Here is a 72,089-nt window from a genome sequence, read left to right as displayed (position 1 = left end):
ACAGTGTGAAGCTTTGCAGAGGAGTATTCCTGGATAAAGGTATTTGAGTGAAAAGTCAGTGACATAACTGATTTGCAAATGTAATAGTTGGGTTAATGTCCAAAGCATGAACTAATGCTAGCAAACTTACCATCCTCTTCATTGTTGATAGGTATTATCAGCTGTTTTCAGAGCACATTCAGTTGATCCTAAATGTCATTGAATAAGAATCCAAAAACTCTTATTCAGTAACAGTCTAATTAAAGTCAGAATCATCACATCTGGCTAATGTGCCGCAACTGTCATCCCAAAAGCTCAATATTATATAGAATTTCTATGAAAGTCAAATATAAAGCTGATAATAACTTCAAGTTATAGATATAAAGCTAAGTGATGATGTCTTATGGAATGTTTGTATTTTCCTTGCTGGACATATGCAAATCTAATTCTATTGCAACACAGTACAATTTCCCCAGTTACAGAATAATGTATAAACATATTTGTTTACAATTTTATTATATTAAGACATGTTTAAATTCTAAATTTTACATTTTACAAGGACCACCAGTGTAGCTGTATCTGAGGTCAATTCCAGACTTTTATATTAAAACATCTAGGCCTCTAGGCCCCAACCATTCATCTAGGCCCTGCCCATTCATCTAGGCCCCAACCATTCATCTAGGCCCTGCCCATTCATCTAGGCCCTGCCCATTCATCTAGGCCCCACACATTCATCTAGGCCCCAACCATTCATCTAGGCCCTGCCCATTCATCTAGGCCCCACACATTCATCTAGGCCCCAACCATTCATCTAGGCCCTGCCCATTCATCTAGGCCCCACACATTCATCTAGGCCCCACCCATTCATCTAGGCCCTGCCCATTCATCTAGGCCCCACCCATTCTTCTAGGCCCTGCCCATTCATCTAGGCCCCACCCATTCATCTAGGTCACACCCATTTTTCTAGGCCCTGCCCATTCATTTGCACTATGATGCTTTCTAAAGTTTGTTTGTTTTTGCTATTTTACATAAGTTTTTAACTTAACCTGCAAGAAGCAGTGTCAAAATACTCTGAATCTCAATAATTAATAAAAAATATTTTGACATAATATTATATGATATTATATTATAATATGATATTAATATTATATGACTGTGATGTTCCAGGGAGGAGCTTTATTTACTTAAACAGCAATAATATCTAAGTCAATTGAACAATGTTCATAACATTTAAAAGATGTATAGCACATTTGATATTGAGATAGCTGACCAAGGTTGGAGGATCTTTTTTAGGGATGCTGCAATTTGCAGATGCTTTTTGGCAACCTCTCATCCAATGAAGCAAACGTTTTGCATTCAACTTCTGTGGGTCAGCTGACATTAGACACAGATGACATTAGCCTATCAGCTTTCAGTGGGCTATTTGACAGTTCTTCTGAAAAGTACACCTGAATCTTGGTCTACATGGCTTGCTCAGGCAGGCATTTTTTACAAACCTATAAAACAGTGTTTATCTTAGGGACATGTAATTGGATTCAAATCATGTACCCAGGAGAGACTGCCAACCACTGTTTACATGATAAAATAATACGTTTTTGGCTCTTGCTAATACTTTGCACCATACACTTTTCAAATTCCCATTCATTGATGGTTCTTACGTGCTACAACACATTTGCAATTTTGCAACAAAATGTATGCCTCTATATTTGGATCAGTATCATAGAGACTTATTTTCTTCAGATTCCCAGGGACCTGCTGAATAAATGTACCCTGTGTCAATTTTTGTCGAACATACTGAATTTGGAGATAATTTGCATGATAAGAAAAAGGAACTTTGACACTTTGTCTTAAATTTTTATTCCAGTCCTCATACATTTGGTATCAAAATATTTACAAGAGACTGTATCATGAACATATGCTTAATCATTCTAAATATATTTTGGACTTTGAGGTCATAATTAACTGCTAAAACTCAGATTGTCACCAAATTTGAGTGGGATGCAGAAATGTAGAAGACATGGATGAATGGGAAATGTGAATTTTGAGTTGACATTTGAGTAATGCTGTTGTCCTCTGTTTTTGTGTAATTTCTGAATCATATTACTGCTGAAAATGCTCTTTAACAACACAGAAGAAATACTGTTTTGAAAATAGAACATGTTTGATATGCAAAACCCCAAAACAACACAAGCAGACTTGGGATGCAATTTGTGACGCTATCACATCAGGTACTCAGTTTTAGTGGCATACTACTATGTGCCTCAGACCTGTGGATATATTTGTATGTTATGCTCTTTTAAGATAATTTGTTAAACAGTTACGTGGACTCAAATCAGTTCAGTGGACTCAGATCAGTTCAGTGGACTCAAATATGTTTAGTGGACTCAAAACAGTTTATTGGACTCAAATCACGAAATGACACTAATGATTGGCTATAAAATTGGTTATAAATAAAATTGGAATTATATTGCTCCACCTGCTCAAAATTGCAAATTGTTTCCAATATTTGACTTCAAAATTATAAACAACTGTAATATTACACCAAGACCCTGCAAACAGTGAACAAGTCAAATAACAAGCAACCTGCTGGGCCTGCTGAGAATAGTGCCGCCCATCAAAACGCTCACTCACAGATTGGCGGCCAGGCAAATGAAGCACTGACATCTGTCATGTTGCACAAGCATCCTCCCTCTACAGCAGGTCCTTAATTAAAAGTGGCTTGTATGGCTAATTTTATCTATCTTTTTCTTAATTGCTTGCTTACTCAGATTTAAGTGAAACAGTTGGATGAGATCCACATAATGCAGAATGAAGGAACGATCTGTGCTCCCCCCCCCCCCCCTCTCTCTGTGGTAACAGTGTTTTTCCTCATTTTTCTCATATGCGCAACAGTTTGCAAAAGCCTGTCGAGTTGAACACTCCATCCGAGACGTGCAGTGCAGCTGGAGAGGTCCGGAAATGGCGCAACCGTGGCAACAGAGAGAACGGATGGCGAAGCAAGGAGCGATGCGTGGGAAAGAAACAAACCTCCTGCGAGCACACACCTGCGGGATGGTGTGTGTGTGTGTGTGTTTGTGTGTGTGTGTGTGTGTACACCGAGCAGCGGTAGGCCTGGGAAGCCTGTAGTGAGTGAGGAGGCACTGGAAGTCGGCCATGCTGAACTCAGAGTGTGGCAGGCTGAGTGATGGACGGCCTCACTGACACTCGGCGTTCACCACACCGGAGCTTCAATCACAACCGTAATGACCTGTCATCTTCCTGACAAAGTGACCCGCCCCCAAATTTAGTTCACGAAGGCTGCTGAGAGGGCAGCTGTGGGGAAGAGAACCTGAGGCACACACACACACACACACACACACACACACACACACACACCAGGGGACAATTTAGGGGTACCTAAATCATGAAGCACATACTGACACAGACAAACACACACACACACACACACACCAGGGGACAATTTGGGGGTGCCTAAATCCTGAACCACGTACACACACACACACACACAATACACAATAGATAAATATTATTATTAAATATTAGATGTTATGAAGAACAAAAAAGCTAACTCATAAAATAAAGTCTTAAAACAAAGAAAGCAAAATGATAGAGCCTATGTGACTATGACAGTAAGTGTCTCTTTAGTGATGACTAAATACAAACAAACAAAAGGGTAATTTATAAGCAAAATGCATTATTATTATTGTTGTTATTATTTATTATTTCTCCTGTTATTATTATTCTATGTTTTTCCTCAGGTCTTCGCCCACTGAGGATTGATTCTGTACAGTAGCACTCTATCTCATTACATAGTTTTTCTGGTTATAATAATACAGTTTATCTCAATTACTGAAACTCATTTCATGAAGCTGGAGTCCACTTAATCTTTATTTTCACCTTCTTAAGTTTTCCCCTATGGATGTGTTAATACGTTCTCTTTCAATCATCTTCAATTATCTTCAATCACACTTCTTCAAAACAGGCAACTCAGATCTCATAGAAAAGTCTCAAACTCCATTGGCTAACAGTATAAAACATAATGAAAATATTTTCTGACAGCTGGTGACTCTCATAAATACAATAACCTTCTGCCCCTGTGTGAATCCACATGTGACCAATTACTAAATCAGTAATCAGTTATCATATATCTACAAAGGATATCAAAAGATATTTATAAAGCATAAGCAACAGGGCCAAAGCATTTGTCACTGGAGGTACAGAAGCTTGCAGCCATAAGAACAGAGACTTCCACACGCACACACACGCACACACACACACACACACACACACACACACACACACACACACACACACACACAAAACACTGCAAGACAGCAAAAATGTACTATTGCGAAAGCAAAGCTGTGGTGGGCTTGTTTCTCAGGGGTAAAACTCCCCCGGGAGAAATTGTTTAGCCCACACTGTGTGTGTAGGTCTCTTTGGTACACAACAGAACTATAAAGTATCAAAACATGAAATAGCAACAACAATAAATGAAGATTTAATAATTTCAGATTACAGTAATACATACAGCGTGCTTACTCCAGTGCCAAATTCTTTATTCATGAATTAATTTAAATGATTACACGTTGTGGCTTCTGCCTGTATTTTTCATAACGGTTAGAGCATTTTGTAAACAGTTTTGAAAATGTGTTCTGTGTCACAAAAACAGAAAAACTGCACTAATAATGAAAAGATTAAAATGGATGGACATGGGTCCCCAGAGCATGGCCTCACTGTCTGACCCCTGCCGGACTGCAGCCCTCGGCCGCGCTGATGGATTTAGATTATTTATTGTAGTTTATGGTTGGAAATGACAGCCAGCAAGCAGGCTGCTGGTGTAGTAGATACACGTGCTTTCTGATGTTCTGATGTAAGGCTATTTCTTTCTTTTCTTGTCCGTGAACAAATCCAGCACTGTGTGTGTTAGCTCAGTGTCCATATATATATATATATATGCTGTCTGTATATATTGTCACGTTGTGGGGGGGCCCCCTGCCGGTCGCCCCCGGTTACAGCGGCAGCGGTCCTGTTTTTGGTCACGTGATGTTCATCCCTCAGGTGGGCGGGACCCGTGATCCGTCTCACCTGAGGGTCGTTTGTTCGTCTATATATGTCTTGTCTTTGTACCAGTTGACTGCTGGTTATTATTTCCTTCATTTGGAACAATGCACGGGTTTTTGGTTTGCACACTTTCTATTAAACCATCCTATTTCCCTGAGACTTGGCGTGATCGCTTCCTTTTTGAGTTGCTCACCCTGCCAGTCACGTGTGTGTGTATATATATATATATATATATATATATATATATATATATATATATATATATATATATATATATATAAAATCCCCTATGTGGGTGTTGACATTTTACTGTATTTTCATATTGTGTGATGCGTAAAGTTTGAATGTACAAATTCACAATATCAGCAATGGTTGAACAGATGCTCTACAGAAATGTTATTATTTCACATTATTACACAATCAATTTGCCGGCGAGTGTGGAGCGAGAGGTTCCACGAGCAGTGACTGATATTCAGTCCAGTCGTGAGCGACTTTAAGGCTGATGTGGTTTTTTTTCCAGATAGAGGCGTGTACAATGCAAACGCTGAGTCAACAGGACTGCAGAACTGTTCTTCATGCAGAGAGAGATTGAAAAGGAAAGTAAATAAGCCGCACGACTTATCAAACCTCGGACCGCACAGTCGAACAGTGGGAGATCGATACACACCTGCACACTGCAGTCTCTTCACTGGGCTATCTGACGGCACAAAGCGCACGGAGGCGGTGGTGGGGGTGTATTGGAGGTGTGTGGGGGGGGTTGGGGGTGTTTGGGAACCACTGACTCTAGACTTCGTCTTTAGCATGCAGTTTTGATATTTTTTGGTGTGCTGAGTATTGGGATGTCTCATTAGTTCAATTAGGAGCTGATTGGAGCTGTTTGGAGCTGATTGGAGTTTGGAGCTGATGTGCACTAAAGCATGGGGCAAACGTTTAGCGCAACTGTGGATGCTAACACCCACTTCAGAGGGGCCCTCTGGGATGGCTACCAACACACCACCTTCATCATCTCTACTTAGTGAGCAAGCAGCAAGATTAAATCAAGTGATTAATTCTCAAATATCCCCTTACTCTGTAATCTGTAGTACCTCGAGTAATGCAGTTGTACGTAGAACATACCAGAAAGCCAATATGAGAAAGATAAAGCATTTGATTATGTTGGTAATACTAAAGTAAACATTTTACAGAAGAGTGCAAAGTACAAAGTAGAAAACCTAACATGAGGATGAAGCTGATGTCCTTCATGTTTGTAAGACAGCCATCTAACAAGCTTTGATGTTAGCAACTGATAAGAAACTCTGATCAGATTTTTTTGGGTTTACAAAAGGACAAAGCTGAAGTGATCTGCAGTGCCTTGCACCATTCTGAAAAAAACAGAAGATGAAGTCATTTGTCAAAACCGCTAACAGAATCACAATATAAAACACACAGTCCAATACTTTTACCGAATCCAAAGTGAAGCCGGAAGCAGATGTCTCTGGGTGAGCGCCCTGAAGAGTGTTATTATGGCCCTGACGATTGCTCCCTTAACTCCTGTTGCCAAGGGGAGCTTCATGAGTGACCAGAATAGAGGCATTTTTTGTGAAAGACCTGCGAGGTAAAAGCACACCTGCGTTTTCTCCGCTTGTCTTAAAAGTAAAAATGTTGTAACAAGACAATTAAAGGCTTCGTTTTGAGTGAATGAGTCCTACTCATTATACAGGAGTTCTGTGAATGTGCTATTGTGTAATGTATTTAACTGAATTAGGAGGAAATGACTGGGAAAACATGCAACAGAGAACCAAACATAAAAGATTGCCCAACGTCAGACGTCACCATTAATGATCTTACACGGCTTTCCTTTTCAACTGCTCCCATGCAAAAATATATTCTCTTCAGATTCCCTTTTTTGAGTACACTGATAACATATTTTATTTGGGCAATTTTATTCCAAAGTCCTATGTGGAAATCTTGTTTCAGTATAATTGGTCTGCAATTGGTAATAATGTCAATTTAATTATGTAATAACGTAATTTTGAAAATGAAAAATGAAATGAAATGAAATAAAATGAAATGTAATGTAATTTTGTAATGTAATAATCGTAATGATGCATGATAATGCATGATGCTGCATTACTTGCTGCTTGTAAACATTCAGTATACTCAGTGATCAATAGAAATCATGTAAGTTGGTAAAATAACCTAAAATCATGTGCACCATTTAATTCGATTTTAGATCTATTTTAGTACTATGAGTTCTATTTTTGTTCTATTTTAGTAGACTTTCATGTGGGACACAGCAGTTTATTAAAGGCTTTTCATTGTGCACGACACAAGATAAGAACCACCCTCAGACTTCAATACTCTGTTTTTTTATATATATAAATAAATATATGTTTTTTTTAACTGTTCTGTTCTGTCTGTCACCATTCACACGGGTATAGCCACAATGCTAAGTTGTTAGAAATACATGCTCCAGTTTGTTTTATAAGACCTAAGTGCCATTATAACTTTGAATTCTTTGAGAAGTAATGTTTTGTGGTTAAGCATGGTTCTTTATATGAAAAGGTTCAGACTCACATGAACTGTCTACAAAACGTGCATGCTTGGAGTTTGTAGTTAGAGCTCTTGACATTCAGTCAATCCTGAACGAGGAACCTAACAGCCCAGCCGGCTGAACGCCCAGGGGCTCAAATTAGTCATGATGCTCTGGCCAGCAACTGGAACTGGCAATTCTGCAGTGACCCAGAATTAAGCCTGCAAACAGCACACTGAAAGAGTTCTTAGTTCATTTTTAAGCTTAATAAATAGCAATTGACATAATTACAGTAGACCATATACAAAGAAATGGCAGTGGTTGATGGCAGTGCTGGCTACAGTGGCAGCACAGTGATTAGAGCGCTGGTCTTCTGTTTAAAGCCCTGAGAAGGTCAGAGCTGTAGATCTGTACGATCTACAGAGGCAGGTAGCCTGGAGCCAGAAGAGTCCTGCTCTATTTACATGTACTTGTGCGAGACACTTGATCCTGCTCGCTGGTCCTTGAGCTGTACACTAATAGCTGGAGGGATCTGACCCCTGCATTTGCCTGAGGGCTGTGAGATATGCAAATTTGAGAAAAAAAATCAAACATGTTTTGCAAATGTTTTCTAACATTGCGGCTCACACGCCTCAAAAGTTTTTTGCTCAAATATCTAGAAATTGTATGTTATTTCATACAGATGGATTTTTTTACAGCACAGTACTAGTGGACAGTTTGCAGATTACTGTTAACATGACAGCTACTGTCTATAAAAAGTGTAATACTGGGATGAAAACATGCAGAAGAACAGAAATGCTACTACTATGAACAATAATGCTACTGCTATGAACAGAAATGCAACTGCTATAAACAGAAATGCTACTGCTATGAGAGTTGGAGCAGTCACACTAGGAGTTGTTTCAGGTGCTGTGACTAAGATGTCTTGTACTGGTCATACGGGAGACATATTGGTCAGGGCGTTTGACACATCCCCCAGTTCTTAACGCCTTGCGACTTAAGCGTCTCTGTTGGCCGCTCTGTTTTTTACTCCACACTAGAAGCATTCCTGAAGGAATGACAGCCCGGGAACGCGGGTGACCTTCATAAAGTGCAACCTCCTCGTCCCACACAACACCTTCACAGACACTTCTCAAATCTCACGAAAATACAGACCTGAAGAAGGAATCAGAGCTTGCTAGTTAGCCCACTGTGCCCCAGTCTTGTCAACAATACATGATCGTTTTCATTAGTCAAGGTGGCGCCGAATAAAACAGACCGTGGCACCATGCCTTCTTTTGCGTGGAGCTGAACTGATGGAGATAATGGATCTCTCCAAGTGACAGCAATGTCCTCAGAAGCTCATCGATCGCCACTTCAGCGATTCCTAATTTTCTCTGCTCCTCCGCAGAAGCGCGTGATGTGCCTTGCTTCCTGCCAATTACATTTCTACCCAGCTTTTGGGCAGCTCGTGCTGAACTAATCTAGATTGCTCTGATGTTCCCCACCTGAGATAGGATTCCAGATGAGATGTTTCTCAGGCGCTGCTCTCCTCCAGGGATTCATTTTCTGCCCCTTCAGGTTCAGTATATTACTGTACCTTCTTCACGAATCAGCTGCTTATACAGGACTTGCTGATACTGCCGCCTGGCCTACTGCTCATCAGGATTAGAGATCAGTATCTCTCACTTTAATCAATAAGAAGCTTTAGATAGATTAAACTGTAGCAGTTTCATACAAGTGTTCCAGTACATCCTTCTATTAAACTCACATGGCTCTCAGATACTAATATATATGTCTTTAAGCAAGTAATAATCTTATCAATGACAAAGGTGCCACTTGTTTTTAATGTTTATTAAAATACTTTATTTATAAGATGATGTAAAACCCTTATCTTATTTGATTACTTTTTCTGCTGTTTTCCTTATAAATTACTTATTTTTTGTAACTGTTCCATGTTTGCACCTTTTTAAACTGCAACATGTTTTTTTCCTGTCAGCACTAAAGCTATTTTGCTTGAAAGAATAGACGGATGTGACTCAAAATCTCATCTCTTTAAGACTCTGTGTGCTATTAATCATCCTGGACTGCCTCGTTACTCATAGCGCTCTCTCTGGGCTCATATGTGGCTCACACCTTCAAGAAGCATTGTTTAGCACCATACCATACCTCGGTGCAGGACTATCTCCCTGTGTGTGTGTGTGTGTGTGTGTGTGTGTGTAGCTGTGTCCACCTCTTCTCCATTGCCTCTGCTGACAGCCCCGTGTTTGTTTGAGGCACGTTTGAAGCACATTGACAGTGATAGCTGGGTTTCACGTGGCCACGCGCAGTCTCAGGACTGGGCTACACATGCTGACAGATGCCACCAAGCATAACTGCAGACACTGTTGGATCCCTGCAGCCCGATGCGACAGGGTGAGAAACATCCTACAACCTGGGCTTGAGGCTCCAGCCTGGAGCATGGAACACAGGGCAATACTCTCCAGCAACTTCTTGGCACAGAAGGAGGTGGAGCCCTGGTGGGGTCCCGCCCCCAGAGGTGAAGACGGAGCGTTGTTCTTCTGGTTGGCCATGGGGAGCAGGGCCCGTTCCCTGTAGCCTGTCGGGACAGATCAGGCTCATGGTTGACTTCAGCCTCCCTCAGTCACACGGCTGTGTGCAACCCCTCAGGCTGCATCTGTCTCAAATCTGTCGTGGCTGGGATACTGTAGTCCACTCTGTCCCCTGTGCCACTGCCAGAAAGACAGTGACACCCAGTGACAGATTTGTCTTTGATGTATTAAATGTCATATCTTTGGATCCACTCACTGGGGAGACATCAAAGCAGCTAAAGTTTTGACTGCAGTTGAAAGCTTTGGAGAAACTTGGTGAGAAAAAAAAATAATGGAAAGTTCAGAAAGCATCAGAGGACACGCAGACAGTTTGATTTCTGGCCATCACAGATAATCCGACTTTAATTAATCATTTGACACCGATGGTCATGCCTGTTTTTCACAGGTCAGGCTAGCAGCATGTCAAATAACACTCGGGCACCATGCATTTGGTTAAAACAAAAAAAAAAGGTCAAACACCAAGCTTGTATGAGGTCTAATCAAATAGTCAGGGTGGGTCTGGCAATCAAGCTGAATGTCCCTGTAATGCAGTGTTTGGTTTTCCACTCCGCTCCATCTAAAACCAGGCTGTTTGATGTTTTCTTGCTGACGGATTAGAACATTTCGATTCCTGTGCCTGAAGGGAGAGGTTCCTTTCAGCTCTCCCCATGGTGTTCTCTTAACGCTGTGCTAAGACGCACCTTTGTGGCGCTTCGGCGGTACGAACGTCAAAAGTCAGCATCTCCTGACAACGGCAGCACCCCATCTGAGACTCATCCTGGCCCTTTGAAGCTAATAACTCACAGTAAGAAGCAACCAGCTGACATCAGAGGCGTGTCCAGACATGTCTTCCTAATTTTGTAAATGTCACTCTGCGAGGGGGGGGTGGGGGGGTTGGGGTGGAGTTAGATTGGTTCAGGTGGATCAGTAATGAGTTTCAGCCTGCCCCAGCATGCGCCATTTCTGGTTGTATCGGCACATTTCATGACACATTGATGGTGGCATTTGGAAACAATAATGTGGCACTTTCTGGCTTAGTCTATGGGTTCAAAGCTGATGGGTAAACTGTGGTGATTTTGGAGAACTGAATAATCCATGATTCGGTGAAATGACAATGATTTAAAAAAATTTGCATAATTTAAGAAATTATGAAGGTGAGCAGCATATCCTAATCATCCACAGATCTCTTTGCCGCTGAAAATGTATTAAACACTATAATATACTTTTTTACAGTATATACAATATACTTTTTTTAAGAGTCTTCATGTGAAATCCTTTCAAATCAAGTTAGTTGGTTCAATATTTTAGACAATTAGACAAAAAAATCGAATAAGCATAAAAAACACTGCTGTAAATTGAACCTAAGCTTCTTTCAGCTGGAATTGAAGAAATACTCAGTATTCTCTACATGAATGATGTGGTACAGAAGTAAACAAATTCCAGTCCAGCAAGTACACAGCACCCCACATCCATTATCTGGGAAACCAAGCAAAGTGTCACACGGGGGGAAAGAAAACACTGTTGTTCTCAAACAAAAACTGGCCACCTCAGTCGAGGACGGTCCACCTTGTCCGCTACCATTCCTCCTGCTTATGTGCCAACATCATAGCACATAAAATTGTTATTTGGTAATGTCTTTAAAGATGGTTAGATCTGATAATGCGTCTCCTATATGAGTTTTGCAATTCACGGGGGTATTAGGATTGAAAATGACCTAGAAGCATGAGAAGCCACAGTGTAGTGATGACTACCTCTCATAAACATGGAAGGTTCTCCACTGTCCTCATGCACTGAATGCTGCTTTGTGCTCAGCACAGAAAGCAAGTTTTATCAAAAATAGAAACGCAGTGGGACACACAAAATTACAGCTCTATTTTGGCTCAAGAAGCTTATTATGTGACATTTCTCACTGAAGCAGGAAACAGAAAAAAAAATCTAAACATCTATGCATGATAAAATGTTTTCTGTAAGGATACCCAAACCCAGTGTTTCCCAGGCCAGGCCTAGATTAAAACTACACTAATTTCCAGTGCAAAGAATTTCCAGTGGTCATTCACCATTGGTACTGGAATGTCTGGGAGATCAGATCTATGAATAATGTGCTGCACTTGTGTGTTTTTAATTATATATTTGCAATGAAATATCCAGACAGCATTTTATAATTTTATTTATAACACAATTTCTAAGTTATTTCTGGGAGTTGCAGTTGCAGTAATAATGAATCTTTTATTCAAAAGAGATGTTTCTTTGAACCTCCACATGAAACACCCAAAAAAGTAGGAGCTGGTGTGGGCTTGTGCAACATCTTGTCATCTTCCCACCATTGGCACCTTCTCCAAAGAAGGACGATTGAAGAACAACTGCACTGTCCTTCTGCTGGCAGCGTCAGGAGGAGCGATTAAGAACGGGAAGGAGAGAAGGGCAGATCGTTTAGCCGGGACGCTGATGAGTGTCGTGGGCAGGAGAGATCGCCAGAATCTCCTCCCCGGGCGGATAAACGAAGCAGAAACCTGCTCCACTGAGGGCTTGGCTCTGGCTATGGGCCCAGCCCAGACGTGCAGACTTCATTAATCCTGCGGGCCCCGGGCACCGTTGCGTAGCTACTCTCCGCAATCAGGGCTTCCTCAATTAAGCTCTCTAGGCAAGTTTTGCACAATACAAAAAAAAAAAAAAAACTACAGGGGCCACTGGACACAGCAATTCCCCCTCTACCTCGCTCAGCATGGTGCAGTGGCTATCGATTTTTCGTTCAAGAGTGAGAAAGAGTGAAAGGCCACTCTGGCGTGCATGTAAATGGTGGTGCGTGCAGGGCGGTGTGGGGGGTCTGGGGACGCAACCCCTCCAGTGACGCGTCTCGCTCTGCCCGCCTCTGTGCAGCCACTGTTTAATTCACTTTGTTCCGTGTCCTCGTCTTGAGAAACAATTTACCGCCGACGAGGACTTTGCTCCTAAACAGCGTGGAACACTTTAAAACAGCGAGCACTCAATAACAAGTAAAACGCCATGTGTGAGAAATGGCTAGTTAGGCATTATAAATAACTAATAGGATGTGAATTCATGAATTTTCACTTGTGCAGACAATACTAAGCATCACTATGTCCCACAGTGTTCAATGTCCTGTTGAAACGGCACATCTTATTCATTCTGCTTCACCCAGTCCTGCTCCTGTCCAGTGTGCTCCGAACTCATCGGCAGACGTGAACAAGCCAGATGGGTCAGTGGTAGGCCCAGGAACCTCGTCTACATGCTACGCACCTGCGTTTCTCACTACACCAACGTAACACTGGAAATGCAGCCTTGCTGGTATACCAATGACAATCCAGTCCCGTTAGGATGCAAAAGACCTACTCCAGGCAACCAAAGGTTTAAGTGTATGGGAGAGGTTTAAGTGTATGGGAGAGGTTTAAGTGCATGGGAGAGGTTTAAGTGTATGGGAGAGGTTTAAGTGCATGGGAGAGGTTTAAGTGTATGGTAGAGGTTTAAGTGTATGGGAGAGGTTTAAGTGCATGGGAGAGGTTTAAGTGTATGGGAGAGGTTTAAGTGTATGGGAGAGGTTTAAATGCATGGGAGAGGTTTAAGTGCATGGGAGAGCCCACAATGGGACAACGGAGAAAATAGAAGAAAGTGGTTGTGTATATGGTCACACTAAAGACAGACTCTGAAATCCAGATTCAGATTCTAGTGATTGTGACTAGTGATTCAGTCTGACTTCCTCTGGCTTGTGTCAGCAGCTCTTCAGCCGTATCGTGTCACAGCTCTCCGTAAGAGCCCAGAGACGCCGTGCGGAAATCGCAAACCTTAGAGTGGCTCCATGTTAGCTGCTATTTCAGTCACCTATATTCACTGACAAAGCAAAGGGGATGAATTTTATTATTTTTTTGCCATATTAAAGATTTACCATTAAACCAACTGTGAGGTCACAGTGCAGATGTTGTGCTTTGTGTACACACCCAAAACACCCAAAACACATTTGACATATCACTGAATATTGTGCACAGTGACATTTGTCTGAACAATGGGAATTTAGAGCATAGGTCTGAAGAAGTTGTTTATCCTGGAACAGACGTGGTGATATTTTAATGGCTCCACCATTCCAGTGGAGGCCAGTGACACAGTGCTGTCTCCTCTGCTCAGTATTTTAATCCATAACACAGCAATTCTCAGCACCTCATTGCAGTGTAGCAGCAAAGAAAAAAAAAACAGGTCTTTCAAGATAAATGACCCAACAGAGTGAAACAAACCCGCACTATCCCTTGTCTCTTTGGAGCCACCCGGCTTTAGAAAAAAATGGTAAAAACAAAAACGGCCCAGAATGCCGGGAACTCCATGGAAAGGTAATGTGAAAAAGCAATGATCCTCACCTCAGTCTGGTCGTTAGGTGCTCTAATAAGTCCTGCAGCTTTGTCACATGACCACACAATAAGACCACTGCTGGGATGATAACGGCAAGCAGGCAGACTGCAGTACAGAGGCTAAACTCGTCTGCCCGCCACCAAACCTGTTTACACACAGCACTACCAGCACACACTGGTTCCTGGGGACCACTCTCCAGAATTGCAGTCTGCTCTTTCTGCTCCAGCCTTAGGTGACACTGCATGGGATGGACACAAGAAGCCAATAACCACATTTAATTCAGGGCTGGGTGTGTACAGGACTCGTCTGACCCACCTGGTTCTGCAACCCAGAACTACATCAAAATTCAAATTAATTTAGGCATGTCACCGTTCTTCCAGTTGCTCCAGTGGATCAGGACCTCAGTGCTACCGTCTCGGTAGCAGAGACCTGGACTCACGTGGGAGATTCAAGATTCAAGATTCAATATTCAAGAATTTATTGTCATGTGCACAGCAAAAACGGGTAGTTACACTGTACAATGAAATTCTTACTTTGGTGTTCCTCCATTTACCAGTCAGTTTAGGTTATATACAAAGACAAAAAACAAAAGAAAATACAAAGTGTAGTGACTAGAATTTTAAAAGAAACTATACAGGGGGACAAAATAGTAGGATTAAATAAAAAAGCACAGCTCTGTCCACTGTCTTCCTCGGTTGTCCCTTTAGTGCGGCTCAGCTGTTGCGTCTGACAAGAAACGAGGAAACGCTGAAAAATGGGTTCTTGACATGTCCTACTATCCGATTAGCCCCAGGTCATAGGTCAGCTGCTTAAGACCCTGACCAACACACCCCCTCTCTAAGCCCATAACACACACAAATACACATATAACAGCTGGGCATGGCTTGAGCACCCCACAGTTTGAGGATGTGACAAATAAACGGTCATAAAATAGCTGAAGCTCTTTCTGAGAAACAATCACAGGCTACATCCACAGTGATGGAGCAGTTCAGTTTTACCCCCAGTGATACATCTCTGTCTGTAGTGAAACAAAAGAATCCATTTTACAGCTGTACGTCATGCTCTAGGGAGCACTGTGAATTGTGGGAAATGGGAAGCCTTGAAGGAACTATAGCCTACACTCCCTGTTCTTTTCCTAACCACAAAAACATATATCCCAAATGTCACTCTTTATTTATTGTATATTAAAAATGGCATTGTGAAGAAACGGTAGTGGTCAAGATTAGAATGAATAATAAACTAATGGAACGTCTTGGCAAGAGAAGAGAGACCCTGCTGGGGAGACTCGGTTGTGCATCTGAGTACACCAGTGAAATCTTTTGGTCCTCTGACATTTTCATCACGGTCTTCATGTATAATCTGACAACATACTGTGTCCTCATAAAACAAGGCGAAGTGATTGAAACAGTCTGCCCGAACAGTTAATTAAGCCGAGGCACAGAAACAGAGACCACAATGACCTCCAGATCCGTTTTCACAACAGTTGATATTACTTGTTTGGCTGCATTAGTAGAAAACAGGCACACAAGAGCATAAACAACACTGTAATGAAAGGACATTAGTCATTCAAATATGAAAGTCACAGTTTGCGCATAGCACAGTAGCCCACAGAAAGTAAATCCAAGCATAATTAAAGTTTAATTTGTATGACACTAATGAGAGTGAAAAAACTCCTCTGTGGCATGAACATCAATAAAACATCAAATGTTTCTGTCTTGCAGTCTGTTTGTGAAGTATAGCAAAGGTCTAAAATTATATTGAAAGTTGTTTTGAGACACAGCAGATACTGTATTTTACTTTTATTACTGAATATTGCAAGAAAATCTGTGTTTATTCCTTCTTTATTATTTATAAAGTAAGAAGGAATCAGTAGAATGAATAGATTGATGCTATATAAATGTTCCAGATGCATAAGGTACAGCAGGCAACCCCCAACACACACAGAGAGCCACACACAAAGAGCACCTTCAACAACACCACTGAACAACCCTCACTTAAAGGGAGCTGCGTAGCTTTGTGGGAAATCTCTGACTCTCCACATAAATCGAATGAATTTGACAGCTGTATTCAGACTAAAGAGAACAAAATTGCAGCAAACTACCTTTCCTGTGGTTCAAAAAACATTTGGCAAAACCAACTTCAATTTATATTGATTTTGTTGAAAGGTTTATTGCTCGAGCTGTGTGCATGTCAGTTCATCCAAAAAGCTGCTCACTTCAAGCTAAATCTTTCACACACCTAGACAAGATGTGACTTCCTGAAAGAGACAACCTCCAGCTGGCTGAAAAACCGCTGATCTTCAGAAAAGTTTTTGATGCTCTTCAGATGAAGTGACTACATTTTACTGAGTTAAGGTAAGTGAGATTAATGTGGCAGTCCGTGTTTGTTAAAGTTTGTTAAAGTTTCTGATTAACCCTCTATAGCACACTCACAGAGAACCTCTTTATATGTCAAATCTTAATGAAAACAAATGACCTTATAGAAGAGATTAATGATGGCTGAACGCACGAGAGCAAGAGTGTGATTAATATGTGACTGTCTTGAGTAAACAGCCTCTTGCCCAGACTGACAAAATGCTCCGCCACTGCCGGGTAATTCTCGTAGCGCTGATGACATGAAACGTCTTTCACAATTAAGCAAACAATCAAGATTGGTGAGACAGATTCAATTTTGCACAAGTGTTTAATAATTTGATGATAACAAGCACGTGCATGTTATGTTATGTTTAACCTCAGACAGCAATTCTCCAAAAGCATCCCTCATTCTGAAGAGGTTGGGAGGAGAGGAACTCTGGGAACAAATATGACAGTAGATCAGGGTCCAGACTCCCTGCGACTGCTGGAGGCCGACAGCAGCAGCCAATATGCAGCTAATATTCAGCATGATCGCTTTGTCTCAACAGGGAGAACCGACAGACTCAATTGCATGTTGTATAAATCAGCACCTGGCTCGTCTTCGGTTCGGTGTCTGTAAACACGCCGACCACGGTAGCGGATTTCGCCCCGTGCGCCTCGCTCAGGCCTGCAGGGAGACCAGAACCTGCAGTGTCACGGATTTCACACTCTTGTCCACATTAATCAAGCTTCCTGCTTAAAAACTGTGACCAGCTAAGCCATTTTTGGAGCCCAGTGTCTGGCGCGTGTGCTGTTTTACATCTACCAAATGAGCCATGCATTAAATTAGCCATGTCATTAACGCACTGGATGGGCAAAGAGAAAGGAAAAAATGTCAGTTTGACCCATTTGGCTGATTAGTGTCGGACTCAGCAGGAAAGTTCATTTCATTAAGTTTTTAATAAAAGGACCCTCATGCCTATGCATGTGGGAAAGATTAGCAACATTGAACTGGCTGCAATACCCACTCACCTGTCTATTCTGTCACTCAGTTTTAATGAAGTTAGTCTGCGCGATCAGCAGTGACCCACGCATGCATCCTCTGACACGCTGGCAGGTGGAATCGGTGAGGATGTGCTGATCTGTCTGCTAATGTCTCTAAATGACATGGAAGCATGTTAGGAATATCTGGAAATGATTACCGACTAAGCCACTATCTTAGCTATATTTCACAATTCTGGTAGATTACAGAACTCCACCTAAAATTTAGCTAAAGTTTCCTAGCTGTTAAGAGAGTTTGGAAGAACACTGAGCAGCTCAACAAAGCGCACAGTAGCTGAGGTTATAGCAAAGTTACAAGCTGAAATCACAGAATCATGTAATGAAGTCAATTCAGTCCAATTTCAATAGAAATTTAACCCTATTGCTCAGCTCTCCTTCACAGTAAAGCCACATTCTCAATTAACTTTTGTATTCCTAGAAAATGTAACTGAGGGATAAAAATGGCTTTAGTTGTTTAGGCATTGGCAAGGAAAAGGAATCTCTACACAGGATGACAAAAACATCCAGATCCAATTCAGATACCTAAACAAAACAAATTTTGACTAAACATGACCACCCTGCTTATAACCATGGTGCTTGTCCTACAGACAGCACTTTAGCATGAGTAGGTCTGTAAAAAGGTGAAGCGACTTTCTTCTCAAACTACACAACCACATAAAATACTTCAGGATCACTTAAGTAGTATTTAATAAGTTGGAGACCCTCAGTGAAATGTTAGTATGTTAGCATTTCTGGCAATACTGTTTGCAGAGAGTCATTCAGGACGGCTTTAAGCTCTCACAAGTAACCTTAAAAGATCAGACGGTAAAAGGTCAAACTTTAATCTTGTGTGATGAACAAACGGCTTTAGCGAGTCTTTGTATGAAATGATGCTTTGGAGTATCTAAAACATCTCTGACTGAAGCCTGGTAACCATGGGAACATGAGGAAGTGTGGACACGAGGACGTGGGGTGAAGGTAATTTAGAGATTAATACCTACTGACAGTGACGTTTGAACTAGTCTGACTTCACATCTGCACATTTTGCTGAGCAAATGCTCTATGCAGATTCTGCATAGCTAACCAGCTGATTAAAGTAAATGATTCCAGAAAGCCGCTGTCTGTTTTAGGAGCGCTGTGAATGTCTCTGGCCAGACTGCTGCACATCTGAACTGCTGGAGTTTCGGGTGCGGCTGAAAGTCCCGCAAGTCTCACCCCCGACCTCTGCTGCAGCTGGGAACACTGGGCCGTACCTGCGGGAGGTGGAATAAAGATGGCCACTCCCCTGCTCCGTGTGGCCAGAGTCTGTGCTCGATCTCCATTCAGGATAGATGCTGCATGCCTTCACGTACTGGTCCTGACTCTGCGGAACCCCAGCTCATGCTCAGATTGGTTTGTGCCAGAAATATCCATCTTCCTCTTATGTTTGGTCTGGATGTATTGTTGCTGCCTCAGGGACAGCACTGACTTCCGTGTTTCTCCGTGTGTGTGTGTTTCTTTGTGTGTGTCCTGACTCTTTTATCACCCCTAAAGAGGGACACCTGAATCATATATACAGGCAGGGGCAGAGAAACTGCTAGAAACTCGCCAGGGAGGCAGGAAGGGACTTTATTCAGCTTATTGAGTGTGTTCTCTCATACTGATTCCAGAGGAAAAAGCTGGAAAAGGCGTCACATGCAGGAACGTGGACAGTTCTGTGTCCTCACAGACAGTTCCAGACAATAATCACAATGCTTCGTGTTTCTCTGCCTTCTCACTTCATGCCAATTCTATGCACCCTCAGTTTAATAATAATCTGAGGCAGTTGCCAAACAATAGCTAAGAACAGTAGCCTACCAAATTAAAATAAATGGAATTGTAAAGCATTAATGTATAAATGTAAAATAGAATGTATATGTCTAAATTAAATGATGTAATCAGCCAGTAGTCCTTACTCACCAGGGCAGGGCAGCTGCTGAAACAGGCCTTCTGGGATAGAGGAGTTTGTCATCACATGCATATGGAAGGAGACAGATTGCAGTCATTTGTCTCCACAAGGGCACTGCAAGTGGGATGCCGGTATGAAGCACTGGTTCCATAAGTCTTTAAAAGGCATAGATCAGACAGGAGTGCTGACACTGCCTTCCTTGCCCGGACCAGGGACTGCCAAAGAGAGGCTGGGAAGGCACTTCATCTTCCACAGAAATCACACAGGCCTGTGCTCAACAAACACACGAGCACAGGGTTCATGCTATCTCAACCGTTTTATTTACTATAAGGTGCACACGTTTCATCTCATGCCTACCTTGGCATTCAATGGCATTCAAACATTTTGCATACAGGTGTTGTTTTTTAATACTAAATGTCACATGACTGTCACATGATCATGAAGAACACTGACATAGAACCACAAGTAGAGTTCAACACAACTAACACGGGCTGTACACATTTCCACATTCTCCAGTGAAAAGCTTCAAAAAAGGCAAGAGCTAATTCCCAACTATCGTCAGTTTTCTGCCTGCAGCACTGGCACATTTTAAAAACTGCACCTAAACTTTCACAAGTTGTCAGAAAAATATTTTTTCAGATAGCAGAGCATGTAATTTAATTGACTGATTGGTACGTTACCTTAAGAATAAAGTCAACACTTGCATTCGCTCCGGGCGGGTTTCCTCGCGCTCAGCGTGCAGTAAGAACGTTGTGAAAACCAGTGCCATCACACTTCCAATAACTGGCAAAAGATTAAATGAAATCAAAACTTCTTAAATTAAACCTTCCAATTAAAACTTATATGATGTGTAACTCTAAGAATGTTTACTTTGTATTTTGTCTGTGCTCAACAAGTTGGATGCACTGGATGGACATTATGACGACTAAAAACCACATCAAAACCACTAAAAACTAGAGTATCAGAAGAAATGACCGTCATTTACCTGTACCCAGATTGTTTATAGACTCAAATCATAATATTCAAGGTCTTAAACATATTAGTGTTGAAATTTAGAAACATCAACCATATTTTAAAACTGTTTAGATTCACACACCAGCAGTGAGTTTAACCTTATACCTATATAACCTATATAACCTTAACCGTACCTTTTTCACATAGATCATTAGGAATTCTTTTGAAGCGTTTTTTCTCTGAGAATATGGGCATGTGTACAGTCTGTATTTGTTGTCTTGTGTTTATCTTGTGAAAGTCACTTGAAATTGATTATGTAAAGCAACTGTATACATTACGTTTGAATGGCGTTGAGGACAGGCAGCCCAATAACATGTTCAGCGATGAAAACGGCAGCATGTCCTTGATCGCTTGTTAGCTGGGTACGGGCTTCTGCTTTTCCTTGTTGTCTGAATTCTGTATTTTGGAGACTCACCATGTTGGTAAGCACACAAACAGTGTGACATGACAGCTCTTCATTTTCCTTCATTGAACACCCTTCATCTTCCCAGCGAGATCATGAAAAATTCAAGAAAGGCCAAACAAATCTTGTTTTTTAAATGAGACACACTTTAAGGATACAATTGAGACACGGGATAATAAACCATCAAAGGGCATACGTTATTCCGAACAGGGGAGCTACTAAATAAACGAAGCGTGATGTTTTCCATGCAAAGTTTTGCAGTTTCTTTAAAATATCATTAGCCAAGCGCTGACAAGTCGGGGACAACTTTGAAAATCTTGAGCTGAAAAGGTGAGCCATGAAGCAGCCGTAAGCGCGTGTGGCTCCCAGGCTGCCGTGGCGATGGGTAGCCGTGGGAAACGGATGTGCATGGAAATGTAATGGCCCAAGCCCCACCGGCCCAGCAGGAATATAGATGGTAATGAACACTGGTGAAGCAAAAGCTCGTCTCCTCCCTCGATACACAGAGAGTGAGTCGGACAGAGAGATGGGGGTATATCTGAGCATGCCACTTCTGTGAAAGTGTATCATTAGAGACCAAAACACTCTTCGAAATACAAAAAAAAAATGGCCACAAATACAAAAAAAACCCCCACACAACTGCTGAAGAACATGTGGGAAGGGTATTGAAGTGCTCACACAGACACCACGCATCACTTCCTTCACCTGCGCAGCCTGTGTCCATAAGCACAGTTGAGCCCTTGTCATGCCCTGAATATGCTAACACCCCTGTGATCATTTCCGAGCTTTGAACACGCTAACGCGTCTGTGATCATTTGCCCGTACAGTTTGACTTTGCGGAGGATGAGACATTGAGACCAAACAGTGCTGCTTCCTGCCAGGCACGTTCTGAAGAGCCCGCAAGGCCACACACACCTGACAGGCACTGGAACGGCGCAAAGGACTCACCCAGCCTTCGCCTCCCATGAGGAGTGTGTGTGTTTTTTTTAATAACTGCGTGCTGGTGAAATAGACAAACACTGTTTGTTTCTAATCACCTGTCCTTTTAATGCCATATATTATAAATACTGAGAATATTTACATAAAGATATAAAATAGTTGATTGTATCTCTATATATATATATTTTCAACATATTGACATGTCCCCAAAATGTACAGCTTGATTTTTAAAATAATCTCAAACTACAAACCTGAGACACTAGAAGAAAAGAAATACAGCAAGAATCATTGCCAAAGCTTGCTACACAGTAGCAGATATGAGCCCGATCAATAAACACCATCGCGCTGGGCCAAGGTCAAACTTTCAAGTCAAGACGAACCCAAGAATGCCTTGCACAAAATAGAACAGCGTGGAACGTCATAATGCACAACGCAGTATCCGTCGAACGCGGCCGATTCTTTTGCACAGGTACAGTAGCTTGGAAAAAATGTTTAACATTTATCATATGATGTCAAATTCAAAGAGACATCCAGCTGCATGGTGGTCCTGTTGCTCTCAGCAGGTCTCTTGGTGGGGTCCAGTGTGTCACATCTGGCTGTTCGGTGCTCAGAAGGGCCCATTAGAAAGTGCTACCAGGCAATATATTAGTGATAGTCCATTTCTGTCCAGTGCATTTTTGTAGAATCAGCTGATACCCAAACTCATTGTCATTGCTTTCCACTAGCTCAAGGCATCGCTTTGACTTCCTGTTCTGGATAGAACCTCCCTGGAAGAAAAAGACAAAAGAAAGAGGACAGACTGAACAGAGACGGCATCACAAACGGTCCCCGCGCGGAGCAGGACGTGACGTGGGCGACGCTCTGACACGTAAGTGAAACACAACGCATCGGCAGCAGAAACACGGGCTGCTGACACAGGCGGACAGAACAGTACAGGACCATCGTGCTTCCTGCCAAAACTTTCCAGGCGGGCGGCAAGTCAAGCGAATCAAATTCGCCGCTGGCCCCCTTCATCCATCTGGCTGCTTTGCCGCAGGTGATTCGCGGCCTCTTCCCACTTGGCGAAGAGAGGGGGGGGGGCGCCGGCGTGGGAGGCTCCAGAATCAAAGAGACGGTGGAAGACCTGAGGGGGATGCCACTGTTCCCAGACCTGTGGAGAAGGGCTTACACAAAAAGGCCGTAGACAGTCGGCCTCTCCTCTGGTCCTCTCAGCTCAAACGGCACAGACCTGAGTGTCTAGCAGTGCTAACATCAGGGATCATGGGAACGAGGGATCTGGACCAGCAGGGTCCCGTATCAGTGAGAGGGGTCCTGCTTTCAGTTGTCCAGCTCACCCACAAGCCCCGGCGCAGGTCCCGCATGCTTCATTTCAAGCATCGCAGCACACGCCGTTTACAGGGCATGGAGCGTGACATCACATGTGATCACTATAAAGGTAATTCATTACATTTTCTGTAGATGCACAGCATAGGACTTTCTGGTGCATGGAATATACAGACGTCCTTTCTACAGTTTTAGCGTTGATCGGCCTGCTAAACCAAACAGATGCTTGCTTGAATGCACAATCTACAACAGCAGAATGATAAAGCCCATCATTTCTTTGCATAATTTGTTTGTAACCACTGAGTTCCTTAATGTGAAACACCATAACTAAGTCTGGTGCAGAAAAACAAAGGTACACTCATTTGTAGCCCTGGGATTTAGTTCACACACACAGACATCAACAATTACTCAGAACAATCCCGACAATGACAACAATGGAAAAATAGGAAGCAGAGAAAGATGAAAATGTTTCCCAGCACAATGTTTCTAGAGGTCCCTTATGAAAACTTTTCTAGAAGTCTCAGATGAAAATGTTTCTAGAGATCCGGCTTGAAAACACTATCTAGAGATCCCTTATGAAAATATTTGTGGAGGCCCCATATGAAAATGCTTCTAGAGGTCCAGTTTGAAAAGGTTTGGTTGTGGTTTGTTATTTCTAGAAAAGTCAGTGGAGCCCATCTACAGTTAAGGATGTGTCTAGACTCATGAAATAACAACGAATGAATGAAACAAACCAGATGGAGATGTAATATTATTTGCTTTGCTCTCTTGCTTGTGTCAAAAATATTCTCTGCTCTCTGCACATTTATTTCCCTGGAAATATTTCCCTCTTCAACCTAATTTCGCTCTGGTTTGCCAAGCTACATGGCAGACTTCACATCGTAAGCCAGACAAAATTACCTAAGGCAAAATGTGCCCACCTGCACACGCAGCGGGTATGGACAAGCGCAGAAGATTTCAAATATTTGAACACGTGCAACACGTACCACTTCTGCTCGGCTTCCAGCTGAGCCTGGAGAACAGTAAAATCACTTCCGAGTCTACACATAGTGTGAGAAGACCCAACAGACCAGCTGGAGTTTCTGCTCAAACACTGAAAACCCCACCAAATAAAGCTTGAGGACCACAAGCATGGTATAAATGTATAAATAGTCCTGTGATTCACAGCTCATTGAGGTACATGTATTCTGTAAATGGAACATTTTGCAGTCAGTGTTAGATTGCTTTAAATATCTACTATGTGGCTTCAGTGAAAAATGTATCTTCAGATTTCAGGAATTGGTGTCTGCATGTGTGAACTCTTACCGTGGAGTCTGATTAATTGAAGCGGTTGTGTTTGCTGGTGGCAGGCTACCTACGACAGCACCAGACTTCTCTGGTTTGGGGGTGAGGGGTGCCAGACCAACACATTGATTTGCAATAAAGAATCTGCTGGTTGGCTGTTATAATAATTGCTCTGGGTCAACTTCAGGTTAACCAGTTAACATGGGAGCACTCCATCACCTCACATGTGTGTGTGTGTGTGTTTATGTGTGTGTGTCAAGAGGTGTGCAAGAGTATAAGAGTGTGTACAGAACAGGTACAACAATAAGTTTAAATTTAAAGTAGTATCAGCAGTAAATGTCTAAGTAGAGTATAGTATAGAGTATAGAGTACACAGTAGGCCTATAGAGAATATTTTTTCTGAGATATAAGATATACAATAATGTATTTGGTTATGCAAATACCAGTTAATGGTAACACTAAAGAAAACACAGAAATTCCATGCTTATCCTCTGAAATAACACAATGTTAATCAGCAGACCCCAAATCCCTTGTCTAACGCAAGCCAGACGGCACAATCAATGGCGTTAAAAGTCATTATCTTGTGTTAGCTCTATTTCCAGAATCCCATTCCTCCTTCTCTGTTTTCTTCTGCTTTGTATTGAAGAAATCCCCAGACACTGCCAGTTCAAAAAGCTCATCATTTTAAAGAATGCTTTAATTGCACCTGTGGTTGGCCTCTTTACCCAACCAGCCTGCTGTGACCTTCTATATGCAGCAATGTTCTGGGGCCCAAGCACTTAAAGTAGACAAGGGGAGCTATTATGCACAACACAGTCCACAGTTGAAAGGAGGTGAAAGGCATGTCAGAGTGTGTGTGAGGTCAGACTGCGTGTGAGGTCGGAGTGCGTGTGAGGCGTGAGACCTGTCTCTAATGAGAGGACTGAATCAGCAGTGGGATCGAACCCTCCCAGTGAGCTCACATCCTCTAAATCTAAGAGGACCTCTCCTCTCAGCTCATTTTCCGCTTCCTTGCAGCTCAGTGTGTTTCCACAGCGTGGCTTTTACATGCGGTGATGAGCTCTTTGGAGGGTTCTGTTCAAGTCCTGCCCACTGTCCGGATCACGCCCCTTCCACCGTCCTGTTCAGGCCCCTCCCCCTGTCCGGTTCAGGCCCCTCCCCCTGTCCTGTTACCTGAGTAAAAAGCCAGCGTAGCTTCATGCGCTTGGCTGCGGCGTAGCTGCACTCTATCAGCCTGGGCCGGCTGTTCACATCCACCAGGCACTTGTTGTCGTCGTCGTCGATGGTTGGACTGAGGACGCCCACGTAGAGCTGCTCCGCACTGCTGTAGTAGATGTTCTGAAAGGCAGCATGAACCCAGAGCTCAGCTCACAAATCACACACTCCAGGGCGGAAAGCGAAAATGACAATGGATTCTTAAAAAGCTGACTGCCTTGTTGACTGTCTGTTTTGTGGGCACGATGTGAAAAGAAACCTAAAAGCACAGGCTGGTGAAGGCGGCATTCGAGAGTCACATCAGACAGAAGTAAACAGACACTTCTTCTAACAGGTAAACACATTTGGTGCCTGAGACATAAAGCTGCTTGTGAATATGGTGAAAGGCATCACATATAAATAATAAAAAAAGATTCAAACACAGGCCCTGTGTTCCCAACGCTAGATGGTTAGACAAAAGGTCAAAATACAATCCAGCGTCCCACACAAACCCAGCAATCGTCCATTATGAGTCATCATCACTCAATATAAAATTGCGTGTACTACGTTTAAGCCCTCTTCTAAAGCCAGGCCAGTCACTCCAGCAACCGCACATCAGAACGTCTGTCAGTTACAATTATGCACTGCATTAAAGTATGCAGAGTTCAAAGCTTTAACAAAGAATGCCTGGACACGTGTGCTCTCCACAGACAGGTGTTTCAGACAGATGTGCATCGTGCATCACACAGGTTTACTGCAGGTGCCATGTCCCCACCAGCCCAAACACACCGCCCCCAAAAACCGGAGCAGGCCACTTAATAAATCAGTAACCATGACAACGCCTACTGGAGAAAACAAACATACAACGCAGCCACGGATACGCTGCCCTCTCACACTGTCTCGCGCTGTGACGAACACCCTGAAAGAAAACGCCTGAAAATTTATTCCAGACAGGAAACTGTAATTATGTCCCTGATTTTCTGCTTCCTTTGATGATCTGTGTTTAAGAACAGAACATCCTGCACAGATGACCGGAGTACAGACACTCTGTGTGTGTGTGTGTGTGTGTGTGTGTGTGTGTGTGTGTGTGTGTGTGTGTGTGTGTGTGTGTGTGTGTGTGTGTGTTGGACAGGAGCAGAGTAACATCTGGCAGACAGGTCTCAGGCGCTGATGAAGTCACTTCTGATACACTACAGAAAGAAATTGTAAATGAACACCGTCAGATGAAGTGTAAAGGAACACTATCAGATGAAATGTAAAGGAACACTGTCAGATGAAATGTAAAGGAACACTGTCAGATGAAGTGTAAAGGAACACTGTCAGATGAAGTGTAAAGGAACACTGTCAGATGAAGTGTAAAGGAACACTGTCAGATGAAGTGTAAAGGAACATTGTCAGATGAAGTGTAAAGGAACACCGTCAGATGAAGTGTAAAGGAACACCGTCAGATGAAGTGTAAATGAACACCGTCAGATGAGGTGTAAATGCCCGGTCGGGAAGGGTTTCCCGGGAGAACCCACCGCCGAGCACCTACCTGTATCAGCCAGCATCTCCCCACAGTCAACTGGGGCATATCTGTGCTGTACAGCCCTAGCAATCTTTCTTCCTCCACAGAGCAAACAGCAAGAGGAGAGAGAGAGACAGAGAGAAAAGAGCAGAAATAGGAAACAGAAAGTGAGAGAGACGGAGAGAAAGCAAGTGAGAGACGAATGCGACCTAATCTCTGTGGGAATAGCGCTGCCTTCACTGTGTGTTCTGTGTGCTGTGCTTTGAGACCCTCTCATCAAAGAGCCTCCATGTATTTCCAAGATGTTTTCAAGGTGCTTTTGTTTGCCTCCCTGCTCCTCAGGTGCACAAATAGGGCCTTGGGTGTCTCGCAGCAAGGAGAGTTGCGCAGAAGTGGGTACTGGAAAAGCAGCTCAAATACGAACAAGTGTCTTTTGTGAGAGAGATGAGAGGTGGGGAAGACGGTTCAGCTCCTTAGCCGGCAGCTCTCCACCTTTTTAATAACTCCACCAGCTCCACGAGGTGTTGGGGAACACACTTGATGATGAGGCGTCATGATTCAAGGTGTTTATGAGATGCAGAGAAAATGGAAAGCAAAGAGAAACGGTTTCATCCAGGTGGCAAGGCTCCAAAACTCCAACAGGATTTTCTTCTGTGTCTAATTAAACGTCAAAAACAGGATCCCAACTCCTGACCTTGACAGCTACCATCCAACTACTACTGCAGTTTAATAAATCATTTTCTAATGCTGTGGAGGGCCTTGATTAACATGATCGTGTGTTTTACCTTTGCCACTTGGCTGAAGATTAAATTCAGAGCTAAACCACTGCAAAGTGGCAGAGTAGCACATCTGGTGTTGGGCATTCTGAAACACTGATAGTTCATGACCACTGAAAGAAACGTCCGGGTCTTCCTATGACTGTTAAAACTTCAAATAAATTATCAGATTATTAATTAAAATGATCAGACCAGCTAAATACATGAAAAATCTCACCACATTATTTTTTTTTATTAATTCTACAGTGTGATCGGATGAGAGGAAAGGCAAGTCTCATTAAATGGACAGCTACCCTAAATAAGTCCTGATTCTTGGGAGGCCCTTCGATAATAGATCCTCTATGCAGGCATTTGGGACAGCACTACAGAATCAAGTCTGGGCTCCTGAGCAGTGACATTGCCAGGATCTCATTTTAAATCCGATGACAAGCCGTACGTGGCCCGTTGGAGTCCAAGACAGCGAGACCGGCCTTGCTGACTCAGCTCTCGGAGAAGGACAGCCTAATCCCTCTCTCCACAGTCAGCCACATTCGTCTGCTCAGTTCTGGGTGATGGACAATGGCTGGAAACCTGAAATTTTCCGCTGAGCACATTTTCTCCTGTCCTACCACACAACACAAGGAACAGCACAAAATGACAACGATGGGATACGTATGTCATAGAGGAAGAATTAAGTGCACCATTCCAGGTTCTAAGGTATCAGTCTCCAGGGGGATTGTGGGAATTCGCCAAAACAAACACTGGGTGTGTGATTCCTTGGATACATGCATCCTTGTCCAGCCTGTGAAACTTGCAGCAGTTTCAACAGAGAAAATGAGTGTGGGAGGAGAGAGATTCAACAACAACAGGGTTAGCAGGGCTGCCCACCTGAGGGGTCATTCCATGGCAGAGGTACAGGATGGGGACGTTGTCTGTCTCCGGGCCCTGGTCCAAACATAGCTCACTCCTCAGAGAGTTCTTGAGCTGCACGAAAGACCAAAATAAAGACATGGTAATAAAGAACAGAGACCTTTCAAATAAATATACATATATACAGCAGCTCAAAGGTCTACATGGATTTCATTCAAGCAATAACTGACAATAATATGTTTACTAATAAAGCAAAAGAGTGTACATTCTACATTGATCAAAATAAGCTATGTCTTAATGGAGGTATTCCTTCATGACATTCCTGGGGATGCATGGTGCTTGAAGACCACTGGTAGTGTTGAGATGTTCTGTTAAAACTCTTTGATATTTCATGGGACATGGCTTTCCATTATTTCTTTAGGTCAAGTGAGTTTTACTGATTTTGGCTGGTGAGAGACGAGGTCACTGTGGGAACCACGTCGTACCCTTTGCTGTTCTTTCCCAAGTTCTGAAATGTTTCCTTTGATTGCTACAGCTTGTTTCACACTCTTGGCCTGCAGTGGAGATCAGATTTCTTCAGATGTTTTTCAGCTGTAAGAGCATTGCAGAGATTCATTAACAGCTCAAGGGTGTTTTGTAAGCACCCACAGTTGTCCCTCGAGCTGCCAGGATCTAATACTACCTAACCTCTCCGAAGATATAACCTCTTCATCTGAAACACCTTTAAACTCTCTTACACCACCATTGTATGGTCTGCTATTAAAATGTCTCATCATATGGAAGGTCTACTGACATACAACGCCCTTTAGAGTGGAGTGTGATGGTGTTTAGACTCGACCACAAGAAAGAACCAGTGATGTGTGTAAAACCGGTGAGAACATGCAGCTCTCTGGCACTGAACTGTCATTCGTGGTTGAAACCCCCCACCCCCCCTGCTTTCACGGTTGTGGTCTGTCTGGACCTGCCCGCATTAGCATGATCCCACATTAACACGATCACGCATTAGTGTTCAACATTTGACTCCAAACTCCCAGTGTGATTGACAAGCCTCAGTCTAACGAGGACAGGAGCTATTTCTGAACTCTGTACTCCTAGATTTATTTTTAACAAGTCTGACCCATTTTCTACACCGTCTCCCCCTTTTCACATCAGCCACAAAAACACCTGAGATGAAACCAGGTGTGAAACTAACAGGCCGTCTCCACAATGTGTTTGCATGCCAAATGAAAAGGGTTAAACACAGCAGACAATCCCTCTGTATTTGACATGAAGAGTGAATCGGAAGAGTGTGTTGGTGGTCAGGGTGGGAGTTGGGGATTTGGGGGGCAGCGTCATGCTCCGATGGTGCTGCACAAAAAACGCCTTTGACAAGCGGCTCTGGGAAACCCACTGGATCACATCTGCAAGGATGGGATGGATGTCACACCAGAGAAATGCCACTCCTAGATTCTACCTCCAAGGGGCAGCACAGGCCCGGGTAACAACTGCATGCAGGGCAGGTGAGGGCCACATGTGAGGGCCAGGTGAAAGCCACAGGTGAAGGCCACATGTGAGGGTCACAGGTGAGGGCCACAGGTGAGGGTCACAGGTGAGAGCCATAGGTGAGGGCCACAGGTGAGGGCCAGGTGAGAGCCACAGGTGAGAGCCACAGGTGAGGGCCAGGTGAAAGCCACAGGTGAAAGCCACAAGTGAGGGCCACAGGTGAGGGCCAAAGGTGAAGGCCAGTTGAGGGCCACAGGTGAGGGCCACAGGTGAAGGCCACATGTGAGGGCCACAGGTGAGGGCCACAGGTGAGGGCCACAGGTGAGGGCCACAGGTGAAGGCCACAGGTGAGGGTCACAGGTGAGGGCCACAAGTGAAGGCCACATGTGAGGGTCACATGTGAGGGTCACATGTGAGGGTCACAGGTGAGGGCCACAGGTGAGGGTCACAGGTGAGGGCCACAGGTGAGGGTCACAGGTGAGGGCCACAGGTGAGGGCCACAGGTGAGGCTAGCACACACCTGCCTTCTCTCGGCAGCTTCAGCTTTTACGGTCAGCCTGGTAATTCAAGGTCAAAGCCATTTGAGAGCAGCTTGTGGAATTAAAATCAGACATAACATCTTTCCTCCTCGCTCTGAGTGGATTCCTTGATCAATGAAAGCAGATGGTAACATTTGTGCAGGCTCACCACTCCATAAGCAATGGTGTCTGTGTACATCCTCATCTCGGGGTAGATGTTCACCAGATACCAGCGGAACGTTTTACACTGCAGCCTCTTCCTGAGGGCCTTTCTCTCCGAGACATCCCCAATGTCTATGCCTGGGTCCTGCACACACACACACACACACACACACACACACACACAAAGATGAAGAGAGATATGACTCTTCTGTGTTTCTGCAGTCGTGTTTACCACAGACCACTAACAGGTAGAGCCGTGTGGAGCACTAATAAAAGCGTAAGAGATTAACGATGAGGAGCAGGAACTATAATGCAGCTGCTAATGAAGGTGGAGGAAGTGTAGCTGTCATGCACCTCCGCCAGCTGGACCAAGTATTTCTCCTTTGAGAAACCTCTTTACCCATTACTTCACACACACTTCGCCACCTGGACCAGCACACCGACCTGTGCCTTCACCAAGCACGCCGACCAACACGCCACTGCACTCCACTGCTGCCACTCGAAGACCATTTATACTGGAGAGATGGGGGAGGCGTGCCTCAATCCGTCCTGAACTTGCACCCAGGAGAGGAAACCAACTCCCACTATCCGTCTGCACAGAGGATCCTATCACTGCCCTCGAACGAAGACTGATGACACAGTTCCGTAAAAAGCGCCTGAACGATCCCAAAACTCTCCAAAGGCACTTGGTACATCATTAATACTGCACAAATGAAAAAAAAATGCCAAAATTGATATGTATTTTCCTTGTTCCCTTATTGTATTTTCTCTCACAGGGCTCCAGCATGATGGCATTTTCAGACTGTGGCATGGCTGTAATGGCATAACGAAAAAGGACAACAAAACACTTCTGTATGCCCCCCTAGCCATTACATGCTACAGAGGTACTTTCCCCGACCGAACGATCTTCCCGAGCTCATGAGTCTCATCATGCACACTGTCACCGCGACCTTTCACCCCGCCAGAGCTGAAATATGAAGTCCTGCCTCTGCCCATATAAATTAAATGCTGCATGGCCATCACATATAATTTTTTTCTGTCCAGGCCTATGAACCACAGTGACCTAACCAATGACCACCACCACCACCACCACCCATTCCATCTACTTTCACACAGCTATAAACAATGTAATGGCTGCTAAACACACGCGTGTACGCCCATGCACCCTGAGTGCTGCTCTGTGCACTTGTCTAAACAGACCCATCCCTGCAATGCAGAATGAGGACAAAGATTAGACAGCTCCAGGATGGATTAGGTAGAACAGAATACAACACGTCTCAGCACAGTACAAACAAGTGGAAAAAAAGTGACTTTGCAAACCTAATAAGCTGCTATACACCTTAAAGCTCACAGATAACACTTCTATCAGGTAGTCAGGGCCAATCACAGCGCTATTTATACATGTTAGGAACATAGAAATTAAGTTTCTGGTGAACCCACCTCCTGTGGAATGTTCCAGGCCATGTAGACGTGGTTCTTGAACTCATCCATCCACACCTCGGCCATCCGGAGGGCGTTGCGACGCACGTGGGCGGTCAGGTCCTCCGTGTAGGGCTTATGGGCGCGCTCGATGTGGGCGATTCGGGCACAGGGCAACACCTCCACGCTGCCACCGCACTGCCAAACCTGCGGGTCACACACCACTTAGACGTTGTTGCTATGGCATACAAAGAGAACGCAATCCTGATCTGGGTACATGTGGCTTTCTTAAGGACAAACGAGGCAGGACGGGTCATGCGGAGAGGAAAGTTCATAAAATAGATGATGGATTTTTCCAGACACTGATAAAATGTCCTCCTGAGGTACATAAAATCTGAGCTGCACGCTCCATCTCTAAATGATGTTCCTAATGCACCATGCTCTGAAGGACACAGAGGAAGGGGCTGACAGACAGCTCAAAAGTGGGGTTGGAAAGCCATTTAGAACCCAACGAGGGTTCTTAATGACTGAGTTCTGCACATGGGTGTGTGTAGGTCTGCCTCTCTCTGCCCTTGAAGAGCGCAGCGGTGATCCGTACCACCACTCTGCTCCGCAACACCCTGCTGCTCTGCTGGGATTTGTCTCGTTGGCGTGGGGGCAGGCTGTGAAGTGTGTGTGGCCCGGTTGAGGCAGGGCTGGTGCACAAGCAGCCCGAGAGCATCGCGGGGCGCGTTGCCAACGTGGTTGGTGTTCTCTCAGCTCCACTACCGATGCCTGGGCAAATGGAAGGCGATCCAACAGCCCGGACACCCGCCCCCGGGAGCTCTGGAACACTTCAACTGTCACAGTCAAGTTTCCTGGGAGGCTTGTTGGAAAAGCATGTTGGCTTTGGTAACTCGGAACTATACAATTGATTTCCAGATAACTGCATCATCTAGACAGACAGCAACTCTGCCATACAACCTTTGGAATGGGGGGGGGGGGGGGGGGGGGGGGGGTTCGCATGTTTCAAATGAGTTAGTCAGAGATGGGGCGGGGTTTACTGGCATCATGGAGACCAGAGGAAAGCTGAAGCTGACTATATTATATTAATGAATTATTAATATTATATTAATAAATATTATGTTAATGTAAAACAAATGTGTGTAGTGTGAGGGACTGAAATTGCATGAATTTGCAACCACGGTTAAAGACATTTCTTTGCCTCCTTAATGTCCCAGTTTGGTCTTTACAGCATTAAAGTGTTGGAACGTTCCCGGTGGTGTCATTCAACCCCCAGCACATTTGAATCATCCATCATTTTTCGTTAAGCAGTGAAACAACAGTGCAAAAAATATTCTGTCCCTCTCACTGTAAATATTGTTTAAAGTTATGGCAGCTGTGCAAATATTAAGAGAAACGTGAATCGCATCTACATTGGAAAAACAATGCTGTCAGCAACTGATTCATTTTTACAAAGGCAGTGCAACTGCAGCGCATGTGGCGGTAGTAGTCCTGTAAGGTTAAAGGTGCAAGATGAGTCAAAGGTCAATTTTATGCTAATTAGTCTCCACCACCATGATGGTGTTGCATATCCACCACCAAAGCACCTTCACCCTCCATAGATGTCAGTAGGACTGACCGCAAATGTCCAACAGAGGGGGCTATACAAGACGAACTGTGGTAAATGGCTCCACAGGTGCTAAATAAAGACTTACTTGTTTCTTGTGGTGAGCGCTGCAGGGCGCACAGGTCTGTGCGTAGGTGGATAACCTGCTGCCACCTCCTACTGATATTATATCACTCTATTTAGCCAAAAAACACCACATCTGAGCTGGATCTCCACAGATCACACACTTCACCGGTCTCCAAACCGTTGATTCCAGTATTTCCGTTTCCCCTTTGCAAGCGGCATTAGCATATGAGGTGAAGTGCGGCGATGTGTGTGGTGTTGTGGGGTGGCGAGGCGAGTGATGATGTGTATATTGTGTGTTTACTCTTGTCTCCCAGTTCTTCCTGTTAGCGCTCAGCTGGTGCACTAACACTCCCCCGTCTTGCTCCTGTCTGCACAAACGCCCTTCAATCACCAAAAACAATAACTCCTACAATGCTGGCTCCCCCTGTATTTGAGTTTATCCCACTGTGCTAATACAGATTCTGATCTGTTCAAATGAAGTGAACTGTCATTCATTCAATTTGCAAACATTGCCTAAGTTCCATTCCAGCCATTCCAGCACAGAACAGCCCCTTCAGTCCTTAGCAAAGAGAGACGTCTGGGCTAGTGAAACGGGAGCACACAGGGCTGGCAAGTACCTCAGTGTACCTTTGTCCTTATTCTCCCTCTCCTGTCGGTCCAGAGCTGAGAAAGCCAGTCAGATAGAAACCAGAGCGATAGCTAATTGAGAAAGCTCAGCTGTCTGACAGACATGGTAACACACACAAGACACACACACCCACACAGCCAAAACCTTTGAATTCAGATACAATAACTGCAGCACAAAGTTGTTGGCGGCATTGAATATATTTTCCCAGTGATGTTTACGATTGAACAGTGCCTTTTGAGGATCATGTCTCTATAAACACCTCCTCACATCCCCTCAGCTCTGAAAACCTGGAGTTCTATCGCTGCTTCACATATCTGCAGCAAATACTCCAGTAGTGTGAACACTCGATGTCACACCTCATCCTCCACCCTCTCCACCAGCCCCCAGGGTGAAGCATGTGTAGAACAGTAACATCAAAAAACCCTCATTAGACAATACTGCCCCAGTGGCCTGGCCCCATCCCAGAGGGCTGTGGGGTGAGGTGGAAGGAACTGTGCCACCTGCCCATGATTGAAGAGTTCCGAGGCCTCTATATCAACCTCCCGCCATCATCTACTGCACAGAGCAGCAACATCAGCAATCAGAAATGTAGGTCCATTGGGGAGAGAGAGAGAGAGAGAGAGAGAGAGAGAGAGAGAGAGAGAGAGAGAGAGAGAGGGGAAGAGAGAAAGGTGATGGACAGAGACAGATGAAGAGAGTCAGAGAGAGAGAGACAGAGGGGGATGGACAGAGACAGATGAAGTGAGAGAGTCAGAGAGAGAGAGAGATTAAGGGAAAAAGGGAAATTCAAACAGAAGAAAGTGATGAAGAGCTTCCGACCCTGCTGTGTGTGTGTGCGTGTGTGTGTGTGTGTGTGTGTGTGTGTGTGTGTGTGTGTGTGTGTGTGTGTGTGTGTGTGACCTCTCTTCTCTTCCACCTCTGTTTCCCCAGGAAGAGTTATTAACCAGGTAGCTTCAAGTCTGTCAACTTCAATCCAGCACCCGGTGATGATTAAAAGTTTCTGATTTATTTAGTGTAGGGTAGCATTATAATGAAAACCTGTGTATTTGTGGCTTATTTGTAGATTAAATGAACACTTCCTATGTAAAAAAAAGAAGAAAAAAAAAAAGCAAAATCCACCTTGCCATGCCTGAAACAGTAGGACATTAACACAGGAAGTCAGCGAAACATTTGCAAGGCCAAACCCACCTACGCTTGGCGTCAGTACTGTGCCCATGTTTGGACGTGGTCTGCTTCATCACCAGACTTTCATACCCTGTCTAAGGTGCGCTAAGCCTCACATAGGTCCTGAGCACGGTCGTTTTTATAAAGTGCAGACCTGAGCATTTGCATAAATGGTTTACGAGCCATGGCACTGTGCAATCGGTGGAGTATTCTTCACCTCAGAGAGGTCTGGCAGTCAGAGCTCGTGCCCAAGCAGAATTTATCAACACGTTCACCAAGAATGCTGATATATAACGATTTCTATGAAAAATTTGTTCAGGAAGGATATGCAATTGTTCTGGTTCCACAGAGATTGGTAAATGAATGCTATCACTCCCGTGGGGTGTGAGTTTGAGCAGCGAATGCTAACACATCCGCGGGGTATGAGTTGGAATAGCTAATGCTAGCACACCAATGGGGTATTAGTTTGAATAGTGAATTCTAACACACCTACAGGGTATGAGTTTCAATAGCGAATGCTAGCACATCCACAGCATATGAGTTTCAATAGCGAATGCTAGCACATCCATATGAGTTTCAAGAGTGAATGCTAGCACGTCCAGGGTATGAGTTTCAATAGCGAATGCTAGCACATCCACAGGGTATGAGTTTCAATAGCGAATAGCACATCTACAGCGTATGAGTTTCAATAATGAATGCTAGCACATCCACAGGGTATGAGTTTCAATAGCAAATGTTAGCACATCTACAGGGTACGAGTCAGAAAAGTGAATGTTAGTTTATCTACAGGGTATGAGTTTGAATAGCGAATGGTAGCACGTCCACAGGATATGAGTTTGAATAGCGAATGGTAGCACGTCCACAGGATATGAGTTTGAATAGCTAATGGTAGCACGTCCACAGGGTATGAGTATCAACAGCAAATGGTAGCACGTCCACATGGTATGAGTTTGAATAGCGAATGGTAGCACATCCACAGGGTATGAGTTTGAATAGCGAATGGTAGCACGTCCACAGGGTATGAGTTTGAATAGCGAATGGTAGCACGTCCACAGGGTATGAGTTTGAATAGCGATTGATAGCTCACCCACAGCGTGATGATGTGTAAAAGTCTCAAGGAGTAAGAAGGGCATGTAGGCAACTTTAAATCATCAAACAAATTAATCATCTTGTCACTGCCAGTAGAGGTCAATACAGTGAAAGGCTCTTGCCTCCAGTGACAGTGCAGTAATGTCTGGGAGTGACAGGGCAACTGGCCCGCCAAGTCCATCCCAATATGCTGGGCTCAGCAAGGGCTAAACTGGACCTGGTGTTCTGGAGTCAGTGCCAAAGCCTCACGGGCCTCTAATCTTGTACCCCTGGCCCTCCACTTGGCCTCCAAACCTACCCCTCCCTCCTCATGCCCAATCCCTTGCAATCTCTCCAGCAGCCGTCAGCATGCATGAATGCAATTAGCCCTCGGGACCAAGGCCGCCTCCCACAGGAACAGAGCCGCCTCCCACAGGAATAGTGCCGCCACCCACGGCTACTTTTAACCTGTGTCGAGCAGGAGATTGGGGTCTGTGCAAAAATCCACCGTGCCGGGCCTCTTTTGTTACTGCATATAATGCAATCACAATAGTTCATTTTCTATTTATAAAAATGGTGAGGGATGTATGGCAGAAATGTATGGCAGAAACAAGCCTATACTGTATTTAAAAGAAAATTGTGTGTGATTCCACAGAAAAGCAATCAGCAGGCCATTATCAAAAATAGAAATCTTAAGAGAATGTCATTGAAGGAAGGAAAATGACCAGAGAGAGCCATATCCTTCCTCTCCTCCTCCTGCTTCCGTTGGAGTGATTGATGATTCTCGAAACATACTAGTCGAAAGAGTCCTGATCTGTTTTTCCGCAATTCCACCTGGGATTTCTGTATTTCTGATTCGGTTCTGATATGATTATGTCATTGCAAACAGTGCAAGTGAACAACTCTCTGAATGTCCTGGCATCAGTAGAGGACCAGCCAAGTTCCTGGCTGTTATCACAGGAGCTGATAGCTGTGTTTGGTGGTGATACAGTCCTTAACACTTGTTGGCTACCTATAAATAGCTGTACTCGAGAACCCTAACACATCCGCTTGTCCATCTCACAGCATGTAGTTTGTTCTAAGATGTCCGAAATGACAGAGAGAAGGAATACCTGACTAGATGAACACAATCTACGCAAATATAAAATGCTGAAATGGACCTGAAGTTGCAATTTATTACATTTCATTTAAAGCAAAATATCTTAGAAGGTCAGTTCTTCTGAGGCTTCCAGTGATCTACAATATCCACTCATGTCCATTTTATTTTCATATTCCTTTTGAAGTACACACACACAAACTTGCATACACACACACACACACACACACACACCCACCACCAGCTCACCCACACGCATGCAAAAGAACCAACTGAAGCATCTACCTTGTGTGTGTGTGTGTGTGTGTGTGTGTGTGTGTGTGTGTGTGTGTGTGTGTGTGTGTGTGTGTGTGTGTTTTTCATGTCTGTCCATGAATACAATGAATGCAAATAATTTCTACTAACATTCATGCCATGTCTTATTCAAGTGTACATTAGACAACATATCTGAAATAAGACCGAGTTATATATGAACCTGTATTACAAATACAGCTTAAGAGAACTTAAGAGTTACGATTTACGCAGACACCACCTCACCCATGCCAGGATTCGGCCATCTGAGCAAAGCGTCAGATGAGCCACTGCCATTAATCCTTCAGGTGAGAGACCACCATCTTCATTACACACTGTGGCCTGCGGGGGGCGCCCTCATCACTCACCCTCACACCCAGCTCCACATTCTCCCCGCCGTAGATCTCCATGCCCTCGTCCAGCAACCCGATCTCCGCAAAGTACTGCCTGTCCACCACGAAGCAGCCAATCAGAGCAGGACTCCTGCAGGGGGGCAAATGCCACCGGAGCGGCGGACATGACTAAAGTAATACTGGCTGAGCCAAGAATATTAGCGCTGTGGTTTTGAACAGGAACAGCTACTATGCTTTCATAAGAACAAGTACTTCCTGGTACTACCTAGGGCTAGTTTGGGTCACTTACGTACCTGTTTAGCTTCATGTTATATGAGAGTACTCATAGAAATTCTCATAGATTCTGTCGATGCAAACAGAATTGGGAACAGCCAGACCTTTACCTGATAGGCGCGGTGGTGTTGTTCAGATTCCACCAGGACTTGGGTGGGTTCAGGTATCTGCACCACAGCTCCCAGTCGAAGCCCTGAGCAGAGAGCGGGTACTCCTCCACCTCAAACGTGTCGTATTTGATGTTGTCGAAGGACGGCGATATGATCCGAGTTCTGTCCTCCTGGATCCTCTGGAGAATCGGCTCTGCCCTGCAGCCAAAGGCAAAGTGCAGTTCTCGCTGGAGCACAACGCAGCCTTTAAAGCATCTGAAGCATCTGCAGAACATGGTGGTTTGAAGACTGGGCAGTTGTGCCCTGAGACCAAAGTTTTGCATTCCAGCAGACTTGGGTTAAGGATCACGTGAAAAGGGATTCAAGAGAGAAGTATTCTGGATGCGGTTCAGACTGTACTGACATATCTGGGTCAGATTGTTATGTAAGTAACAGTGGCAGTCTACATGAGCAGCTTTTAATGTGGAATGTGATTTTGATAGAGGCTAATAATAAGCATGGGGGGGGGGGGGGGGGGGGTGGCGTTGAAGAGGGACTGAATTATGCTTTGTGTTCAAAGGTGAACTCCTGGACATGTTCCCAGGATCAGATGGATTGCTTTGTCTGTAAATGCCCATGCAAATATTTCACCTCTTCAGTGCCTCCAATACAACATACATGCAACCCAACACCGTATATCAGCATCAACATAAATTATGAAAGACACTCATTCAATATTAATGCAATACTTTATTCCCCGTGCCGCTTCTCCAAGGCCGAATGGCTCACCCACCAGCCCGTGTTGAACTCTACATGGGCGTCGAACAGGGCCACCACGGGGGCGGTGGCCACCCTCCAGCCGCTCACGCGCGAACGGATCAACCCCTCCTGCTTGGTGTGACGAACCACCTTGATGAAGGCCGGGTGTTTAGCATTCGTCTCCTCCACAAACTCCTGCAGTTTCTCCTTGAGCTCCTCTAGAGAGTGAAATATTGTAGAGAGAGGCAGAAAGACAGATGAGGGAGAGACCGAGTGAGAGAGAGAGAAAGAGAGAGAGAGAGAGAAATGTACGAGAAGAAGCATCAGGTCCCAGAGCACTATTCCCACAGCTCTGTCCTCATTATCTCTGGTTAAATGGAGATGCTGTAGACTCTGATTGTGATAATACTACCTTCCAGAACTACCTCCGACCCTATAAATCCATTCTTCACTGTACCAGAATGCACAGCCAGGGGGGCGGAGCTTAACCACAACAACCTGGCTTGGCAGATCGTATGGTAAGGCTGTTCATACCTTACCCCACCTCACACCTACTTCAGCTAAATACAATATATAACATACATTTTACGGCAACTTTGAATTCATGCGCAAAGGTTGCGAGGCCGATAAAACACCAAGGCATTAGTAGTAACTCCATGTGTTGTCTGTGTGTTTCCTTCCATATGAGCTCTGCCTATGAGTTTTGAGTTTTGTGTGACTAGAGGAGCAGACGTAGTCCTGAAGGCTGCAGTCTGGGAGTCTGCCATGCAGTGCCCTGCAGCAGTCTGAGCAAGGAGCTCCTTACAGACACTCAGCATAAATGCACTGCTTGTGTCTCCCTGGCATGCTGCTTATTAAATCTGATTAGCACTCATGTCTTTGTCTGTGCTCTGGGTTCTTTCACTAGCCGCTTGCTTTACCGGGCTGAGTAAGAGATGAATTAGTTCTGAGGGGCTTCTCTGAAGAGGCAGGATGTAAAATACATAAGTAATTTCTGTGGGTGTTCATTCAACCCTGCTTCTCTCTAAAGCCTAATCATATTATACTACCACTGCGTTAAATTCTTGTGACAATAATCTGCAATCCACCATATTAACTACGAACTGTTCTCTTTAATCCAGAGAACATTCGAGCACATTGAATCACTATTGACAAAAGAAATGGCTTCTAATAATGCTTGAAATGGAGAATTAGATATGGTTTTATAAGCTCTTCTGAAATGCCTGTATGTATGTGCGTGCACACATGCATGTGTATTATGTGTAAATGGGCTCGTCTGTGAGGGCAATTACTTCCAGTTTCCCTGCATGACAAACAGTTCCCTATCATAACAAGCAGATGGTGCGGCTAAGGGCCACAAAGAAACCCAGTGCTACCGATACAACAACGCACATGTTGCTATTAAGACAAATTAATGATTAGAGGCTTTACAAACAAGACAATGTGGCGGACGATGTCGTTCAAGAACTGAAGGCAACGGAAAGACCCAAGCAGGATCTCCCTCTCATTCCTGGCAGCTCCTGTGCCAAGTGTCATCGCACATTACCGCCGGCTAACGAATGTTCTCGCAGCCAACGTCCGGCTAGGACTGGGAGACCCGGAAGGCCAGGCCTCTCACAACGCCCGGCCACTGCTGTTACTGAGTCCTGGGCATCTCCCCAGCTCACACGCTCCATGAGTATGTACGCACCACGAGAAAGCACAGCTCACACCACCCTCCTTGTGTGGGCCCTGGCCACAGTCAACGATGCTGCGGTTATTAATGGAGACCCCACCAAACCCGTGTGTTCGGGTAAAAGTTCCCTCGAAGCCCTCGTGTCATGCCAGCACAAAGCATCCCGCCTCCCCCCTCCCTTCCCCCAGTGTGCCGAGCGGTTCAGCCAGGCGTACTCCTATATTGTTTACCCTTGAGCAGATGGCGGCCCTTCATCGATCATCAAGAAGGTGGAATTGCACGTGGAAACGTGCAGAGAATGGCTGTGTAACTTCCCCTTCTCCTTCTTCGTGGGATTTTATTTTTTTTTTGCAGGAAGTTTGATACGAGTTCTCTGCTCCTCAAATTGCGTTAATGCCCCCCTCCCATGCACCCTCCACCCTCCCCCCGGCTAAGTCTTTGGATGGAACAGGGAAACACTAAATGAAATCTGTTCTCTGATTTTAGGCTGATGGCCCCCCCCCACCTCCCTCGTCTTCAGCCCTACCCTGAAAGCAAAGCATTTCCTCAGTGTGTATATATATATATGATAAATTTTATTATATTTTACCTCCTCTAGATTAATAATTAACAAATTCAAATTCAAAGAGGCTTGATCTGAGTGAAGAATATTAACCAGTAACAGTTTGGCATGAATCACATTGAAGCACTGGGTATAACTGGGTATAACTGGTCCATTATCTCTGAGCTATGCATGACCACAGTATCAATCTTTCATAAAACACTACCTCAAGGGCCCTTATTACATTAGACCATGCAGAACTACTAACAGTGGTATCATCTCTTCACAAACAAAATCTACTCAGCTCTTTAAGCCATAGAATGTTTTCCACACCGCCCCCCAAAGAGCATCATATGATAGCAGAGCTTTTGAAAATGACATTTCTTCTCCTCCCCCGGTGTCCACCTCTGACATTTAAAACTCCCTCCATGACTTTACCTTTCAGCTAGGTGCTGCCAGTCAGGGGAGAGGATCAGAAAGGGTATATCTATCATTTGGACAACCCAGAGATGTAAAAGAAAAATCCCTGTCAGCTCTGAAAGCAATACACAACAAACCCAACTGCCCTCCCCCCTTCCTGCCCTCTCTATATACGTAGCTCCTCAGAGGACACATGGAAACAGCGTGTCGAACTGATCTGCTAATGCATGACGAAGAACACCGTGAGCAAAGCCTCCTATCAACGCGCCCCCCCGGGCCCAGTGAAAAGTGCACGGGGTCTTACGCAGCAGAAGAGACGGACAGGAGACTAAGACAGTGGATTAAGATAACAAATCCCACTTCATCTCCTGCAGTTATGTTCAGAGAAAGCATAAAAGCAGACAGAGTTCATGTTTTTGAAGGAGACATGGGATTACTGTTACTACCAACGCTTTTCCCTTTGTTTTGTTCCTCACCCTCTACAGCCTTTGACTGGCATGCAACAGAGGCAGGTCTTGCGGTTATGGCCCTGGCGTTGACTCCCTGTCACCAGCTGAAGTGGACACCCCGTGACCCGTCGCTCGGTTGGACAGGCAAAGACAGCCCGTTGTCAGCGTCTGAAGACGGCTCGTCTGCCACCGCACAAACACACGGCGCACACGTGACCTACCGCGTCCACAAAACTGACCAATTAGTGCAGGTTGAGGGAGGCCACGTCGCCCCCTCTTTCGCGGTGCGGTCACGGGGCCAGCAGCATGCTAATGAGCGCCACGGTGAACCGAGCCCTGGACGCAGGTGTGCAAGGTCACCACCGGAAAGAGCCTGGCCGCCCCACGGAGGTGCCCGGGTGACGGCACTTAGCAGTGATGACATTAGCAGTCACAGCCATCGCGAAAGTGGGCCGCCATCTGAACCAGCACGCTGGCACACACACCCATGCAGTGGCGGTGTCTGCGAAATGTCAGTGCTGGTGTGACTGGACTTGCTAAAGATGGCTGAAATTCCGCTGCTTAAAAATCTTCGCAGCAGTTGACCATTTTGAAAGCAGCACAAGAGAGATGAGCCAGCCAGCAGCAGGGACCACGCCCCACGCCCTCCACGAGCAGCAGGACGCCGCTGGCGTGTGTGGGATCCAAAACCGATCTAAGCCACTCCCCTCTGTGGGAGGGCTACACGTTTGGTCTGAGCCACTTCTGAAAACCAGTTGTCAGTCATGGTGTACCAGCACAGTACAGTGTTCTTCATTTATCATTGTCATCTGTAACTTGCAGGTCCTGGTAACTAAAGAACTAGAACTAACTAGGCGTAAGGAGCTAGAACTAGAACCTGAACAAAAACGATGGCCTCTCATGTGGGTTTATTTCCCTGTAACATCAGCATTATTCTCTCCCTAGTGTAATGTACCCCAGGCAAATATTTCCTAAACATTTTTGCTAATTAGTATTCTTATACCTATCTCCTTAATCCACTCTACATAGTCTAATTATGCACATTAAAGGGTTAGATTAAAGAAATGAAGTCATTAAGGCATACAGTGAGCAATTATTAAGGCTAAGAATCACAGAGAAAAGTCCAACGGGCACGCGTGTAGCAAAAGAGGAAGTGTGTGTTCTTGCTAAAGTCCTCGATATTTATCCCAGTCAGCATCCCAGGAAATTAGGTGCTCTTTAAAAAGAGAATTTCAATTTCCTCGCTTGCTCTATTCCTCAACAGTGGAGAAGAAGAAAAACAAATCAACATGATAAATACATAAATAAATAAACAGCCGTGACAAAAAGCTCCCCCGTGTGTGTGCTGTCTCACCGCTACTGCTGTTGTCGTCCACCAGGATGATCTCTTTGAGGAGGTGGCCGGGTGTCCTCTGCATGGCAGAGTGGACAGAACGCAGGAGGACGGAGAGAGCCTCGTTTACGAAGATGAAGACCACGCTGACCTGGGGAAGGCTGCTGGGGTAGGAGATGTTCTTACACCTGCATGAAGAGCACGCGGCCGAGCCGAGAAAGAAACAGAAGACCAGCGGTCAGGTCTCAAAGTCCGGAGCACTTTTTCAAATGTCAGCATGGCAATCTAGACGGAATTTTCAGCATCAGTTCAGTCGACTGACAGGGCTACAGACTGGTTCTGGTGGGTCAATGTTCCTGGCAGTTTTACATATTTTACAGATATGAGCCTGGGAGACCGACTGTGACATCCGCCTGAATTTTATTCCCCTGAGAAAGAAAACAAACGGGGGGAAAATCCACACATAAAGAGTCTCTCACGCCTCAAGAAAACTGACACAGTAATTACAGGTCAGAGAACAAGGCATTTCTGTACAAAACTTGATGCTTGTCACAACCGTGTGGGTCCGTGTCCACCGTAGAGCTACATCATCTATGGCTCAAACCAGCAATAGAAACTTCCAGGGAAAAACAAAGCTGTTCTTGTGCTTCTCCAGGACGTTCTGTCTCACATGAGCACATTTTCACATCTTAATAATGCAAATGTATACAAAAACGCCCTTTCCAGTCACACACATGCCAATACAACAACACAACTATGGTTCCAGTAAAGCTTTAACAACATCATGCAGTAAGGTTGTAAAAACAGCATACGGTTGAGATGTCTCACCCCTCGGGTCGGTAGTCCGGGATGGCTCTTCCCATGGGCAGGCGGTCACTGAGGTAACCGTTGTAGCCGTAGTATTGGAACATCTTAAGGGCCACACGGCGGTTGTCTGGACTCAGCTCCTGACCCCAGTGACTGAAGAGGGAGGAGTCGGAGAAGGAGTGGTCCACCTGATCACTGTCGCCCTTCAGTGGGGTTTCTGCCAGGGCCAGAAACAGACAGGGGCAATTGTCGGTGAAATCGGCCACACACAGGGTCACTCAACTCCACAACTCCACAGGGACATGCTGGAATGGAACTTGTGAGGTAAAATATCCTGGAAAATATTCATGCTACTTCAGCTTGGTATTTTAATTCACGTAAAGGTTAAACTGCAGTTTTGTACACATTAATTCACACTGAATACTTTACAAAACTCTGGACCGGTCTCACAAATGAGCCAAGGGAACAGCATTACTTAAATTATATAATGGGGAAAAAAATCAGAGGGAAAACCCTCTGTCAGGAAATGAAGCCACAACTAAGCGTTTTACAATGTAGATGACACCCAAACACTGTGAACAGAGCTCGAAGACTCTGATTAATGTGATAAACAGCAAGGAAGGTGGTGAGTCTGAACACTCCTCATGTGATTGCAGTGTTTGCCCCTTAAATCAGATTGGATTTAAATAGACTACACTTCATGGCCCAAATAAAAGCCTCCATTTTAACTCCCATAAGTCCACATTATGCCTTGGGGCTATCATTTAAATGGCCCAGTAGAGTTGGACAATACACTGTAATATTAAACTGAACAGTGTAGAACAATGCTTGTGGTGCCGTCTTCCATCCCATACACAAGCTCACACACAGAGACGATGTTTCAGACCGCTAAAGAGAAGATTAAAGAAAACGGATATGTTTATTGAACAAAATACAACAATCTTCAGGGCAACAAGAAACTAGAACTGGTTGCGCTATTGTGCCTAACCCAGCATCTCTTTTCGTCTGTAACCACTGAACGTATTTTATTCACTTTGACCTTTTCGCTTGGACGTCTGCGGCGACCTTTCCCGCAGAGTCAGCCGCAGACCCCGGCTTTGGAGCAAGTAGACGCAGTGCCATGTGCCTCGTTGTTCGGGTAACAGAAACGATGTCCTCCTGGTCCCTGTGGTCCTGATACGTTAGCATCAAACGTGCCCGAGGTAAAGTATCCACATACTGAGGTAAATGTGGGCAAAAGGATAAGCTGGCAAAGCCATAATGGATATGTTCACCATAGTCCACATCACTAGAGCCGACGAGGGCTGTTATTTCAACACAGCTTCCCACCCCACCAGACAGTCATGCAACAGTCACAGGCCTGAACGCTGTATTCAGTCGGGGGAACCTGACACCTGGCACTGCGCAGGCACAGGTGGGCCCACGGAGGCTCTTCAGAGTTGCCGCACCGTGGACGCCAGGTGAGCGGTGACCCAAGAGCGAATCAAGCACTGAACCAAGCACTACCGGGCAAAATAAAGGCAATGTTGGTGGGTCCAAGCTGCCGGCTTTCAGCAAACACCAGTTTTGCCCCTACAAGTACAGTCCTAGGCATACAATCTGGGTGTTACATGCAATCTGGCTGAAAAGGGTTTAGCTAAGCTGAGCCATTCTCAGTCCCGTTACGCAGACTGGATCAAATGTAATTTCACTATGTAAAGGGTCACACGGCCTTACGCCGGTTTCTTGTTGATTGGCCCTGGCCTTGACCCTGCATGTGACCCCATTACCCTCCATCCCTCTCCCTCTAACACACTCTGCAGCACGCGAGTCCTTGCGAACACCCCATGGACATCAGCACTTACAGCCATGAGGAACTGGCACTATCTTTTGCCAGCAACAGTTTCCTGCATATTACAGTCGGTTAGAAAGAGGCAGAAAAAGAAAAAAATGTGGGAAGTGTGGCTCCCAGCAGTTCTGAGCACGCCGTCGTTAAATCAGCCATTTTTATGTTGTGTATGACTGCTAATGGAGCAAATTTGTTACACGCCTGAAAAGATGCGGCCGTCCCTGCAAAAATAACTGAGCTGAGTAATTAAACACGCAAATGTCGGCGAGTTGCTCTGAGCCAATTTATACCCTTAGAGCTATTTATACATTTAGTCTCCAAATGGGAACTACCACAACAGACACCATATAGGTAAGAAAAAAACTAACAAAAGAATAAATAAACTAAAATTCATCTGAGGGACTGAATACATCTGAGAAGTCTCTAGTTCGAAGGCAGTTTATGAACATAAGGTGCACATTCACAACAGGTCACTGACGATACGATTTAGGAAACGAGTTTTACTTTACACAATGTTCTGAACGGAGAAAGGTCTGAACTAGGGATGCAAATGATTAATCGACTTTCGATTAATTGTCGATTAGGACGTTACTCGATCAAAATGTATTAATCACGATTAATCGTTAGAGAGCGCTCCTGTAGTAGCTTGAACAGAGTGTAAGAACGAGAGGTGAACACGTGTCGCGAAAGACCAGAGTGGAAAACAAAATGAAGCGGGCGAAAAGACGTGCGGTGTGGGACCATTTTGAAGCGGGTTCGGGAAACAAGGCAGAAACTGCGTAATCCAGAAAATCCCGAGGAGGGAAACTTTATTTTCCACGCAACTCAAACAACAGCACTGTTCTCTTCCCCTCCCCTGGCGCGCGCAGGCGCCGCTCTCCCAGTGTCACTAGGGAACTCGCTGCGAGGAGTAGTAGTCGCTACAATTTCAACATTGTTAATTTAGGCTAAGAAGTCAAATGTTCTCTGTGTAATGCGGTATTGAAGTACAACAGTTCCACTAGCTCACTCAATTATCATTTGAACACCATGCATGCAGCTGTCCTGCATATCACCAGTGCACCTGGTCAACCTAAAATCACAGCTACACTGGGAAGGCGAGCGTTTTCGAAGCTCGCTATGAAAAATGAAGAGTGAGCTAAAACAAAGCTAGCTACCACTACTGCTGTAGCCCTTACAACAGATTGTTGGACGACTCTAACAACATAAAGTTACATTACCGTGACGTGCCACTACACTGACGAGAACTGGCAGCTAAAATCTGCAGTGCTGATTACGACGAACATGTCGGACAGACACACCGCTGACAGTTTAACTGACAAGCTCAATGATGTTGTGGAAACTTGGGCACTCTCCGGTCGCATTACAGCATGTGTTCACGACAACGCTAGAAACATTGTCCAAGCATAGGCTCAATAATATTCTGTTTGGCTCTCTATTTAATTTCTTCTTTAAAATTTTTTTTTTACATTTTTTAAAATGTCTAATGTTTCAAATGCAAGAACGGAGCCAGTCCTTAATTTATTCCTTTTTTAAATGAAAGAATGTATTTTGTTATACCATAAAAATTCCTAATGCATAATTACTTGAACAATATATCATATAATACAATATAATTATCATAATATAATATATACTTTTTGACGAAAGTGTTTTAACTACACTGCTAAAAAAAAATAAAGGGAACACTTAAACAACACAATGTAACTCCAAGTCATCCACACTCCGTGTTCAGATAGGAAACAACAATGATTGTGAATCAATTTCAACTGCTCTTGTGCAAATGGAACAGACAACGGGTAGAAATGAGAGATTTTCAACTGATTTCAAAGATTTTTATTAATTGAGATCTAGGATGTGTTATTTTAGTGTTCCCTTAATTTTTTTGAGCAGTATATTTAGCTAATATTTTTTAAAGCCCTATTGAAACACTGAAATTCAGGTGGAAAACGCCGCTTATCGATTAATCGAAAGTCGATCGATAAGATCAATCAACTAACGATTAATGAATTAATCGATAATTTGCATCCCTAGTCTGAACGCAGAGCCTGAGCACGTCATATCCCACCTTTACACAAACTGATGAACTAACAAGGCCTGCAGTATTATTAAAGAACTACAGCTTGCAATAACCTGAATAAATGTACGTCTCTGCCTACATCCCCTCATTGTGAAGAGAGGAGGCATTAAAAAACCCTTAGCTTCACACATCTTAGAAAGGTGAGAGGGGTCAAGTCTAAACTAAGACCGTTAGCCTTAAAGGGAGAGTTGCAGGCCACCAGGGGAATTACTGCTTGGCATTCATATTCACCAGCATTATCTGATGGGTGCTAATGATTGAATTCAAATGCACTATTGATGTCAGGTAATTAACTTGAAGAATAATCACAGGACATCATAACAAATTAATCCACAGCGCCAGCGTTACATTTAAGATCACATTTAAAGCGCAGAATCCAATGAAGTGAACCGTCACGCAACAGGTACTTTTCAACATCTGCCGAAAAGCCCTTTTCCAGGGGGAGCAATTTAATTATGACAGGAAAGTAAGACTAAAATCTGTGTAATCTCTGCCTGAAAGCTTCTTCAAGGGGCTAGTGGGGACTGTGATTAATTGGGCGGACCGAGACTCTATCCTCCTGAGCAGGAGGAGATGGCGTGGTGGTCAGGATCTGCTTTTTCCGACTCGGAAACTTGGCAAAATGTGAAGCAGCGTTGCTTCGAAGATTTTTTAGCAGCCCAGGAATTCTGAGGCTCCATGAAGTGGACTAGATCTGCAGCCCGAGAGACATGCCGGTTGCCTTCAACATGCGCATAGCACTGTGGCCAGGGATCAGAGACTTCGTGTGGGAAATGCAAGTCTGGCTCTCGCCGTGTGTGTGTGTGTGTGTGTGTGTGTGTGTGTCTGTGTGTGTGTGTGTGTCTGTGTGTGCACACCACACAGGTCACGTCAGTCAGAGCTGAGAAGGTCAGTCTCTCCAGCAGCTATGTGGTACGAGGTGGGGCCCATGTCCACAAAGGACATGTTAGTGCGTGGAGACGATGTACCCAGCACACTGGCCGTCCATTTTAACAGCAAGTCCAGCAGTCTGTTACCCTCTAGTCACACAAGACAAAGAAACAGTGTACCACAACTTCTCACAAACAGGTTTCCATGACAACAGAAAATTTGCTTGTGAGGAGGAGAGAGGTGTTAGCGAAACAACAGGACGCTAGTTTAGTGACTGCACAGTTCTTGGAGCCACACAGTTAGATTTAGATTAAAGCACATTACTGTAAACTCCATATAATAAATGTACACCATACACCTATGGAATGAATTCTAAAGTTTCTGGAAGATCCTCTGTCTAAGAATGGTTACAATCCTACATTTATCCTACATGCAAATATGTAAACACTATGTAAACACACACACGTCTTCTGCGAATGCAAAAATGCTGAGCAGAAATGACCCTGAAGCACGGAAAGCGTATGATGCCAGAGAGAGAGAGTGAGTGTGATTCCATTATAACGTTACACATTAACATCATCACGATGATTCAGCACAGCGCATCTCTTAGCCCTTCGTTATTCTATCTGTGCTTCCTGATCTGATAAACGTCGCTTCTGCCAGCTGATTACGACTCAGCACGCCGTCTCACCTCCATGCACAGCGAGTCGCACCAGCAAAACACAGGTGCACTGCGACCTGGCCTGATCATTAAGAAGCACGAACCTGGTCAAATTAGAACTAGTAAAAATGCCCATGTCCATAACTGCATAACTGGTAAACTTCTCACTGTACCATCGCTACGTAACGGACCACAATACAGGTGAACAGACAGACAGGGATGAACAATCTTTCATCTGTGGCCTTGGGAAATATTTCCTGCGTAAAATGTGGCAACCCTTAAGTGACAGAGATAGAGTAATGGAGGTAAAATGGGTGCTCTGTCTGCTATGTCGGAGAACTGGCTCTTTGGTCTGATGATTGGGGTACCTCTGTACCACCTGTAGAACTTGTAGAACCTGGAGTATGATTGATGCCCTCTGCCTGTGTCGCACCATAACTAGATTTTTTTCACTGCATCTTCTGCCTTTTACCTGCGGCTTTAAAATTGCTCAATATATGGTTTATGCCCCCAGTAATCCACAGAGGAGTTAGCCAAGAGGCAGAGAAGATTCAGAGCAGTATGTGAAGAGAGTGTGTGGAGAAAATGTGTGGAAAAGTGTGTGTGTCCAGGAGTACAGGGTTTAGCTCTCTTTGCTCTTACAAACCCATTTAAACTCATTAAGGTCTCGTTAGCTAGCTGACGAGCTGAGCCAGGTGTGCTAGAAACAGAGGGAGCATCAGAGCATGCAGGGGCGGGCTAATCCGAGCGTGCGGGCGGGAACTGTGCGGCACCGTATCCTCATCCTGGCGGTGCCTTTGATCCGAGGACGCACGCAGGAAGAAGGCTCCCGGCTCACAGGAAGGAGGCGGAGAGGGTGTGGCATTTCAAGAGAGAGGGTACGGCTGCCCGGGTGCTGGTGTGTGACGGATGCCACTGGTGCTCCATTCAACATCTACACCTCCATCTACGCATCCATCCAGAACACGGCCACAGCAGGAAGATGCTGGCGGCAGCAAGTGCCCAAGAAAGATCAAAATAGCCCCATGTGGTTATAAATCACCACCTACATGATCATAAAAATACGACAAACAGTGTTGCACAATTTCTTTTTCTGTTGTTGCTGTGCAACGCAAAAGCTTGTTGAGACGTGACTTTATGTCCTCCTTTAATAGAAAGGTCTGAGTGAAATGACTGCCGTTGCTCTCTCTGTCTCTGTCTTCTCCTGTATCAGAGGTTCTCTGAATTTTGCGTTAAGCTCAGAGCACTTTGTTTGTCACATGTGAGCTTGCATGTAAAACTGCGATAACACAGAGTCCTAGTCGAACACTCTCTGCTCAAATCACTCTGCTGCAGCACCTATGTGTCAACATCAGTCAGGAAGCTAAGAACAGCTCTAGAAGACCAGCTGCACTGGTTCATTAAAACACACACACACACACACACACACACACACACACACACACACACACACACACACACACACACACACACACACACACACACACACACTTCCAGAGTAATGAGAAGTGGGTACACATATACACACATACACTAATAGTCCACAGCATTAAAACCACTGACAGGTGAATAACATTGATTATCTCGTTACTGTGGCACCTGTCGAGGGGTGGGATACATTAGGCTGAAGGAGAACCATCACTTCTTGAATGTTGGAAGTAGGAAAAAATTGGGCAAGCAACTTTCACAAGGGTCAAACCAATGGTGATCGGTGGTGTTCTGTGGTGTTCCAAGCATACGGCAGGTAGTGGCCTCTAAAAGTGTTCCAAAAAACAACGGACCAACACCAGAACCAGTGCTCATCACACTGTATGGGGAGTGAAGACTTGCTCTTAAGCTCCAAACCCACAGAAGAGCTACTGTACTACAAACTGCTGAACAATTAATACTGGCTATGGCTGAAAGGTGTTGTGAACACTACACAGCCACCACAGTCATTGCGACCTCCATTATGATGTAGGGCAGCTTTCACAGACTGCAGCGCATTATCAGGTCTGCAGAGGAGACCAGTGGTGTTAACCTGCCCATACTGCTGGATCTACACACTTCCAGGAGTCCTGTGGAGAAAACCACAGCTGACCCATCACACTACAGAGTGGCTTTTCCCTTATATAATCACTCATGAACAGTTGAATATCACAATGCACATAACATCCCAAATTATGCACAATTACACACATGCTTCCTTCTTATCTTGACATAATCCTTTGTCTTAATCTGCTCTATATTTCATTATTTTTTTATTATTTACTTATTCATTCTACAAATGGATAATCCAACTGCTGCACTCAGTACATAGCACTTTTTAAAATTAAAAGCATACACACATGTAAGATTCACATGTATTACTGTGTGTGTATATGTGTGTGTGCATGAGTTACTACAAAAGTAACCTTTGTAGTACTGTGTATAAGCAACTGTGTGATGTGAGCTACTGTAACCAAGAACATGTTCTCTGTATGTGTGTATTCCCTGAATACCTGGCAAGTAAAGCTTCTATTTCTACTCTGATGTGCCGGAAAAGCAAATCTGAGTCATGGAATCGCTGCCTCGAAATGTAAAGGTCCTGAAACGATCTGCTGCTTACATCTTGGTGCCAGATGTTGTAAATAAATAATTGGTTTAAATCACCAATTATATTCATACATCATCTGGCACGGAGGAAGTGTGGGGTATAAAAATAGTGTTTATTGTGATAACAAGTAGTTGGACTCGTTTAATGTATCAGACATATTCTGGTTGAATTTTGAAATGCTTGACTTCTTATCCACGATTCCTATCACTATGGCTTTACAAAACTTTTGTTGCTTTTTTGCAACCATGACCCCCTCTGACACTCTGATATAGCTGCCAACTGTGATTGTGTAAATATATATACATATAAACACATGCTACAGCCCCAACAATCCCCTACCCACTCCACCTCCATCCGACACTAATGGCTCCCCGAAGTGATGGGGACACTTGGTGGTGTGACCCCTAGGCTGGAGGACTACCTTCCACAGACCCCAGTAACGACAACATCAATCTCAGTCCAGAAGAGCAGCAAAAACGTTGTGCCATGCCCTCACACTCCTCCAAAAACAGTAGAGGATACACTCTCTCTCTCTCTCTCTCTCTCTCTCTCTCTCACACACACACACACACAACAAGCAAGTTAATGAGTTCATAAACACCAAGCTAACAAGTTGGTACTGACAAGACTATGGCCTGTTTATTTATCACTCTTACTTAGATGGCACTGCTGTATTTCAAATACCCTAGCATGCTAAATGCTCCAGAGTCTAATATGCAATAATGAATCTGTGGGCAAATTTCACAGGGCTCCACTCAGCATCAGCTCGGCTGATTCCAACATGAGCTCCGCCACGCGCTGACACACGCATGAGAGTGAAAGCTGCACGACAGTTAACTGCCAATTAGCCTGTTCAGAGACGCCGGGGCCTTCTGACGCCGTAGCATTTCCCAGAAGGCCTAGCGGTTAGAGGGCTTAGTGCTGGGTCACTCTTTGAGGCACGCGTTCTCTCATTAGAGCACATCAGAAGCCGCCATGTCTTCCTGACATTGTTCCCCTTACGTATACATTAGGGAGAGCGATGGGGTGGATGGGGGGGGGGGGGAGCGACACTTCCAGACGCCTTGTTTGAATATCGTTTATTCCGAGTCTGTATTCCGAAGTAGGAAATATGTAGTGGCAGAATTTGGATGTCATTGCGGGTCCTTGATTCCTATTCATTAAAACAATAAAATCAAAGTTACCTCTAAAAGGACAGAGCCACTTTCACGCACCGCTCACCACCTCCCGTGCTGGCTAGCAAGGCACTTCTGCTTCTACAAACAAACTGGTCAAAAGAGACTGGCCGCAGGCCACGTTTTTCTCTTCCTCACACCGGCAAAGGGACGTCACTTCAATCAGCCATCTTGACACTGCCATTCTGATGAGGCTGCTTTTTTCCCCGTCTAATGTGTGTCAGAAGGCTGTGTTTCAAGGTCCGAGCTGATAGATGCTCCACAAAGTGGCCACCTTCCCCTAAAGATTTATTTTTGCTTTAGATTCTTGTACTTGGACTTCAAAACGGTCACTCCCCTCAGGACGTGAAACACTCCCCAGGCTCTATCAGCATCTTAGCTGCTGACAATGAGAGAAACACTGATTCAATACCACCATTACAAAAACAATTAAAAATATATAGTGTGTGTGTGTGTGTGTGTGTCTGTTCTTAAGCTCCTGGTCACTGACCCCTTTGCAGAAAAACACTTCATTCAATAAACAGTCACACTCGAGTCCATACAATTTCTTCTTGAGGGCCATGCGTGACTGGTGTGGAGGGGTTTAAATTAGAGCCTGTGTACTCAATTTACTGTATCCTGCAGACTTCTGTTCAAACTGACCTGCTATGCATCAGCAAACGGCTCTGAGCCTGTCAACCTATGTCCTGGAACGGAGTTCCTACTTAAATTATACAGAGCCAAGATGTTGGTTCTCCAATAACATCCTTCAGTGATTAGAAAGAAGACCAGCTCACAGAAAAAGCTAAACGGTCCTTAAAGCTTTCTGTTAATGCTTTAAGTACATTGATGCGTGTGCCAAATAACATTTTGTTCATTTTGTTTTAAAAACTGCTTCTAAAAAATTAGATTTAGTCTCACAGTTCCAACCCCACCAGACAGGACAATACAACCATAACATGGAGTTCAGTTTAAGGCCTACATTTACCTTATTGAGCACTGTATAAATGTGGTCCACAATTACCTAATTCAGCACTACATAACTGTGATCCACAGTTACCTTATTCAGCCCTGTATAACTGTGGTCCACAGTTACCTAATTCAGCCCTCCATAACTGCATATGAACAACCAGCCAGTTCATAACATCCTACATTTCTTCCCTCACTTTTTAAATTTCAACTTGGGAAGACATTTTACTACAGCTCAGTCCAATTAGATCGCAAGACCCAAAGTAGTTTAGGAAGCAAGAGCTGTGAAAATACTAATACTTGCACAACAAGGAGAAAAAATAAACTTTAAAAGAGGGAATTGAGATCTTTGCTTTTCCAATTGAACATGCGTTTCTCTCTACAGTGGTACATAATCACATTACCTTGTGTCATAGGCATAAGATGTGAGCAAAAGAGAGAAGCAGGGGGCTACGTCCAGACCAAGGGCGTGCAGCTAGCCTTGGAGAGTCCTTTAGAAAGATGCACACGCCTGCACTGAAACCATATCTGGTGTTTACAGATGAGTGAAATTAGACATTTGCTAGTTTTAATGCTGAATGAGTCTGTGGAGATGAGACTTAGCAGAGAGAAAAAACACATTTTATTTATATTTATTTATACTTAAATATCGCCTTAAGAAAAAGAAAAATCAATAGGTGATACGAAGAACTAGAACATATCTCTGAATGGAGTACACACTATGTGACTCTCTAGTGCTCTATACAGTGAATTATAATAACCAAACTACTATGGCCAACAATCTCCTTGAAATGTTGGATACGAAGAGCATAAAGGATCTCTAATACGAGACCCATAGGTCCAAGGTGGCTGTGAAGTACAAAGCTCATTTAGAGTACATCTGGGTCATTCAAGCTTGTGCTACCACCTCCCTCTTGCTGCCTGCACCGATGTAATATTCCCAGAGTCGAGGTCCCGTGTCTCATCCACTGCAGCACAGCTCCAGTGCTTCACATATCAGAGCAGCCGAGCGACTGGAGGCAGCAGAGGCAGGAACAGGCCTCTCATCTCTGCGCGGTTATTTCAGCCGTTCATAAATAATGCAGGAGCCGAGACCGCCTCTGGCTCTGGCGAGGGAGAATCTGGAGATCTGGCACAGGTCACCGGGAGCTCGGAGATGCAGGTGTTGTCACCGCTTATGAAATAAGCTTCTCGCTGGGCACGGGCGTTTTCTTGGCAAGAGGTCAATTCGAGTTGTGAAAGCGCCAACCTCAAAGGCATGCGGCCTCGCAAAGTCCTAAATGCTGCGCTCTCTTCACACGCAGAGTGGTCATCTTTGGTGCGTCTGCTGGGAGTGGTGTGGACACCACACCGTGCCCTGCCCGTATGTGTGATTAACCTGAGCTCGAGAGACTGATAATTCCCCTCAATTTTAAAGGCTATATTCCAGGGTGCTATAATTTACTTCCATCTCTTAAATGTACAGGATGAAAGATCTCAGGCTTTTAGACCGACCTTGAAAGGGCCATTTTGTAAAACCTATTCATTCATCCAAGTCTACCAAATGGATCTTGAACAGTGCAGGAAATCACGGTCATCTAAATGAGCCTTTTCCATCGCTACCTCCGTAGAACACTGGACTCACACTGAAATGCCCCAGTGGCTGTGGAAATTTCTGTGACGAGACCCAGACGTGCTTCCATTTTCCCCCCAGATGAAACCTCCCATCTTCACCAATAAGTCCTGGATCTCCACTTCGAAAGCCGATTAGGCCTGTAATCAGACATGACAGCGGGCTCAATAGATGAGCAGTTATAGGCAGGCACGACTCAAGCCCCTGCACGTGTCCTTATGGAGCATGCTCAGACTCTCTGAGCAGCGGGGTTTTACCGAGGCCTTCACGTCCGCCAGGTGTACCTTCATCCAAGCACTCTTCACCTCAGAGGTGCTCAAATTCCTGAAATATTTCTGGAAGGATCAAAGCTTGCAAGCTGATGACAAAAATGACTCCCGTCCATTCGACAACTCTCTCTCTCTCTCTCTCGTTCTATGGGAGCCTGGAGCAGCACCCGCTCATGTTTGCTTCCAGCGCATCACAATCTGCGGACGCCTGTTAGCACGCCTGAAAGATGCGACATGGGTTTGCTGGTGGAGATGTCTCGTAAACAGGATCATTACAGCACAACAAAAGCCTCTGTGTTTGTGCTAAATTACTTCCTCTGAGCATAAACGTCTTAGAAGATTCGTGTTGGGTAAAGACTAGAGGTCAAAAAGCGTTTGGTTTCACAGGGAAAAAAAAAAACACAAAACATGCACGGATTCAAATTCTACGTTTAAACCAAGTGAGCAAGCGAGTGGCACGAAGATGGAGATCGGGAGGCTAATCTCGAGCCTGCGGACAAGCACGTAGCAACGGGCTTGAACACTCAGGGACGGTTTAGGACAGGGATCCAGCGGGCTGGCGTAGGTTCTGTTGCATTTCTCCCCGTCAACACCAGGCACATATTTCCTCAGTCAAACAATGTGGGAGTTAAAAAAATTTTATATGGCCCAGCTGTGATTAATTGACCGCAGTCCGTCTGCCGTGCTGAAAGTGTGGAACAGGAGTTCAGGTCTTATCATCACTGTGCAGATGTAACTTGAATGAACATGAGAGAGCAATTCATACAGTGCCTGTTCACCAGTGCCTCAGGCCCAGAGATAGAGGGTGGGGGTGAGAAAGAGAGAGAGAGAGAGAGAGAAAGAGAGAGAGAGAGAGATAGAGAGAGAGAGACGAAGAAACAGAGGGTGGGGCATACCAGGGTTTGCTTCTCCACATGCTCAGTTGCTACATTTTCACTCTTTGCTGTCTTTTGCGGCCTCTTTCCCAATTGCTGTCCATTGTGCTTTCGTGACAGATGTCTCTGAAACACCCATTTAACACTCTGAAAAGTGAAAGCATGGTTACGGTGTGCATTTGAGCCTTCAGTTCAACAAGCTTCCGCCTAATGCTTTCAAGAATTTTATTCTTATCTTCATGCACAGTGGAGAAGATGGTGTCTGCGATGCTTACTTCAAACTGCGCCTGTTCAACACGTAATTACATTGTACACTTACATGTATTTGCAAGCCACTGGGTTACTGTGGAGATAATGCTAAAAAATCCCCAGCACAATCAAGAGAACCTGAAAAGCGGCAGGCGAAGGGCAAAATGCTCTTACAGTATGCTGGGTTGTTGTTGGAGAAGGCACTGCGTGGAAAGAGAACGGCCTGACTTCTTGTGCCCTGGTATACATACACACAAAGGCTTCCTGCCAAAGCTCTCCTCCCACCTGTTCTTTCCTTTGATTGTGCATCTACTAGGAAAAAGAAATTCCCACCGGATGCCCTACGAATGCTCTGATGCACAGCAATGTTTATGTGCGCGCTGCATCGACCAATGGAGAAGCTCGGATGCAAATTCCCACATTCTGGAGCATTTCGGGTGAGGGCATGCATAATGGCCTCCTAGTAAAACTCTGCATCGCTAACATAACCAGAGTCTATTTTTACACTTTGGATTTGCACTCACATGGGCAAAAAGGCAGAGAGACGGAGCTGTGTGGGTAGATCACACGTGCAGCCCGACGACCCGGACCGCATCCCAGCTGCCTTCCACGGTAGTGGGCCGCATCTCTCAAAGGCATTCTCCGTGATGGAGAGTAAACACTCTTCTGTGTCCACACACATCTCTGAACCCGGGTCGGATTTGAGGAAGGAATCAAACCGGTTCAGTGCAACACTTTAAAACTGTAATAGCTCCTATAAAACTGTAAGAGCTGAAATTGAAATTGACGGTTTACACACGCTCTCTCCTCTGTCCTGTTTCCAGTTGAAGACTCCTGATATGTCTTTAAAATTCATAAAACATCCAGCGATCATTTCTGTGAAGTCTGTGAATTGACTTTGCCATAATCTTCAGATAACCAGGTCCTCATCGGGTCGACAAGCACTGTTGCCAACACACTCCTGGGCCCTGCGTCTGTCGGCAAGGCTTACAGGAACAGACAGGTCACGTTGATGTCTGTCCGAAACGATGACGATATTTTCACAGAAAAGCAAAGTCCATCTCCGGGGACGGTCCCTCAGGTTCTGCCTGTAGCTATGATGGACTGACAGTCCTCCCTTCAGGAGTGAGATGCAGATAGACAAGTGGCCACGTGGACCCATTCAGAAGCAGCACTACATTCATGAAAATGATCTTCTCTCTCTTTAATGAGAAGCATGCTAAATGACCAGCCAGACCTACATACACCTATATAGGCATAAACAGTGTAATGTAATTATCCTGAATGAACATCACTCATCATGCACTGTAATACAAAAGTCAGATCGTTTTTCTAGGTTAGCTGCACTCAGCAAACAGTTTTTTCTTCTCTTCAAGCCTCCCTTTGACACAGTAATACTAATCTAATCCTGTAGCACTGCCAAATATCCTGCTGCCAAATTAAATCATATAACGAGCACCTGATCTAACTGCAAGTGATGCAAGTCCTGTGCAAGCCCTAAAACCCGAGGAAGCTCGGGACCACTACCTTCACTACGACACCACCTACGACGCTCTGCACCTCCAGCTTCCGTGAGTTTGACTTTCTGCATCGCCGCCCCCTTGTGACGCAGCTAATATCCAGACATAACTTTACAATATGTGAGACCGAACCTGGTGCTCTGAATGTGCCGACTGCAAGAAAGAAACACTCAGGCCTGGAGCACTCCTGATCTACACGTTTCCTACACGTCTTCTTGGAATGTCAGTATCAATGAGATACTAGAAAACAACACAGTGGACAAGGGTTGAAACCAGAAGCAAAGAAAAGGTGAAATACTAAACGCCTGACTGGCTTGTGTGTTCACAGTGCTGCTGATGTCATCATCAATGTTTTCTAGCTAAAGCTGAATGTGACCGAGTCTGAATGTGACCGAGTCTGAATGCGACAGCCAGTAACAGCCAAACACATTTGCAGCTTCTGTTTTACCTCCATCGTTTTACATCGTTTTCCTTTAACGTTACATATTCCTGTAGATCTGATTGCGAACAAACACTTTGGGAAATGTTCAAATGAGCCAACTTGCTCCAGTGACTCGCGGCTCAGGGGACTCCTTATCGTGGTGCTCACGCGCCTTGCAGAGCAAAAGATAAGACATCTCCAGTGATGAGGTTATTTGCTCTGCACTGAGTGCACACGCCTATCTCCAACACCTTTATTTTTCTATTTAGATGCTAATTCATGGACAAATCCTCTTCTGTTCACCTTTGCTTTCTTCTGTAAAATCAGATTTTGAGATCCATCCATGCAGCCGACCTCAGCAATCAACACAATTACCTGGAGGTCTACAACTACATTATGATCATTATCAGTGTAGGTAGAACAACCTGTAACCAGGCAAAGGCAATCTGTTAAATGTAGGGTATAGAGGATTTGATAACAAAAGGCTTCTCTCTGTTAGCACTGACAATACACCTTTAGTTCAACTCTCCTGCCATTCGAAACAGGTGATCACCTTCTGGCGTCTCTTAGCAAAAACACCGCCCTCGCTGGATCTCTAGCACTGTTTCAAGCCCAATCACTAGGTCATACTCTTCCCCTTCAGGAGCCCTCTCCACACAACCAGGACGTGATTCCACCTACGGGCGGCCTCTCCACCTCCCAGATAATCAGGACATAGTTTCTCCTGCTCCTCTATTTCATCCACCATCCTGTTTGGTCTGTGAAACACTGTCGTCTGATTCATGTCCGCTCTTTCGCCTCAGAAGATGAACGAGGTGCACAGTCCAGCTGATTACCACTGAGCTCTAGAAATGGGTGTATTCTGTGTGTAATAGGGTGTGGTGGTTTGGGGAAATTTCTTAAGTAATCAGTACAAGCAATAATATCGAAAATCTTCAATAACCCAAAGATTTTGCAGGCCTCAAAAAGAACATTGAACCGTACCAAGTTGAAACGGTGAATCATATTTTAAAAGGCTTCAGCCTTCACAGCGAGTTAAGCCTGCCCTTGGTTTAGCAACAGACCACAGTGCAGCGAGGACAGTGAGGGACCGTCTGCATCACGGACGTTAGCAGTGCAGAAACACTCAGAGACTGTGTGTCCTCTCCTCCGTTGCTCTTATCCTCAGCATGCCAAGATTCTGTCCATCATTAAACAGCAAGAAGCTCTCTGAAGACCTCCTGATCAGCCTCTTCTCTAGCCACTGCAGCTGATTCCCCAGGCCTGAGATAATGACACGCCCCTGCAATGCATTGAACGGGATAAGCAACAACACAGCCTGAAATTGATATGGGATCGTGGTGGGGAGGTTTTTGATTGCGATTGCAAACGACAAAACTGCCCAGCAGACAAGGACAACGGCTCCGGTTGCTATGGTGAGTCCATGGTCGACAATCATTCATCCGAGCAAGTTTTGCATGCGGGCAGCATGAAAACAGCAGCGCGGCATCAGCATTGCTGGTAATTAAATCCCTGGGTAAAAATAATAAGAGATAAGGTGATAATTATACAACAGGTCTTAAGACTCTTCCTGCACAGCAGTAGATAAGGCTGGAGTACTCCGGTGTTGTTAGGGGCGACACACCGACTCCCTGAGTGTGCTCTTAAGTTCTACGAGCAACTGACTCTTCCTGGCCACGCTTCAACAGCGCATGACCTCTGCCTTAATTAACCAGTAATTATATACCATGGCTTCTAATTAGAATCCCATCTCTGAGCATGACAGGGGGAACATGAGCAAGGTGCCTGCATGGACGCGTCTGTCGTTGAATCTGCTCTCCAGATAAAATAAGGCATTCTGAGCCAAAGTGCTTGGTTTACTATCAGGCCCTGTAACTCAGCTAGGCAGCGCAAAACACTCGTCTTCTTTCTGAGTTTTTTTTTTTTTCCCTTGCTGGGTGGAATGCGTTTGTTTCTCATCCTTTGCAAATAAATGGGGGTGAATGGCTGTTTGCTCCCGCAGTAATCAGTTGGAATTGATCCACTGAAGCTATTTGGTGAATGTAAAATAAAAGTGTGTGACAATCAGTGTTTTTCTAATTTATTGGCACTAGTGCGTGGAGACAATGTGATGAGAGGAGATTAGGAATATGAATCATCTGACTGAACATCTCAAATAATAATAATAATGAAAAAAAACCTCAATGCTAGTTTTGGTCTATCGATTAACAAAGATTTGAAACGACCCTACTGTTCCAGACTGCAATATCTTTAATCTCTCTTCCCACCTGGTAGGTCTGGAGTTTGCCATTTCTATGAAACATCATTCATTTTCAGTCCAGCAGTGCACAGACGTGGTAGCAATGAAATCTTAATTCTACACGAAAGCTGTTAACCGAGAGCTGTGTTGGGTACACGCCTTTGATACGCACGGCGCACTGATCAAAGAGCTCTCTCACTAGCATTGTGGTGAAGGCATCGTGCGGTACTATTCACTGAGGCACAACCTCCGTTTACCCCAGCATGCCAACAGCGTCTCCCCCTGTTCCTCGAGAGGTTTCGATACGAGATCCTAAAGAACATGTGTGCGTGTGTACCTTTCTTTGTGTGCTGTTCTCTCTGAGATAGCAGGTTAGTCTCTATTAAGACTACATTCGACATTGCACAACACGTCCGCACACCAAGGATATGGTCTCGTGTCTTGACACTATAACAGCAAAAATAATTTTGTAACAACATGAGAAAAAAATATTCTAATTTATCAGCTTATTAGTGGTATTAGTGGTATGCAGCAACTTCAAGTGGAAGTTTATATAGATCCCAAAGCTGATGTTAGCATAATACCACAGCACTAACTGCTAGTAACAAACTCAACCAGAATCACTTTGAAACATCTGCAGTATTAGCCTGGATAGGAATTGAGCACTTCAGTGGGTAATTGGAGCTGGTTCAGGTCCTCAGCCTCAGAAAGTGCTCATGTGGTAGAACAACCTCTCCTCAGTGCCCAAACGTGCCCTCAGCAAACAGCCTAAGCACATATGAGTGACTGTAACAAATTGCCCAGAAAGACGCCAGGGTGTAAAGGGAAGGAACAGCTCTGAGGAGATATGGCAAGCAGGGAAACAAGATGGCCTTACATGTCTGATTTAACTGAGGCCATATGTTTCTTAATATGCCTGTGGACACAAGACTCAGTAAACATTAAATTACTATAGGGTCTGTTTTATAGGATATAAAAATGATTATGTTAGGTATATATATTGATGATATGAGGTGATATAAGATACTATCTGATTAAAGATAACCATCAAAACTACAGCTCATATAACAGAAGCTACTACTCTATCTCTGAACGATCAATAAATATGTCCCTGAATCAGCAAACTGTATCTAAAGGAAAGGAACTGTATCTATTTTAATTTTTCAAATGGACATACATTCACTAATAATCTCACTACCTATTACTAAGGTATTAATATTCATCACTGATTTAACAATTATCCTCATAGATATACTGGTTGTATCTTAGAGAGCACTGCCTTGCTCACAAGCACTGTACCTTTAAAATAGCCAATTATGTACTTCTTGTTCTGAGAAAATCCTGACTAGGCTCAATGACCCGATTCTCACAGGAAACCTCTGCTGGGCGTGATTAGAAACATCAAGTTCGGCCTTAGCACCACTGGCCTGCACATTGCAATCTTTACAATCACTTCATTTACAATCACTTCATTCTGCAATTCTCTGAAAACGATCAAATATTTCTCCTTTGGAGTCACTGATGCACCTCTTCCGTCACCTGACTCTTAACATGCCTTCCTATGGTGAGCATAACACACACACACACACACACGTCTGCCATCCATAGGTGGAATTCCATGTACTGTTGTGGTGCAGATATTTGGCCTGCATGAAAAAAGATGCGTCTGCTCTAACACTAAGTTACAGACAAACAAAACAGGACCTTTGGGGGACTAGGACATGTAGATCTATGCAAAACTGTATTAGCAGCTTCACTGTGAAAGAAAGAAAATGAGCATGAAATATGACAGCGTTATGTCAGAAGACGTCGTTTTGAAACCTGTTCCCTTCAGAGCGCCTTAAGTCCTCAAGTCTCAAAGTAATGAACTGTTTTCATTATGAGTCCTCCTGCACTTCGTTTATGGTAATTAAATGCTCGTCTTATCTGGCTGAGACAAAAATCAACACGCTAGTGTCTTATTCAAACACACTCCCTCTGTCGCTGCTCCAGTGGGGGAGTGTTGCATTGGTGTGATGTTGGGTTTTTTTTTTATTCCATTAGTATAAAATGTATCATGTGTGCAAAAAACATCTGCATCTGTTTCTGAAATGTTGTTGTGCACATGCTGCAATGACCATGCCAAATCTGTTCAATGAAACAGCAGCACAAGTCTCCAAGAGACATGTTACCCAAACCATTACTTATACTGCAGAATCACACATTAGGAGACAGCTCATCACAGTATGGTTAATCATCAGAACCTGGTGGGGTGAAGACTTCACTTAAGTGACTGAGCCCATTTCCAGGACAAACACAGCTATCACGCTTTTTACAAGAGCAAAGCGCTAAAAATACACGGTGGTGAGTGCTATGATGTCTGAGCTTTTCTGATTAATAGCCTTTGTCTTTCAGGCTGGGGGACCTTGCAGTGTCTCAGACTAACAGAACTCATTGAGATTATCATGAGATAACCTTCGCACCTAAGCCATATATCAGGCTGAGATGGGGTCCTCACTTTGTCCAGAGAAGACACCTGATTAGCACAGCCATTTATCAGTCACAGTGGCAGTCTCAACCGGTACCAGGGTGTCTTCTGGAAGATACCAAACGCAATGCAGCCCTTTCGTTTCCACGGAAATGCATTGCTGGCTCTTAGAATTTTCTCCAATCCTGAGGTTGTTAACCCTGACCTGCTGCTTACTGAATAGAAACTGGGGGGTATGGTGGGGGGTATGGTGGGCGGTATGGGGGGTAGAGTGGGTGTAGGGTGAGCGCAGGGTGGGGGTAGGGTTGCAACACGACACCAGGACTCCACGCCATGCTTCACCCACTCCACAGCTCCCAGTGAGACCACGTAAATCCCAGTGGCCAAAACTCTGGAAGCACATGTCCAAGTATCACGGATACAAAGCTGATGGGAACCCGTCGCCAGGACAGGAACTGTGGTAGAAAGAGCATTCAGGTCAAATTTACTGGACTGGAAGGAGAGGTTGAGAGGGATTGTGCCAACATCCCACTAGGGTTAGAGCACGTAGTGACGGATGTTCAGCTGACTGAAATAAATTACAACTGCACAATTTTAATCAAACTGACCGATGCCTGATCTGATTTCCATAATTCACAAGTAGCAAAGCAATTACAGCTCTTTTATAGACCGTTCGAGCCGACATTGTTGTGTGGCTTACCAAATCCCCCAAAACAAATAAACCAGTGACTGCAGCTGAGTAGATGTTGTGTAGATATAGGGTAGAGATATAGAGGAACTATATTCTTTTTAAAAATTTACTAAATCATAACAGATTATTCATTATCCAGATGAATTATTGTGACAGTTAAACATCATAAGCATATCCTATATTTTACCCATTGAAATTTTTAGAGAGGATTATTATGTTAGAATTTGAGTGCTTTATTTGCTATTCCCTGAGTGCAATCTGTATTCTGAACACACAGAAACCTCATTAGAAATCAATGGGCTTTCTGGTTTGTTTAATGACTCAAATAGATGACTACTAACAAACAAATTAACATCTTCCCTCTTTCTGGAAAATTGGAAACCATGTATCCTGGTTTATTCTATAGCTTTCTTAGCTCATTCTGCTAAGGGAAGCTCGAACTAGACACACACACCTCTGCAAAGTACACTGGAACTACAAAGGTGAGCCTGTAACATATTATTCATCATAAATAATGAAGAAAGTTGTGAGGAAAAAGTCCCTACGGCCATTTGTGTAACTAAATGCAAAATTGAAGTCGAAATGAAGTTACTAAGATGGCTTTATTTTAATAACTGGGTGCAAGTGAACTAAGACTTCTACAAAGGAACCTAATCAAGAAGCCAAGAAGAAACATTGCAGCGGGTTGCAACACGAGAGTGGCTGTATCCTCAGCCTTAAGCAGGAAGGGTATACTGTATTGTAATGAAGAGGAAATCCACACAAAGACCTGGAACCCAATACGACTTCCTTAGCTAAGCCGACTCTGAGATCTGCATTCAGCCATCTGATCTGTATCGCTGCCTGCAGAAGAGCAATGGTACTCAGCATTTGGAACAAAGTCCATTCCAGAACATTCCTGTTAAAGTATGCGAAATATGCTTTCGGGTACGAGCTGAGGACTAGAGCTAAGAAAGACAGGTATGCAGCTTCTGTTAACCTGTCGAGCCTCACTCCTGTGATGCAGCTATTCGACTGTAAAAAAAAAAAAGAAAAAAAAAAACAGAACCGTGTGGGGTTCCACCACTGCATCTCTCTCTGGGTTTTTTTGGGCAAAGGCTCTGCCTCGGATGTACTAAAGGCTCAATGAGGAGAAGCTCCTTGCTTTGCTTGCCATGACGGAGAGATCAGACAGACCCACCCTCCAGACTGAAGTAGTCAGCTAGGGAAGAAACACCTGGCACGCGAGTCCCACATGTGATTCATTCATTCCTCCAAGCACTCGCAGGTGCGATGAGAGAAAGCGAGATGGAGAGAGCGAAAAAGGGAGAAAGAGGGATAGAGAGAGAGAGAGAGAGAGAGAGAGAGAGAGAGAGAGAGAGAGAGAGAGAGAGAGAGAGAGAGAAACAGATATTATGGTTATGAATATGGCATACCAGAATAAAGTATATCCTCAATCATCCCTCACTTGATGGTAGGACACTAGAGCCAATCAGTGCACTTATGTCATCCTTGACTGTTGAGTGGCTCTAAGGAGGACTTAACTGAATCGTTTCAGCCAACCACAAACATCAGCAATCAGAAAGAGCAACGGTGTGCTCGGGAAAGCATGCAAACGCCAAGCAGTAAGTAGGATGGAGAGACCGGGTGGTAGGGGCATGAGGAGTGGGGGGGGGGGGGGGGGCATGAGGGTGGGGGTTGAGACTACAGAAATCTGTCCCTAATCTGCTCAGTTCGCAGAGGCCCGTCCAACAAGCGGACACCTGTGCCAGACTTGTAAGATGTGTCTGCGGTTTCAGCAAGGGATTGTTTGCTTAAACAATCAGCCAAGCATGGCCGCCCAACAGGTGGGGGGGCTCCACTGGACGGGGGGGCACCATCAAGTCAGGCTGAAACACCAATGCATTCATCTCACCCAATTCATCAGCACCCGTGCACTGACTATGACAGCTGGCAATTCACAACAGTGAAAATTACAACTGCACGATTGCTGGCACACACACATGTTCGGGATTTGCTTATGGTGGAAGGAAACCCTGGATATGTTGGTATATTTCTGGGGAAAATAGAGGTTTACATTCCTTTCAGGTCTGCCCTCTGTATGCATCATTAGGAAATGAGGACAGATTCACAACCAGACATGGCGGTAGCATCTAATTTGGTGGGATGCAAAAGTTTTTTTTGTCGCAGTTTTAATGTCACAGTGAGGGATTTCAGAAGAACAAACGTTTGTGAAAAGTGGGCTCAGGGCTCCTTTTCACAGATCCCTAGAAGATCACAACCCCCCCTCGAACTCACAGAGGTCTGAAAAACCCCCACAGCCAGTCACATAAGCCATCGAGTTAAGCTCTAAATTACTTGTGTCAGTTTGTTTCTCAACAATAGCTTTAATAAAATGGAGCGGTAAAATCCCACACATGCAAACTAAAATTACTATATGGCATATACCCGCTTAGACAAAGCGTTTAAGTGCATTAAACTGTTACAATCCAATCACTGACCGTACTGACCCAGTTGTTAGTAATGAGCGCTGTTATAAAACCTTTCAATCTAGTTATACATAGTCTCCTTGTGTTTGCATTGCCAGTGTGTTACAGAAATGCCATTGTTTATTTCAGAGTGCTGGCTGCGTTTTGCACGCCGCTGCCCTGTTAGAGTAGCTAACAGTTTTTGTTATAAAAAACCACAAATGCAGCACAAAGGACATTTGAGGTATCAGTGCAAAGCTCCTCGGGCTGTGGCTTTAACAAACCTCTGGTTATTCCAAAACAAGCCTGTATATATAATCCATGATGTTTGAGGATCTTTAGGTAAGCTACATACATTTGGACATTCTGATCAATCCAACTGTCTCATGTCATTATTATAGTTTTGCAATGTATATCTGCTCTGTTGTTTTAACTGAAGTTCTCAAGTTTTGGCTCCTCAATGTAAAACCTCTGTAAGCCCGACATGGTTTAAGTGTTTTATTGTACAAGTATTATACCACGCATACACCCACACACACAGACACACACCATGGAAATTCAGTTAAAACATTTGGCTCTACGAGGAGAATTGCACGACAATTTGAAACCTCTGTTATCTCATATGTGCAGGTGCACCAATTCAGTGTCGGTACTGGCAATCAATTTCTAGCAAGCTTACATGGTCTAATAATGTTACTGATATTAATATATCAGATTATAGAAAAATCATGGAATACCAATGTTTGCATCATATCAGGACTAAATCCTCTTATTACTTTAATAAAGATAAGATTATACAATCTGATAAAGATGGGCTAGATGGAACTCTTACGTGAAGTCGCTGGACATTCTGTTCTACATAGCCTGCATTACAACCTACCATTAAAACAGACCATCGACCACAATCATGTTGAGAAGATTCAGGCCTGAAAATGAACGTGTAAAGAACTGGATGATGAAGACATTCAATTAAAAGGGGGGGGGGGGGTAGCTAACAGTAACTTTTTTAGAACTAGTGTCTCTCTGAATTAAACAATTAGTTGCGACTTGCTTCGTCTTCTGAAAGTGGAGGTCGAACTGCCCACACTTTAGTGCAGACCTAAAACTGATTTTCCGATTAGTCATGAAAAACACACCTTTCTACATCACTAAATCAATAGCCTGCAGTTAAATGTTACACTTGACTGCAAAACTAGATACAAAGTTAACATCCAGACCACATTGTAAGCATAAGAACAGCCCATCAGAAAATAAAACAAATTTAAATCTACAAATACCCATAAGATACAGCATATATTTCGATACAGTTATTATCAGCTTTTCAGAACCGCCGGAGTGCAACAGAACCCACATGGACGTTGCATCCACCTACTAGTCGGTAATGGCACGAGATTCGTCGGGGGTCTGAACGTCGTATAAAACGGCCTACAACGACCCGTCGTAAATCTCAGCTGTAACGAGGACTGAAACGTTTTAAATACACAGTCAAATGCTACAGTAGCTACGACGTGAACTTTCTTTGGACGAATTCGGTAAATATTAAATTTCGCTCATGCAAACAGAATACGAGTTTTCTGCATATTAAGAAACTACGTATATATCCCTCAATAAAGAGTTAGGAATCTGGCGACAGGTAAAAATAAAACCCCCAAAAGCCTGAAAATAAAAGAATTTATGTATTTCGCAGCGTCATCTTCAAAGTAAGGTCTTAAACGTATTTTTGTAAAACCTACCTTGTATATGCTGATTAACAACATTCTCGAGCCGATCGAGCCGCTCTATAATCCGCAGAGTTTCTCCCTTTTTATCCCCGTCCAACTTTTTGGCTGGGACAGGCACTGGAACTTTGATGTACACATTGGCGATATAATTAGTGACCCATCCGACATACAGCAGACACACGATGTTGGTCATGCCACTCAGGATCACACACGTAGACACCAAAGTTTTGGTTCTCCTGGTACAAGCCATGCCGACATCCCTGCACGCAGCCTTCAGAACCCGCTGCACAACGGACAAGTGCGGCTGCCTCGGAACCGAAGTCGCCCGTATGAATTACGCGTCAGTTCTTTACGACCCAGTTCAATTTCTGCAACGGTCCAAAAAAAAACGAGATCTTCAAGGGTAGTGCGCCTTTTACCGCCAATAACTCACAATTTTGCACGAATAGTTTGCATGACAAATTTTTCTTTAGCCGCTTCAAAATTGCGTCCGCTGTCTCGCTCCAGCACGTAAGCGCGCGCCTTCCATCGCCAACATCTTAGAACGGGGAGGGAAGGTGCGCAGGGCACGCGCTCCGTCCGCCTGGCCAATCAGATGCGACAACACAGCCATAATCTTTGCTTTTAGTTTGACGGTGGTCCAATAAGAGTTATGGAGGTGTGTTCTTCCACAATGCAAGAGATCAATTTCCAAACACGGCAATGGACACATTTCATTAACAAATATGGCATTGTTAGTGTATCTATTATGTTCCTCCGACAGGGGTAGTCAAGCAACCATTTAATATCTCCGTCTTCAGGAGATAAAGCCCTAATCATGCTTCAAATTGCAGTTACTTTATAGCCTTGACACTTGATAGCTGGTGTAGAAGTCAAAGCGAGGGCTAATGTCTGATAAACAAAATAGAATAAAACAAAACAAGAATCAACAATGGGTTTCAAAAGTTACTATATGACATTAAAATAACTGTTAAATACTGTGCTTGTTGTTAATTAAGTTTATGTATAAGGTGTCCTACCTTAAGCAGATCTTATACATAAAGTGTCCAACACTGTAGAACTAGTAGACTCTTGATTCTTTGGTGACATCACGTGACTCCATTAGGAACGCGGGTTTGATACGTATTTGTCTACTGACACGAGCTTAATTAAGCCGGGTACGCGCAAATACCTTCACGAGCCTTATGAGTCACATTGGTTTACCACGAGGTTGAACCCGGGTCGCACACCCACCAGTGTCTCACAATGCCCAATAGCAGAGGTTTAATCTCCTTCAGAAGCCCCCTCCATCTCTCACGTGCGCAATCCGCAGACCAGCACGTCTGTTCCAAAAAATGGCAAATAAACGAGGAAATTTTTAACATGCTAAACGATTGTGCAACTTCTTTGGATTCACAGTCTTGTCTCTCAATCTGTACAGAGCGAGCCCCGGTGTGGCCAATTAGGATTTCAAGTAACAGGGAACTAATTAGTTATGCCAAGGATTAAAAAGTAAGACAACTTCTCCCACGGATCACCTAATGAAGCGTATGACGAGTAGAGCCTGAAGTATTTATTTGTAAATCATTCGCAGAGATGGAGGGAGAGGGAGGATACATAGAGAGATTTACTCCACACTTCACTCGATTGTATTACTTAATCCACATTCTGATGTTCCATAACGCTTGTAATACTTTTCTGAACCACAAGATAGAGACAGACGAGTTTATTTTAATGACTATAACATTAAACGATTTGCAGCACTTCAATAACACTTGAACAATCGTAAGTTCATGGAAACCCAAAGGCACATCAGTGGTAAGATGCATGTAAGATTTTAATGCCATAATGCCACATTTAATTGCAACATATGTTATCACTTAATAGCCAATGAAGAAAATTACAATCAGCTAAAGAACAACTCATAAATTCTACAAAAAATAAAATGTTGATTATAGTATTTCACTAGAAACATCTGCAGTAAGTTCACATTACCACGTCTGCCTCTTACTGGTCAACTGGTCGGCCAAAGTGTTATACTGTGCCAGAGACCCAAACTATCTTCCTACCTACCTACCTACCTTGTGACTTTTGCAGTGACACATGCACACCGCTTAACTGCAAAAAGCATCGGTGCAGTGTTTCAGAGCGGAAGTGACTGTGTTCTTGCTAACGGTTGCATGTTATTAGTA

At 44.3% G+C, this 72,089-nt stretch overlaps 1 protein-coding gene across 3 annotated transcripts; it reads right to left on the bottom strand.

Annotated features, from left to right (window-relative positions):
• Window positions 1-22,218: 22,218 nt before the first annotated feature.
• On the bottom strand, window positions 22,219-71,014 carry galnt18b (UDP-N-acetyl-alpha-D-galactosamine:polypeptide N-acetylgalactosaminyltransferase 18b). 3 transcript variants are annotated; one of them, XM_077023634.1, is made up of 11 exons: window positions 70,938-71,014; window positions 45,292-45,487; window positions 44,485-44,651; window positions 40,080-40,263; window positions 39,308-39,505; window positions 38,940-39,054; window positions 32,671-32,856; window positions 31,238-31,375; window positions 29,087-29,182; window positions 25,916-26,080; window positions 22,219-22,902 (listed from the first exon to the last, which is right to left on the bottom strand). In XM_077023634.1, the coding sequence occupies exons 2-11, from the start codon at window positions 45,372-45,374 to the stop codon at window positions 22,756-22,758; spliced, it is 1,479 nt and encodes a 492-aa protein (XP_076879749.1). In that variant the 5' UTR covers window positions 45,375-45,487; window positions 70,938-71,014; the 3' UTR covers window positions 22,219-22,755. The 3 variants fall into 3 exon arrangements, with proteins under 3 accessions (XP_076879749.1, XP_076879748.1, XP_076879750.1); XM_077023633.1 differs by lacking the exon at window positions 70,938-71,014 and adding an exon at window positions 69,931-70,493; XM_077023635.1 differs by lacking the exon at window positions 70,938-71,014 and adding an exon at window positions 48,319-48,500.
• Window positions 71,015-72,089: the final 1,075 nt, after the last annotated feature.

Source organism: Brachyhypopomus gauderio, chromosome 12, assembly GCF_052324685.1.
Source record: "Brachyhypopomus gauderio isolate BG-103 chromosome 12, BGAUD_0.2, whole genome shotgun sequence".
Taxonomy (NCBI): Eukaryota; Metazoa; Chordata; class Actinopteri; order Gymnotiformes; family Hypopomidae; genus Brachyhypopomus; species Brachyhypopomus gauderio.
Note: the sequence above shows the minus strand (reverse complement) of the source record. Positions and strands in the feature narration are given on the sequence as shown.

Excerpts from the sequence above, each read along its gene's own strand:
- galnt18b (XM_077023633.1), bottom strand. The coding sequence starts at position 70,168 with ATGGCTTGTACCAGGAGAACCAAAACTTTGGTGTCTACGTGTGTGATC. Across the intron at positions 39,506-40,079 it reads GTAGAGTTCAACACGGGCTG|GGCAGAGCCGATTCTCCAGA; the intron begins GTGGGTGAGCCA and ends CTTTGGCTGCAG. Across the intron at positions 31,376-32,670 it reads CCTGGAACATTCCACAGGAG|GACCCAGGCATAGACATTGG; the intron begins GTGGGTTCACCA and ends GTGTGTGTGCAG.